This window comes from Amblyomma mixtum, chromosome 6, assembly GCF_055824585.1.
Source record: "Amblyomma mixtum isolate Tamu chromosome 6, ASM5582458v1, whole genome shotgun sequence".
NCBI classification, from domain to species: domain Eukaryota; kingdom Metazoa; phylum Arthropoda; class Arachnida; order Ixodida; family Ixodidae; genus Amblyomma; species Amblyomma mixtum.
Window position 1 is genome coordinate 12,950,424 of NC_143017.1, and position 72,089 is coordinate 13,022,512.

Consider the following 72,089-nt stretch of genomic DNA (forward strand, 5'->3'; position numbering starts at 1 on the left):
CCAACGGATAGCCAAAGGATTCAGCTCTGACTTCACAACGCTAAAACTACATAACCCGCTACCGACTGCCAGAGGCCCTCACTTGGCATTGGCGACGACGAAGAAGAACACCCTCTGAATATACAGCTTGTATTTTTGCAAATTGCACGACCTTAGCCTTTTATGATTGAAAGCCCTGCACGTGCCAAAACAAGCGACGTAAAGACGCTATCAAAAACCGGGAGGTGTATACCAACGCTTCCAACGGAAAGCCAAAGCATTCAGCTCTGACTTCACAATGCTGAAGCTACATAACCCGCCACCGACTGCCAGAGGCCCTCACTTGGCATTGGCGACGGCGATGAAGAACATCGTCTGAATATACAGCTTGTATTTTGCAAATTGCACGACCTTAGCCTTTTATGATTGAAAGCCCTGCACGTGCCAAAACAAGCGACGGAAAGACGCCATCCGAAACCGGGAGGTGTGTACCAACGTTTCCAATGGAAAGCCAAAGGAAGCAGCTGTGAGTTCACGACGCTGAAGCTACATAACGCGCCACCGACTGCCAGAGGCCCTCACTTGGCATTGGCGACGACGAAGAAAAACTTCGTCTGAATATACAGCTTGTAATTTGCAAATTGCCCGATGTTAGCCTTTTATGATTGAAAGCCCTGCACGTGCCAAAACAGGCGACGTAAAGACGCCATCAAAAACCGGGAGGTGTATACCAACGCTTCCAACGGAAAGCCAAAGGATTCAGCTCTGACTGCACAATGCTGAAGCTAAATAACCCGCCAGCGACTGCCAGAGGCCCTCACTTGGCATTGGCGACGACGAAGAAGAACATCTTCTGAATATACAGCTTGTAATTTGCAAATTGCACGACCTTAGCCTTTTATGATTGAAAGCCCTGCACGTGCCAAAACAAGCGACGTAAGGACGCCATCAAAAACCGGGAGGTGTATACCAACGCTTCAAACGGAAAGCCAAAGGATTCAGCTCTGACTTCACAACGCTGAAGCTACATAACCCGCTACCGACTGCCACAGGCCCTCACTTGGCATTGGCGACGGCGAAGAAGAACACCCTCTGAATATACAGTTTGTATTTTACCATTTGCACGACCTTAAGCTTTTACGAATAAAAACCCTGCACGTGCCAAAACAAGCGACGGAAAGACGCCATCCGAAACTAGGAGGTGTGTACCAACGCTTCCAATGGAAGGGCAAAGGATTCAGCTCTGACTTCACAAAGCTGAAGCTACATAACCCGCCACCGACTGCCAGAGGCTCTCACTTGGCATTGGCGACGACGAAGAAGAACACCCTCTGAATATACAGCTTGTATTTTGCAAATTGCACGACCTTAGCCTTTTATGATTGAAAGCCCTGCACGTGCCAAAACAAGCGACGTAAACACGCCATAAAACCGGGAGGTGTATACCAACGTTTCCAACGGAAAGCCAAAGGATTCAGCTCTGACTTCACAACGCTGTAGCTACCTAACCCGCTACCGACTGCCAGAGGCCCTCACTTGGCATTGGCGACGACGAAGAAGAACGACGTCTGAATATACAGCTTCTATTTTGCAAATTGCACGACCATAGCCTTTTATGATTGTAAGCCCGGCACATGCCAAAACAAGCGACGTGAAGACGCCATCAAAAACCGGGAGGTGTATACCAACGCTCCCTACGGAAAGCCAAAGGATTCAGCTCTGACTTCACAAAGCTGAAGCTGCATAACCCGCTACCGACTGCCAGAGGCCCTCACTTGGCATTGGCGACGACGAAGAAGAACACCCTCTGAATATACAGCTTGTATTTTGCAAATTGCCCGACCTTAGCCTTTTATGATTGAAAGCCCTGCACGTGCCAAAACAAGCGACGTAAAGACGCCATAAAAAACCGGGAGGTGTATACCAACGCTTCCAACGGAAAGCCAAAGGATTCAGGTCTGACTTCACAACGCTGAATCTACATAACCCGCCACAGACGGCCAGAGGCCCTCACTTGGCATTGGCGACGACGAAGAAGAACATCGTCTAAATATACAGTTTGTATTTTACCATTTGCACGACCTTAACCTTTTACGAATAAAAGCCCTGCACGTGCCAAAACATGCGACGGAAAGACGCCATCCGAAACTAGGAGGTGTGTACCAACGCTTCCAATGGAAGGGCAAAGGATTCAGCTCTGACTTTACAATGCTGAAGCTACATAACCCGCCACCGACTGCCAGAGGCCCTCACTTGGCATTGGCGATGACGAAGAAGAACACCCTCTGAATATACAGCTTGTATTTTGCAAATTGCACGACCTTAGCCTTTTATGATTGAAAGCCCTGCACGTGCCAAAACAAGCGACGTAAAGACGCCATAAAACCGGGAGGTGTATACCAACGCTTCCAACGGAAAGCCAGAGGATTCAGCTCTGACTTCACAAAGCTGAAGCTACAGAACCCGCCACCGACTGCCAGAGGCCCTCACTTGGCATTTGCGACGACGAAGAAGAACACCCTCTGAATATACAGCTTGTATTTTGCAAATTGCACGACCTTAGCCTTTTGTGATTGAAAGCCCTGCACGTGCCAAAACAAGCGACGTAAAGACGCCATCAAAAACCGGGAGGTGTATACCAACGCTTCCAACGGAAAGCCAAAGGATTCAGCTCTGACTTCACAACGCTGAAGCTACATAACTTGCTACCGACTGCCAGAGGCCCTCACTTGGCATTGGCGACGACGAAGAAGAACACCCTCTGAATATACAGCTTGTATTTTGCAAATTGCACGACCTTAGCCTTTTATGATTGAAAGCCCTGCACGTGCCAAAACAAGCGACGTAAAGACGCCATCAAAAACCGGGAGGTGTATACCAACGCTCCCAACGGAGAGCCAAAGGATTCAGCTCTGACTTCACAACGCTGAAGCTACATAACCCGCTACCGACTGCCAGAGGCCCTCACTTGGCATTGGCGACGACGAAGAAGAACACCCTCTGAATATACAGCTTGTATTTTGCAAATTGCACGACCTTAGCCTTTTATGATTGAAAGCCCTGCACGTGCCAAAACAAGCGACGTAAAGACGCCATCTGAAACTAGGAGGTGTGTACCAACGCTTCCAATGGAAGGGCAAAGGATTCAGCTCTGACTTCACAAAGCTGAAGCTACATAACCCGCCACCGACTGCCAGAGGCCCTCACTTGGCATTGGCGACGACGAAGAACATCGTCTGAATATACAGCTTGTATTTTGCAAATTGCACGACCTTAGCCTTTTATGATTGAAAGCCCTGCACGTGCCAAAACAAGCGACGCAAAGACGCCATCAAAAATCGGGAGGTGTATACCAACGCTTCCAACGGAAAGCCAAAGGATTCAGCTCTGACTTCACAACGCTGAAGCTACATAACCCGCTACCGACTGCCAGAGGACCTCAGTTGGCATTGGCGACGAGGAAGAAGAACACCCTCTGAATATACAGCTTGTATTTTGCAAATTGCACGACCTTAGCCTTTTATGATTGAAAGCCCTGCACGTGCCAAAACAAGCGACGCAAAGACGCCATCAAAATCGGGAGTTTTATACCAACGCTTCCAATGGAAAGCCAAAGGATTCAGCTCTGACTTCACAACGCTGAAGCTACATAACCCGCCACCGACTGCCAGAGGCCCTCACATCGCATTGGCGACGACGAAGAAGAACATCGTCTGAATATACAGCTTGTATTTTGCAAATTGCACGACCTTAGCCTTTTATGATTGAAAGCCCTGCACGTGCCAAAACAAGCGACGTAAAGACGCCATCAAAAACTGGGAGGTGTATACAAACGATTCCAACGGAAAGCCAAGGGATTCAGCTCTGACTTCACAACGCTGAAGCTACATAACCCGCTACCGACTGCCAGAGGACCTCAGTTGGCATTGGCGATGGCGAAGAACACCCTCTGAATATAAAGCTTGTATTTTGCAAATTGCAGAACCTTAGCCTTTTATGATTGAAAGCCCTGCACGTGCCAAAACAAGCGACGTAAAGACGTCATCAAAAACCGGGGTGGTGTATACCAGCGCTTCCAACGGAAAGCCAAAGGATTCAGCTCTGACTTCACAACGCTCAAGCTACATAACCAGCCACCGACTGCCAGAGGCCCTCACTTGGCATTGGCGACGACGGAGAAGAACATCGTCTGAATATACAGCTTGTATTTTGCAAATTGCACGACCTTAGCCTTTTATGATTGAAAACCCTGCACGCGCCAAAACAAGCGACCTAAAGACGCCATCCAAAACCGTGAGGTGTATACCAACGCTTCCAATGGAAAGCCAAAGGATTCAGCTCTGACTTCACAACGCTGAAGCTAAATAACCCGCCACCGACTGCCAGAGGCCCTCACTTGGCATTGGCGACGACGAAGAAGAACATCTTCTGAATATACAGCTTGTAATTTGCAAATTGCACGACCTTAGCCTTTTATGATTGAAAGCCCTGCACGTGCCAAAACAAGCGACGTAAGGACGCCATCAAAAACCGGGAGGTGTATACCAACGTTTCCAACGGAAAGCCAAAGGATTCAGCTCTGACTTCACAACGCTGAAGCTACCTAACCCGCTACCGACTGCCAGAGGCCCTCACTTGGCATTGGCGACGACGAAGAAGAACGACGTCTGAATATACAGCTTCTATTTTGCAAATTGCATGACCATAGCCTTTTATGATTGTAAGCCCGGCACATGCCAAAACAAGCGACGTAAAGACGCCATCAAAAACCGGGAGGTGTATACCAACGCTCCCTACGGAAAGCCAAAGGATTCAGCTCTGACTTCACAAAGCTGAAGCTACATAACCCGCTACCGACTGCCAGAGGCCCTCACTTGGCATTGGCGACGACGAAGAAGAACACCCTCTGAATATACAGCTTGTATTTTGCAAATTGCCCGACCTTAGCCTTTTATGATTGAAAGCCCTGCACGTGCCAAAACAAGCGACGTAAAGACGCCATAAAAAACCGGGAGGTGTATACCAACGCTTCCAACGGAAAGCCAAAGGATTCAGCTCTGACTTCACAACGCTGAATCTACATAACCCGCCACAGACGGCCAGAGGCCCTCACTTGGCATTCGCGACGACGAAGAAGAACATCGTCTAAATATACAGTTTGTATTTTACCATTTGCACGACCTTAACCTTTTACGAATAAAAGCCCTGCACGCGCCAAAACATGCGACGGAAAGACGCCATCCGAAACTAGGAGGTGTGTACCAACGCTTCCAATGGAAGGGCAAAGGATTCAGCTCTGACTTCACAATGCTGAAGCTACATAACCCGCCACCGACTGCCAGAGGCCCTCACTTGGCATTGGCGATGACGAAGAAGAACACCCTCTGAATATACAGCTTGTATTTTGCAAATTGCACGACCTTAGCCTTTTATGATTGAAAGCCCTGCACGTGCCAAAACAAGCGACGTAAAGACGCCATAAAACCGGGAGGTGTATACCAACGCTTCCAACGGAAAGCCAGAGGATTCAGCTCTGACTTCACAAAGCTGAAGCTACAGAACCCGCCACCGACTGCCAGAGGCCCTCACTTGGCATTTGCGACGACGAAGAAGAACACCCTCTGAATATACAGCTTGTATTTTGCAAATTGCACGACCTTAGCCTTTTGTGATTGAAAGCCCTGCACGTGCCAAAACAAGCGACGTAAAGACGCCATCAAAAACCGGGAGGTGTATACCAACGCTTCCAACGGAAAGCCAAAGGATTCAGCTCTGACTTCACAACGCTTAAGCTACATAGCCCGCTACCGACTGCCAGAGGCCCTTACTTGGCATTGGCGATGACGAAGAAGAACACCCTCTGAATATACAGCTTGTATTTTGCAAATTGCACGACCTTAGCCTTTTATGATTGAAAGCCCTGCACGTGCCAAAACAAGCGACGCAAAGACGCCATCAAAATCTGGAGGTGTATACCAACGCTTCCAATGGAAAGCCAAAGGATTCAGCTCTGACTTCACAACGCTGAAGCTTCATAACCCGCCACCGACTGCCAGAGGCCCTCACTTGGCATTGGCGACGACGAAGAAGAACATCGTCTGAATATACAGCTTGTATTTTGCAAATTGCACGACCTTAGCCTTTTATGATTGAAAGCCCTGCACGTGCCAAATCAAGCGACCTAACGACGCCATCCAAAACCGGGAGGTGTATACCAACGCTTCCAGCGGAAAGCCAGAGGATTCAGCTCTGACTTCACAACGCTGAATCTACATAACCCGCCACAGACGGCCAGAGGCCCTAACTTGGCATTGGCGACGACGAAGAACACCCTCTGAATATACAGCTTGTATTTTGCAAATTGCACGAACTTAGCCTTTTAGGATTGAAAGCCCTGCACGTGCCAAAACAAGCGACGTAAAGACGCCATCAAAAACTGGGAGGTGTATACCAACGCTTCCAACGGAAAGCTAAAGGATTCAGCTCTGACTTCACAACGCTGAAGCTACATAACCCGCTACCGACTGCCAGAGGACCTCAATTGGCATTGGCGACGACGAAGGACACCCTCTGAATATAAAGCTTGTATATTGCAAATTGCACAACCTTAACCTTTTACGAATAAAAGCCCTGCACGTGCCAAAACATGCGACGGAAAGACGCCATCCGAAACTAGGAGGTGTGTACCAACGCTTCCAATGGAAGGGCAAAGGATTCAGCTCTGACTTCACAAAGCTGAAGCTACATAACCCGCCACCGACTGCCAGAGGCCCTAACTTGGCATTGGCGACGACGAAGAACACCCTCTGAATATACAGCTTGTATTTTGCAAATTGCACGAACTTAGCCTTTTATGATTGAAAGCCCTGCACGTGCCAAAACAAGCGACGTAAGGACGCCATCAAAAACCGGGAGCTGTATACCAACGCTTCCAACGGAAAGCCAAAGGATTCAGCTCTGACTTCACAACGCTGAAGCTACCTAACCCGCTACCGACAGCCAGAGGCCCTCACTTGGCATTGGCGACGACGAAGAACGACGTCTGAATATACAGCTTGTATTTTGAAAATTGCACGACCATAGCCTTTTATGATTGTAAGCCCGGCACGTGCCAAAACAAGCGACGTAAAGACGCCATCAAAAACCGGGAGGTGTATACCAACGCTCCCTACGGAAAGCCAAAGGATTCAGCTCTGACTTCACAAAGCTGAAGCTACATAACCCGCTACCGACTGCCAGAGGCCCTCACTTGGCATTGGCGACGACGAAGAAGAACACCCTCTGAATATACAGCTTGTATTTTGCAAATTGCCCGACCTTAGCCTTTTATGATTGAAAGCCCTGCACGTGGGAAAACAAGCGACGTAAAGACGCCATAAAAAACCGGGAGGTGTATACCAACGTTTCCAACGGAAAGCCAAAGGATTCAGCTCTGACTTCACAACGCTGAAGCTACATAACCCGCCACCGACTGCCAGAGGCCCTCACTTGGCATTGGCGACGACGAAGAAGAACATCGTCTGAATATACAGTTTGTATTTTACCATTTGCACGACCTTAACCTTTTACGAATAAAAGCCCTGCATGTGCCAAAACATGCGACGGAAAGACGCCATCCGAAACTGGGAGGTGTGTACCAACGCTTCCAATGGAAGGCCAAAGGATTCAGCTCTGACTTCACAAAGCTGAAGCTACATAACCCGCCACCGACTGCCAGAGGCCCTCACTTGGCATTGGCGACGACGAAGAAGAACATCGTCTGAATATACAGCTTGTATTTTGCAAATTGCACGACCTTAGCCTTTTATGATTGAAAGCCCTGCACGTGCCAATCAAGCGACGTAAAGACGTCATCCAAAACCGGGAGGTGTATACCAACGCTCCCTACGGAATGCCAAAGGATTCAGCTCTGACTTCACAAAGCTGAAGCTACATAACCCGCTACCGACTGCCAGAGGCCCTCACTTGGCATTGGCGACGACGAAGAAGAACACCCTCTGAATATACAGCTTGTATTTTGCAAATTGCCCGCCCTTAGCCTTTTATGATTGAAAGCCCTGCACGTGGCAAAACAAGCTACGTAAAGACGCCATAAAAAACCGGGAGGTGTATACCAACGTTTCCAACGGAAAGCGAAAGGATTCAGCTCTGACTTCACAACGCTGAAGCTACATAGCCCGCTACCGACTGCCAGAGGCCCTTACTTGGCATTGGCGATGACGAAGAAGAACACCCTCTGAATATACAGCTTGTATTTTGCAAATTGCACGACCTTAGCCTTTTATGATTGAAAGCCCTGCACGTGCCAAAACAAGCGACGCAAAGACGCCATCAAAATCTGGAGGTGTATACCAACGCTTCCAATGGAAAGCCAAAGGATTCAGCTCTGACTTCACAACGCTGAAGCTTCATAACCCGCCACCGACTGCCAGAGGCCCTCACTTGGCATTGGCGACGACGAAGAAGAACATCGTCTGAATATACAGCTTGTATTTTGCAAATTGCACGACCTTAGCCTTTTATGATTGAAAGCCCTGCACGTGCCAAATCAAGCGACCTAACGACGCCATCCAAAACCGGGAGGTGTATACCAACGCTTCCAACGGAAAGCCAGAGGATTCAGCTCTGACTTCACAACGCTGAATCTACATAACCCGCCACAGACGGCCAGAGGCCCTAACTTGGCATTGGCGACGACGAAGAACACCCTCTGAATATACAGCTTGTATTTTGCAAATTGCACGAACTTAGCCTTTTAGGATTGAAAGCCCTGCACGTGCCAAAACAAGCGACGTAAAGACGCCATCAAAAACTGGGAGGTGTATACCAACGCTTCCAACGGAAAGCTAAAGGATTCAGCTCTGACTTCACAACGCTGAAGCTACATAACCCGCTACCGACTGCCAGAGGACCTCAATTGGCATTGGCGACGACGAAGGACACCCTCTGAATATAAAGCTTGTATTTTGCAAATTGCACAACCTTAACCTTTTACGAATAAAAGCCCTGCACGTGCCAAAACATGCGACGGAAAGACGCCATCCGAAACTAGGAGGTGTGTACCAACGCTTCCAATGGAAGGGCAAAGGATTCAGCTCTGACTTCACAAAGCTGAAGCTACGTAACTCGCCACCGACTGCCAGAGGCCCTCACTTGGCATTGGCGACGACGAAGAACATCGTCTGAATATGCAGCTTGTATTTTGCAAATTGCACGACCTTAGCCTTTTATGATTGAAAGCCCTGCACGTGCCAAATCAAGCGACCTAACGACGCCATCCAAAACCGGGAGGTGTATACCAACGCTTCCAACGGAAAGCCAGAGGATTCAGCTCTGACTTCACAACGCTGAATCTACATAACCCGCCACAGACGGCCAGAGGCCCTAACTTGGCATTGGCGACGACGAAGAACACCCTCTGAATATACAGCTTGTATTTTGCAAATTGCACGAACTTAGCCTTTTAGGATTGAAAGCCCTGCACGTGCCAAAACAAGCGACGTAAAGACGCCATCAAAAACTGGGAGGTGTATACCAACGCTTCCAACGAAAAGCTAAAGGATTCAGCTCTGACTTCACAACGCTGAAGCTACATAACCCGCTACCGACTGCCAGAGGACCTCAATTGGCATTGGCGACGACGAAGGACACCCTCTGAATATAAAGCTTGTATTTTGCAAATTGCACAACCTTAACCTTTTACGAATAAAAGCCCTGCACGTGCCAAAACATGCGACGGAAAGACGCCATCCGAAACTAGGAGGTGTGTACCAACGCTTCCAATGGAAGGGCAAAGGATTCAGCTCTGACTTCACAAAGCTGAAGCTACATAACCCGCCACCGACTGCCAGAGGCCCTAACTTGGCATTGGCGACGACGAAGAACACCCTCTGAATATACAGCTTGTATTTTGCAAATTGCACGAACTTAGCCTTTTATGATTGAAAGCCCTGCACGTGCCAAAACAAGCGACGTAAGGACGCCATCAAAAACCGGGAGGTGTATACCAACGCTTCCAACGGAAAGCCAAAGGATTCAGCTCTGACTTCACAACGCTGAAGCTACCTAACCCGCTACCGACTGCCAGAGGCCCTCACTTGGCATTGGCGACGACGAAGAACGACGTCTGAATATACAGCTTGTATTTTGAAAATTGCACGACCATAGCCTTTTATGATTGTAAGCCCGGCACGTGCCAAAACAAGCGACGTAAAGACGCCATCAAAAACCGGGAGGTGTATACCAACGCTCCCTACGGAAAGCCAAAGGATTCAGCTCTGACTTCACAAAGCTGAAGCTACATAACCCGCTACCGACTGCCAGAGGCCCTCACTTGGCATTGGCGACGACGAAGAAGAACACCCTCTGAATATACAGCTTGTATTTTGCAAATTGCCCGACCTTAGCCTTTTATGATTGAAAGCCCTGCACGTGGCAAAACAAGCGACGTAAAGACGCCATAAAAAACCGGGAGGTGTATACCAACGTTTCCAACGGAAAGCCAAAGGATTCAGCTCTGACTTCACAACGCTGAAGCTACATAACCCGCCACCGACTGCCAGAGGCCCTCACTTGGCATTGGCGACGACGAAGAAGAACATCGTCTGAATATACAGTTTGTATTTTACCATTTGCACGACCTTAACCTTTTACGAATAAAAGCCCTGCATGTGCCAAAACATGCGACGGAAAGACGCCATCCGAAACTGGGAGGTGTGTACCAACGCTTCCAATGGAAGGCCAAAGGATTCAGCTCTGACTTCACAAAGCTGAAGCTACATAACCCGCCACCGACTGCCAGAGGCCCTCACTTGGCATTGGCGACGACGAAGAACATCGTCTGAATATACAGCTTGTATTTTGCAAATTGCACGACCTTAGCCTTTTATGATTGAAAGCCCTGCACGTGCCAATCAAGCGACGTAAAGACGTCATCCAAAACCGGGAGGTGTATACCAACGCTCCCTACGGAATGCCAAAGGATTCAGCTCTGACTTCACAAAGCTGAAGCTACATAACCCGCTACCGACTGCCAGAGGCCCTCACTTGGCATTGGCGACGACGAAGAAGAACACCCTCTGAATATACAGCTTGTATTTTGCAAATTGCCCGCCCTTAGCCTTTTATGATTGAAAGCCCTGCACGTGGCAAAACAAGCTACGTAAAGACGCCATAAAAAACCGGGAGGTGTATACCAACGTTTCCAACGGAAAGCGAAAGGATTCAGCTCTGACTTCACAACGCTGAAGCTACATAACCCGCCACCGACTGCCAGAGGCCCTCACTTGGCATTGGCGACGACGAAGAAGAACATCGTCTGAATATACAGTTTGTATTTTTCCATTTGCAAGACCTTAACCTTTTGCGAATAAAAACCCTGCATGTGCCAAAACAAGCGACGTAAAGACGCCATCAAAAACCGGGAGGTGTATACCAACGCTTCCAACGGAAAGCCAAAGGATTCAGCTCTGACTTCACAACGCTGAAGCTACATAACCCGCCACCGACTGCCAGAGGCCCTCACTTGGCATTGGCGACGACGAAGAAGAACATCGTCTCAATATACAGTGTGTATTTTACCATTTGCACGACCTTAACCTTTTACGAATAAAAGCCCTGCACGTGCCAAAACATGCGACGGAAAGACGCCATCCAAAACCGGGAGGTGTATACCAACGCTCCCTACGGAATGCCAGAGGATTCAGCTCTGACTTCACAACGCTGAATCTACATAACCCGCCACAGACGGCCAGAGGCCCTAACTTGGCATTGGCGACGACGAAGAAGAACACCCTCTGAATATACAGCTTGTATTTTGCAAATTGCACGATCTTAGCCTTTTGTGATTGAAACCCTGCACGTGCCAAAACAAGCGACGTAAAGACGCCATCAAAAACTGGGAGGTGTATACCAACGCTTCCAACGGAAAGCTAAAGGATTCAGCTCTGACTTCACAACGCTGAAGCTACATAACCCGCTACCGACTGCCAGAGGACCTCAGTTGGCATTGGCGACGACGAAGGACACCCTCTGAATATAAAGCTTGTATTTTGCAAATTGCACAACCTTAACCTTTTACGAATAAAAGCCCTGCACGTGCCAAAACATGCGACGGAAAGACGCCATCCGAAACTAGGAGGTGTGTACCAACGCTTCCAATGGAAGGGCAAAGGATTCAGCTCTGACTTCACAAAGCTGAAGCTACATAACTCGCCACCGACTGCCAGAGGCCCTCACTTGGCATTGGCGACGACGAAGAACATCGTCTGAATATGCAGCTTGTATTTTGCAAATTGCACGACCTTAGCCTTTTATGATTGAAAGCCCTGCACGTGCCAAATCAAGCGACCTAACGACGCCATCCAAAACCGGGAGGTGTATACCAACGCTTCCAACGGAAAGCCAGAGGATTCAGCTCTGACTTCACAACGCTGAATCTACATAACCCGCCACAGACGGCCAGAGGCCCTAACTTGGCATTGGCGACGACGAAGAACACCCTCTGAATATACAGCTTGTATTTTGCAAATTGCACGAACTTAGCCTTTTAGGATTGAAAGCCCTGCACGTGCCAAAACAAGCGACGTAAAGACGCCACAAAAACTGGGAGGTGTATACCAACGCTTCCAATGGAAAGCTAAGGGATTCAGCTCTGACTTCACAACGCTGAAGCTACATAACCCGCTACCGACTGCCAGAGGACCTCAGTTGGCATTGGCGACGACGAAGGACACCCTCTGAATATAAAGCTTGTATTTTGCAAATTGCACAACCTTAACCTTTTACGAATAAAAGCCCTGCACGTGCCAAAACATGCGACGGAAAGACGCCATCCGAAACTAGGAGGTGTGTACCAACGCTTCCAATGGAAGGGCAAAGGATTCAGCTCTGACTTCACAAAGCTGAAGCTACATAACTCGCCACCGACTGCCAGAGGCCCTAACTTGGCATTGGCGACGACGAAGAACACCCTCTGAATATACAGCTTGTATTTTGCAAATTGCACGAACTTAGCCTTTTATGATTGAAAGCACTGCACGTGCCAAAACAAGCGACGTAAGGACGCCATCAAAAACCGGGAGGTGTATACCAACGCTTCCAACGGAAAGCCAAAGGATTCAGCTCTGACTTCACAACGCTGAAGCTACCTAACCCGCTACCGACTGCCAGAGGCCCTCACTTGGCATTGGCGACGACGAAGAACGACGTCTGAATATACAGCTTGTATTTTGAAAATTGCACGACCATAGCCTTTTATGATTGTAAGCCCGGCACGTGCCAAAACAAGCGACGTAAAGACGCCATCAAAAACCGGGAGGTGTATACCAACGCTCCCTACGGAAAGCCAAAGGATTCAGCTCTGACTTCACAAAGCTGAAGCTACATAACCCGCTACCGACTGCCAGAGGCCCTCACTTGGCATTGGCGACGACGAAGAAGAACACCCTCTGAATATACAGCTTGTATTTTGCAAATTGCCCGACCTTAGCCTTTTATGATTGAAAGCCCTGCACGTGGCAAAACAAGCGACGTAAAGACGCCATAAAAAACCGGGAGGTGTATACCAACGTTTCCAACGGAAAGCCAAAGGATTCAGCTCTGACTTCACAACGCTGAAGCTACATAACCCGCCTTTGACTGCCAGAGGCCCTCACTTGGCATTGGCGACGACGAAGAAGAACATCGTCTGAATATACAGTTTGTATTTTACCATTTGCACGACCTTAACCTTTTACGAATAAAAGCCCTGCATGTGCCAAAACATGCGACGGAAAGACGCCATCCGAAACTGGGAGGTGTGTACCAACGCTTCCAATGGAAGGCCAAAGGATTCAGCTCTGACTTCACAAAGCTGAAGCTACATAACCCGCCACCGACTGCCAGAGGCCCTCACTTGGCATTGGCGACGACGAAGAAGAACATCGTCTGAATATACAGCTTGTATTTTGCAAATTGCACGACCTTAGCCTTTTATGATTGAAAGCCCTGCACGTGCCAATCAAGCGACGTAAAGACGTCATCCAAAACCGGGAGGTGTATACCAACGCTCCCTACGGAATGCCAAAGGATTCAGCTCTGACTTCACAAAGCTGAAGCTACATAACCCGCTACCGACTGCCAGAGGCCCTCACTTGGCATTGGCGACGACGAAGAAGAACACCCTCTGAATATACAGCTTGTATTTTGCAAATTGCCCGCCCTTAGCCTTTTATGATTGAAAGCCCTGCACGTGGCAAAACAAGCTACGTAAAGACGCCATAAAAAACCGGGAGGTGTATACCAACGTTTCCAACGGAAAGCGAAAGGATTCAGCTCTGACTTCACAACGCTGCAGCTACATAACCCGCCACCGACTGCCAGAGGCCCTCACTTGGCATTGGCGACGACGAAGAAGAACATCGTCTGAATATACAGTTTGTATTTTACCATTTGCACGACCTTAACCTTTTGCGAATAAAAACCCTGCATGTGCCAAAACAAGCGACGTAAAGACGCCATCAAAAACCGGGAGGTGTATACCAACGCTTCCAACGGAAAGCCAAAGGATTCAGCTCTGACTTCACAACGCTGAAGCTACATAACCCGCCACCGACTGCCAGAGGCCCTCACTTGGCATTGGCGACGACGAAGAAGAACATCGTCTGAATATACAGTTTGTATTTTACCATTTGCACGACCTTAACCTTTTACGAATAAAAGCCCTGCACGTGCCAAAACATGCGACGGAAAGACGCCATCCAAAACCGGGAGGTGTATACCAACGCTCCCTACGGAATGCCAGAGGATTCAGCTCTGACTTCACAACGCTGAATCTACATAACCCGCCACAGACGGCCAGAGGCCCTAACTTGGCATTGGCGACGACGAAGAAGAACACCCTCTGAATATACAGCTTGTATTTTGCAAATTGCACGACCTTAGCCTTTTGTGATTGAAAGCCCTGCACGTGCCAAAACAAGCGACGTAAAGACGCCATCAAAAACTGGGAGGTGTATACCAACGCTTCCAACGGAAAGCTAAAGGATTCAGCTCTGACTTCACAACGCTGAAGCTACATAACCCGCTACCGACTGCCAGAGGACCTCAGTTGGCATTGGCGACGACGAAGGACACCCTCTGAATATAAAGCTTGTATTTTGCAAATTGCACAACCTTAACCTTTTACGAATAAAAGCCCTGCACGTGCCAAAACATGCGACGGAAAGACGCCATCCGAAACTAAGAGGTGTGTACCAACGCTTCCAATGGAAGGGCAAAGGATTCAGCCCTGACTTCACAAAGCTGAAGCTACATAACTCGCCACCGACTGCCAGAGGCCCTCACTTGGCATTGGCGACGACGAAGAAGAACATCGTCTGAATATGCAGCTTGTATTTTGCAAATTGCACGACCTTAGCCTTTTATGTTTGAAAGCCCTGCACGTGCCAAAACAAGCGACGCAAAGACGCAATCAAAAATCGGGAGCTGTATACCAACGCTTCCAACGGAAAGCCAAAGCATTCAGCTCTGACTTCACAACGCTGAAGCTACATAACCCGCTACCGACTGCCAGAGGACCTCAGTTGGCATTGGCGACGACGAAGAAGAACACCCTCTGAATATACAGCTTGTATTTTGCAAATTGCACGACCTTAGCCTTTTATGATTGAAAGCCCTGCACGTGCCAAAACAAGCGACGCAAAGACGCCATCAAAATCGGGAGGTGTATACCAACGCTTCCAATGGAAAGCCAAAGGATTCAGCTCTGACTTCACAACGCTGAAGCTACATAACCCGCCACCGACTGCCAGAGGCCCTCACTTGGCATTGGCGACGACGAAGAAGAACATCGTCTGATTATACAGCTTGTATTTTGCAAATTGCACGACCTTAGCCTTTTATGATTGAAAGCCCTGCACGTGCCAAATCAAGCGACCTAACGACGCCATCCAAAACCGGGAGGTGTATACTAACGTTTCCAACGGAAAGCCAGAGGATTCAGCTCTGACTTCACAACGATGAATCTACATAACCCGCCACAGACGGCCAGAGGCCCTAACTTGGCATTGGCGACGACGAAGAAGAACATCGTCTGAATATACAGTTTGTATTTTACCATTTGCACGACCTTAACCTTTTACGAATAAAAGCCCTGCACGTGCCAAAACATGCGACGGAAAGACGCCATCCAAAACCGGGAGGTGTATACCAACGCTCCCTACGGAATGCCAAAGGATTCAGCTCTGACTTCACAAAGCTGAAGCTACATAACCCGCTACCGACTGCCAGAGGCCCTCACTTGGCATTGGCGACGACGAAGAACACCCTCTGAATATACAGCTTGTATTTTGCAAATTGCACGACCTTAGCCTTTTGTGATTGAAAGCCCTGCACGTGCCAAAACAAGCGACGTAAAGACGCCATCAAAAACCGGGAGGTGAATACCAACGCTTCCAATGGAAAGCCAAAGGATTCAGCTCTGACTTCACAACGCTGAAGCTACATAACCCGCCACCGACTGCCAGAGGCCCTCACTTGGCATTGGCGACGACGAAGAAGAACATCGTCTGAATATACAGCTTGTATTTTGCAAATTGCACGACCTTAGCCTTTTATGATTGAAAGCCCTGCACGTGCCAAATCAAGCGACCTAACGACGCCATCCAAAACCGGGAGGTGTATACCAACGCTTCCAACGGAAAGCCAGAGGATTCAGCTCTGACTTCACTACGCTGAATCTACATAACCCGCCACAGACGGCCAGAGGCCCTAACTTGGCATTGGCGACGACGAAGAACACCCTCTGAATATACAGCTTGTATTTTGCAAATTGCACGAACTTAGCCTTTTAGGATTGAAAGCCCTGCACGTGCCAAAACAAGCGACGTAAAGACGCCACAAAAACTGGGAGGTGTATACCAACGCTTCCAATGGAAAGCTAAGGGATTCAGCTCTGACTTCACAACGCTGAAGCTACATAACCCGCTACCGACTGCCAGAGGACCTCAGTTGGCATTGGCGACGACGAAGGACACCCTCTGAATATAAAGCTTGTATTTTGCAAATTGCACAACCTTAACCTTTTACGAATAAAAGCCCTGCACGTGCCAAAACATGCGACGGAAAGACGCCATCCGAAACTAGGAGGTGTGTACCAACGCTTCCAATGGAAGGGCAAAGGATTCAGCTCTGACTTCACAAAGCTGAAGCTACATAACTCGCCACCGACTGCCAGAGGCCCTCACTTGGCATTGGCGACGACGAAGAAGAACATCGTCTGAATATGCAGCTTGTATTTTGCAAATTGCACGACCTTAGCCTTTTATGTTTGAAAGCCCTGCACGTGCCAAAACAAGCGACGCAAAGACGCCATCAAAAATCGGGAGGTGTATACCAACGCTTCCAACGGAAAGCCAAAGGATTCAGCTCTGACTTCACAACGCTGAAGCTACATAACCCGCTACCGACTGCCAGAGGACCTCAGTTGGCATTGGCGACGACGAAGAAGAACACCCTCTGAATATACAGCTTGTATTTTGCAAATTGCACGACCTTAGCCTTTTATGATTGAAAGCCCTGCACGTGCCAAAACAAGCGACGCAAAGACGCCATCAAAATCGGGAGGTGTATACCAACGCTTCCAATGGAAAGCCAAAGGATTCAGCTCTGACTTCAACACGCTGAAGCTACATAACCCGCCACCGACTGCCAGAGGCCCTCACTTGGCATTGAGGACGACGAAGAAGAACATCGTCTGAATATACAGCTTGTATTTTGCAAATTGCACGACCTTAGCCTTTTATGATTGAAAGCCCTGCACGTGCCAAATCAAGCGACCTAACGACGCCATCCAAAACCGGGAGGTGTATACCAACGCTTCCAACGGAAAGCCAGAGGATTCAGCTCTGACTTCACAACGCTGAATCTACATAACCCGCCACAGACGGCCAGAGGCCCTAACTTGGCATTGGCGACGACGAAGAACACCCTCTGAATATACAGCTTGTATTTTGCAAATTGCACGAACTTAGCCTTTTATGATTGAAAGCCCTTCACGTGCCAAAACAAGCGACGTAAAGACGCCATCAAAAACTGGGAGGTGTATACCAACGCTTCCAACGGAAAGCCAAAGGATTCAGCTCTGACTTCACAACGCTGAAGCTACATAACCCGCTACCGACTGCCAGAGGACCTCAGTTGGCATTGGCGACGACGAAGAACACCCTCTGAATATAAAGCTTGTATTTTGCAAATTGCACAACCTTAGCCTTTTATGATTGAAAGCCCTGCACGTGCCAAAACAAGCGACGTAAAGACGCCATCAAAAACCGCGAGGTGTATACCAGCGCTTCCAACGGAAAGCCAAAGGATTCAGCTCTGACTTCACAACGCTCAAGCTACATAACCAGCCACCGACTGCCAGAGGCCCTCACTTGGAATTGGCGACGACGGAGAAGAACATCGTCTGAATATACAGCTTGAATTTTGCAAATTGCTCGACCTTAGGCTTTTATGATTGAAAGCCCTGCACGTGCCAAAACAAGCGACGCAAAGACGCCATCAAAATCGGGAGGTGTATACCAACGCTTCCAACGGAAAGCCAAAGGATTCAGCTCTGACTTCACAACGCTGAAGCTACATAACCCGCCACCGACTGCCAGAGGCCCTCACTTGGCATTGGCGACGACGAAGAAGAACACCCTCTGAATATACAGCTTGTATTTTGCAAATTGCACGACCTTAGCCTTTTACGATTGAAAGCCCTGCACGTGCCAAAACAAGCGACGGAAAGACGCCATCCGAAACTAGGAGGTGTGTACCAACGCTTCCAATGGAAGGGCAAAGGATTCAGCTCTGACTTCACAAAGCTGAAGCTACATAACCCGCCACCGACTGCCAGAGGCCCCAACTTGGCATTGGCGACGACGAACACCCTCTGAATATACAGCTTGTATTTTGCAAATTGCACGAACTTAGCCTTTTATGATTGAAAGCCCTGCACGTGCCAAAACAAGCGACGTAAGGACGCCATCAAAAACCGGGAGGTGTATACCAACGCTTCCAACGGAAAGCCAAAGGATTCAGCTCTGACTTCACAACGCTGAAGCTACCTAACCCGCTACCGACTGCCAGAGGCCCTCACTTGGCATTGGCGACGACGAAGAAGAACACCCTCTGAATATACAGCTTGTATTTTGCAAATTGCCCGACCTTAGCCTTTTATGATTGAAAGCCCTGCACGTGGCAAAACAAGCGACGTAAAGACGCCATAAAAAACCGGGAGGTGTATACCAACGTTTCCAACGGAAAGCCAAAGGATTCAGCTATGACTTCACAACGCTGAAGCTACATAACCCGCCACCGACTGCCAGAGGCCCTCACTTGGCATTGGCGACGACGAAGAAGAACATCGTCTGAATATACAGTTTGTATTTTACTATTTGCACGACCTTAACCTTTTACGAATAAAAGCCCTGCATGTGCCAAAACATGCGACGGAAAGACGCCATCCGAAACTGGGAGGTGTGTACCAACGCTTCCAATGGAAGGCCAAAGGATTCAGCTCTGACTTCACAAAGCTGAAGCTACATAACCCGCCACCGACTGCCAGAGGCCCTCACTTGGCATTGGCGACGACGAAGAAGAACATCGTCTGAATATACAGTTTGTATTTTACCATTTGCACGACCTTAGCCTTTTATGATTGAAAGCCCTGCACGTGCCAATCAAGGGACGTAAAGACGCCATCCAAAACCGGGAGGTGTATACCAACGCTCCCTACGGAATGCCAAAGGATTCAGCTCTGACTTCACAAAGCTGAAGCTACATAACCCGCTACCGACTGCCAGAGGCCCTCAGTTGGCATTGGCGACGACGAAGAACACCCTCTGAATATAAAGCTTGTATTTTGCAAATTGCACAACCTTAGCCTTTTATGATTGAAAGCCCTGCACGTGCCAAAACAAGCGACGTAAAGACGCCATCAAAAACCGCGAGGTGTATACCAGCGCTTCCAACGGAAAGCCAAAGGATTCAGCTCTGACTTCACAACGCTCAAGCTACATATCCAGCCACCGACTGCCAGAGGCCCTCACTTGGAATTGGCGACGACGGAGAAGAACATCGTCTGAATATACAGCTTGAATTTTGCAAATTGCTCGACCTTAGCCTTTTATGATTGAAAGCCCTGCACGTGCCAAAACAAGCGACGCAAAGACGCCATCAAAATCGGGAGGTGTATACCAACGCTTCCAACGGAAAGCCAAAGGATTCAGCTCTGACTTCACAACGCTGAAGCTACATAACCCGCTACCGACTGCCAGAGGCCCTCACTTGGCATTGGCGACGACGAAGAAGAACACCCTCTGAATATACAGCTTGTATTTTGCAAATTGCACGACCTTAGCCTTTTATGATTGAAAGCCCTGCACGTGCCAGAACAAGCGACGTAAAGACGCCATCAAAAACCGGGAGGTGTATACCAACGCTTCCATGGAAAGCCAAAGGATTCAGCTCTGACTTCACAACGCTGAAGCTACATAACCCGCCACCGACTGCCAGAGGCCCTCACTTGGCATTGGCGACGACGAAGAAGAACACCCTCTGAATATACAGCTTGTATTTTGCAAATTGCCCGACCTTAGCCTTTTATGATTGAAAGCCCTGCACGTGGCAAAACAAGCGACGTAAAGACGCCATAAAAAACCGGGAGGTGTATACCAACGTTTCCAACGGAAAGCCAAAGGATTCAGCTCTGACTTCACAACGCTGAAGCTACATAACCCGCCACCGACTGCCAGAGGCCCTCACTTGGCATTGGCGACGACGAAGAAGAACATCGTCTGAATATACAGTTTGTATTTTACTATTTGCACGACCTTAACCTTTTACGAATAAAAGCCCTGCATGTGCCAAAACATGCGACGGAAAGACGCCATCCGAAACTGGGAGGTGTGTACCAACGCTTCCAATGGAAGGCCAAAGGATTCAGCTCTGACTTCACAAAGCTGAAGCTACATAACCCGCCACCGACTGCCAGAGGCCCTCACTTGGCATTGGCGACGACGAAGAAGAACATCGTCTGAATATACAGCTTGTATTTTGCAAATTGCACGACCTTAGCCTTTTATGATTGAAAGCCCTGCACGTGCCAATCAAGGGACGTAAAGACGCCATCCAAAACCGGGAGGTGTATACCAACGCTCCCTACGGAATGCCAAAGGATTCAGCTCTGACTTCACAAAGCTGAAGCTACATAACCCGCTACCGACTGCCAGAGGCCCTCAGTTGGCATTGGCGACGACGAAGAACACCCTCTGAATATAAAGCTTGTATTTTGCAAATTGCACAACCTTAGCCTTTTATGATTGAAAGCCCTGCACGTGCCAAAACAAGCGACGTAAAGACGCCATCAAAAACCGCGAGGTGTATACCAGCGCTTCCAACGGAAAGCCAAAGGATTCAGCTCTGACTTCACAACGCTCAAGCTACATATCCAGCCACCGACTGCCAGAGGCCCTCACTTGGAATTGGCGACGACGGAGAAGAACATCGTCTGAATATACAGCTTGAATTTTGCAAATTGCTCGACCTTAGCCTTTTATGATTGAAAGCCCTGCACGTGCCAAAACAAGCGACGCAAAGACGCCATCAAAATCGGGAGGTGTATACCAACGCTTCCAACGGAAAGCCAAAGGATTCAGCTCTGACTTCACAACGCTGAAGCTACATAACCCGCTACCGACTGCCAGAGGCCCTCACTTGGCATTGGCGACGACGAAGAAGAACACCCTCTGAATATACAGCTTGTATTTTGCAAATTGCACGACCTTAGCCTTTTATGATTGAAAGCCCTGCACGTGCCAGAACAAGCGACGTAAAGACGCCATCAAAAACCGGGAGGTGTATACCAACGCTTCCATGGAAAGCCAAAGGATTCAGCTCTGACTTCACAACGCTGAAGCTACATAACCCGCCACCGACTGCCAGAGGCCCTCACTTGGCATTGGCGACGACGAAGAAGAACATCGTCTGAATATACAGTTTGTATTTTACCATTTGCACGACCTTAACCTTTTACGAATAAAAGCCCTGCACGTGCCAAAACATGCGACGGAAAGACGCCATCCGAAACTAGGAGGTGTGTACCAACGCTTCCAATGGAAGGGCAAAGGATTCAGCTCTGACTTCACAAAGCTGAAGCTACATAACCCGCCACCGACTGCCAGAGGCCCCAACTTGGCATTGGCGACGACGAACACCCTCTGAATATACAGCTTGTATTTTGCAAATTGCACGAACTTAGCCTTTTATGATTGAAAGCCCTGCACGTGCCAAAACAAGCGACGTAAGGACGCCATCAAAAACCGGGAGGTGTATACCAACGCTTCCAACGGAAAGCCAAAGGATTCAGCTCTGACTTCACAACGCTGAAGCTACCTAACCCGCTACCGACTGCCAGAGGCCCTCACTTGGCATTGGCGACGACGAAGAAGAACACCCTCTGAATATACAGCTTGTATTTTGCAAATTGCCCGACCTTAGCCTTTTATGATTGAAAGCCCTGCACGTGGCAAAACAAGCGACGTAAAGACGCCATAAAAAACCGGGAGGTGTATACCAACGTTTCCAACGGAAAGCCAAAGGATTCAGCTATGACTTCACAACGCTGAAGCTACATAACCCGCCACCGACTGCCAGAGGCCCTCACTTGGCATTGGCGACGACGAAGAAGAACATCGTCTGAATATACAGTTTGTATTTTACTATTTGCACGACCTTAACCTTTTACGAATAAAAGCCCTGCATGTGCCAAAACATGCGACGGAAAGACGCCATCCGAAACTGGGAGGTGTGTACCAACGCTTCCAATGGAAGGCCAAAGGATTCAGCTCTGACTTCACAAAGCTGAAGCTACATAACCCGCCACCGACTGCCAGAGGCCCTCACTTGGCATTGGCGACGACGAAGAAGAACATCGTCTGAATATACAGTTTGTATTTTACCATTTGCACGACCTTAACCTTTTACGAATAAAAGCCCTGCACGTGCCAAAACATGCGACGGAAAGACGCCATCCGAAACTAGGAGGTGTGTACCAACGCTTCCAATGGAAGGGCAAAGGATTCAGCTCTGACTTCACAAAGCTGAAGCTACATAACCCGCCACCGACTGCCAGAGGCCCCAACTTGGCATTGGCGACGACGAACACCCTCTGAATATACAGCTTGTATTTTGCAAATTGCACGAACTTAGCCTTTTATGATTGAAAGCCCTGCACGTGCCAAAACAAGCGACGTAAGGACGCCATCAAAAACCGGGAGGTGTATACCAACGCTTCCAACGGAAAGCCAAAGGATTCAGCTCTGACTTCACAACGCTGAAGCTACATAACCCGCCACCGACTGCCAGAGGCCCTCACTTGGCATTGGCGACGACGAAGAAGAACATCGTCTGAATATACAGTTTGTATTTTACTATTTGCACGACCTTAACCTTTTACGAATAAAAGCCCTGCATGTGCCAAAACATGCGACGGAAAGACGCCATCCGAAACTGGGAGGTGTGTACCAACGCTTCCAATGGAAGGCCAAAGGATTCAGCTCTGACTTCACAAAGCTGAAGCTACATAACCCGCCACCGACTGCCAGAGGCCCTCACTTGGCATTGGCGACGACGAAGAAGAACATCGTCTGAATATACAGCTTGTATTTTGCAAATTGCACGACCTTAGCCTTTTATGATTGAAAGCCCTGCACGTGCCAATCAAGGGACGTAAAGACGCCATCCAAAACCGGGAGGTGTATACCAACGCTCCCTACGGAATGCCAAAGGATTCAGCTCTGACTTCACAAAGCTGAAGCTACATAACCCGCTACCGACTGCCAGAGGCCCTCACTTGGTATTGGCGACGACGAAGAAGAACACCCTCTGAATATACAGCTTGTATTTTGCAAATTGCCCGACCTTAGCCTTTTATGATTGAAAGCCCTGCACGTGGCAAAACAAGCGACGTAAAGACGCCATAAAAAACCGGGAGGTGTATACCAACGTTTCCAACGGAAAGCCAAAGGATTCAGCTCTGACTTCACAACGCTGAAGCTACATAACCCGCCACCGACTGCCAGAGGCCCTCACTTGGCATTGGCGACGACGAAGAAGAACATCGTCTGAATATACAGTTTGTATTTTACCATTTGCACGACCTTAACCTTTTACGAATAAAAGCCCTGCATGTGCCAAAACAAGCGACGTAAAGACGCCATCAAAAACCGGGAGGTGTATACCAACGCTTCCAACGGAAAGCCAAAGGATTCAGCTCTGACTTCAGAACGCTGAAGCTACATAACCCGCCACCGACTGCCAGAGGCCCTCACTTGGCATTGGCGACGACGAAGAAGAACATCGTCTGAATATACAGTTTGTATTTTACCATTTGCACGACCTTAACCTTTTACGAATAAAAGCCCTGCACGTGCCAAAACATGCGACGGAAAGACGCCATCCGAAACTAGGAGGTGTGTACCAACGCTTCCAATGGAAAGCCAAAGGATTCAGCTCTGACTTCACAAAGCTGAAGCTACATAACCCGCCACCGACTGCCAGAGGCCCTAACTTGGCATTGGCGACGACGAAGAACACCCTCTGAATATACAGCTTGTATTTTGCAAATTGCACGAACTTAGCCTTTTATGATTGAAAGCCCTGCACGTGCCAAAACAAGCGACATAAGGACGCCATCAAAAACCGGGAGATGTATACCAACGCTTCCAACGGAAAGCCAAAGGATTCAGCTCTGACTTCACAACGCTGAAGCTACCTAACCCGCTACCGACTGCCAGAGGCCCTCACTTGGCATTGGCGACGACGAAGAACGACGTCTGAATATACAGCTTGTATTTTGCAAATTGCACGACCATAGCCTTTTATGATTGTAAGCCCGGCACGTGCCAAAACAAGCGACGTAAAGACGCCATCAAAAACCGGGAGGTGTATACCAACGCTCCCTACGGAAAGCCAAAGGATTCAGCTCTGACTTCACAAAGCTGAAGCTACATAACCCGCTACCGACTGCCAGAGGCCCTCACTTGGCATTGGCGACGACGAAGAAGGACACCCTCTGAATATACAGCTTGTATTTTGCAAATTGCCCGACCTTAGCCTTTTATGATTGAAAGCCCTGCACGTGGCAAAACAAGCGACGTAAAGACGCCATAAAAAACCGGGAGGTGTATACCAACGTTTCCAACGGAAAGCCAAAGGATTCAGCTCTGACTTCACAACGCTGAAGCTACATAACCCGCCACCGACTGCCAGAGGCCCTCACTTGGCATTGGCGACGACGAAGAAGAACATCGTCTGAATATACAGTTTGTATTTTACCATTTGCACGACCTTAACCTTTTACGAATAAAAGCCCTGCATGTGCCAAAACATGCGACGGAAAGACGCCATCCGAAACTGGGAGGTGTGTACCAACGCTTCCAATGGAAGGCCAAAGGATTCAGCTCTGACTTCACAAAGCGTAAGCTACATAACCCGCCACCGACTGCCAGAGGCCCTCACTTGGCATTGGCGACGACGAAGAAGAACATCGTCTGAATATACAGCTTGTATTTTGCAAATTGCACGACCTTAGCCTTTTTTGATTGAAAGCCCTGCACGTGCCAATCAAGCGACGTAAAGACGCCATCCGAAACCGGGAGGTGTATACCAACGCTTCCAACTAAAAGCCAGAGGACTCAGCTCTGACTTCACAACGCTGAAGCTACATAACCCGCCACCGACTGCCGGAGGCCCTCACTGGGCATTGGCGACGACGAAGAACATCGTCTGAATATACAGTTTGTATTTTACCATTTGCACGACCTTAACCTTTTACGAATAAAAGCCCTGCACGTGCCAAAACATGCGACGGAAAGACGCCATCCGAAACTAGGAGGTGTGTACCAACGCTTCCAATGGAAGGGCAAAGGATTCAGCTCTGACTTCACAAAGCTGAAGCTACATAACCCGCCACCGACTGCCAGAGGCCCTCACTTGGCATTGGCGACGACGAAGAAAAACATCGTCTGAATATACAGCTTGTATTTTGCAAATTGCACGACCTTAGCCTTTTATGATTGAAAACCCTGCACGTGCCAAAACAAGCGACGTAAAGACGCCATCAAAAACCGCGAGGTGTATACCAACGCTTCCAACGGAAAGCCAAAGGATTCAGCTCTGACTTCACAACGCTGAAGCTAAATAACCCGCCACCGACTGCCAGAGGCCCTCACTTGGCATTGGCGACGACGAAGAAGAACATCTTCTGAATATACAGCTTGTAATTTGCAAATTGCACGACCTTAGCCTTTTATGATTGAAAGCACTGCACGTGCCAAAACAAGCGACGTAAGGACGCCATCAAAAACCGGGAGGTGTATACCAACGCTTCCAACGGAAAGCCAAAGGATTCAGCTCTGACTTCACAACGCTGAAGCTACCTAACCCGCTACCGACTGCCAGAGGCCCTCACTTCGCATTGGCGACGACGAAGAAGAACGACGTCTGAATATACAGCTTGTATTTTGCAAATTGCACGACCATAGCCTTTTATGATTGTAAGCCCGGCACGTGCAAAACAAGCGACGTAAAGACGCCATCAAAAACCGGGAGGTGTATACCAACGCTCCCTACGGAAAGCCAAAGGATTCAGCTCTGACTTCACAAAGCTGAAGCTACATAACCCGCCACCGACTGCCAGAGGCCCTCACTTGGCATTGGCGACGACGACGGAGAAGAACATCGTCTAAATATACAGCTTGTATTTTGCAAATTGCACGACCTTAGCCTTTTATGATTGAAAGCCCTGCACGTGCCAAATCAAGCGACCTAACGACGCCATCCAAAACCGGGAGGTGTATACCAACGCTTCCAACGGAAAGCCAGAGGATTCAGCTCTGACTTCACAACGCTGAATCTACATAACCCGCCACAGACGGCCAGAGGCCCTAACTTTTCATTGGCGACGACGAAGAACACCCTCTGAATATACAGCTTGTATTTTGCAAATTGCACGAACTTAGCCTTTTATGATTGAAAGCCCTGCACGTGCCAAAACAAGCGACGTAAATACGCCATCAAAAACCGGGAGGTGCATACCAGCGCTTCCGACGGAAAGCCAAAGGATTCAGCTCTGACTTCACTACGCTCAAGCTACATAAACAGCCACCGACTGCCAGAGGCCCTCACTTGGCATTGGCGACGACGGAGAAGAACATCGTCTGAATATACAGCTTGTATTTTGTAAATTGCACGACCTTAGCCTTTTATGATTGAAAACCCTGCACGTGCCAAAACAAGCGACGTAAAGACGCCATCAAAAACCGCGAGGTGTATACCAACGCTTCCAATGCAAAGCCAAAGGATTCAGCTCTGACTTCACAACGCTGAAGCTAAATAACCCGCCACCGACTGCCAGAGGCCCTCACTTGGCATTGGCGACGACGAAGAAGAACATCTTCTGAATATACAGCTTGTAATTTGCAAATTGCACGACCTTAGCCTTTTATGATTGAAAGCCCTGCACGTGCCAAAACAAGCGACGTAAGGACGCCATCAAAAACCGGGAGGTATATACCAACGCTTCCAACGGAAAGCCAAAGGATTCAGCTCTGACTTCACAACGCTGCAGCTACCTAACCCGCTGCCGACTGCCAGAGGCCCTCACTTGGCATTGGCGACGACGAAGAAGAACGACGCCTGAATAAACAGCTTGTATTTTGCAAATTGCACGACCATAGCCTTTTATGATTGTAAGCCAGGCACGTGCCAAAACAAGCGACGTAAAGACGCCATCAAAAACCGGGAGGTGTATACCAACGCTCCCTACGGAAAGCCAAAGGATTCAGCTCTGACTTCACAAAGCTGAAGCTACATAACCCGCTACCGACTGCCAGAGGCCCTCACTTGGCATTGGCGACGACGAAGAACACCCTCTGAATATACAGCTTATATTTTGCAAATTGCCCGACCTTAGCCTTTTATGATTGAAAGCCCTGCACGTGCCAAAACAAGCGACGTAAAGACGCCATAAAAAACCGGGAGGTGTATACCAACGCTTCCAACGGAAAGCCAAAGGATTCAGCTCTGACTTCACAACGCTGAAGCTACATAACCCGCCACCGACTGCCAGAGGCCCTCACTTGGCATTGGCAACGACGAAGAAGAACATCGTCTGAATATACAGTTTGTATTTTACCATTTGCACGACCTTAACCTTTTACGAATAAAAGCCCTGCACGTGCCAAAACATTCGACAGAAAGACGCCATCCGAAACTGGGAGGTTTGTACCAACGCTTCCAATGGAAGGCCAAAGGATTCAGCTCTGACTTCACAAAGCTGAAGCTACATAACCCGCCACCGACTGCCAGAGGCCCTCACTTGGCATTGGCGACGACGAAGAAGAACATCGTCTGAATATACAGCTTGTATTTTGCAAATTGCACGACCTTAGCCTTTTATGATTGAAAGCCCCGCACGTGCCAAAACAAGCGACGTAAAGACGCCATCAAAAACCGGGAGGTGTATACCAACGCTTCCAACGGAAAGCCAAAGGATTCAGCTCTGACTTCACAACGCTGAAGCTACATAGCCCGCTACCGACTGCCAGAGGCCCTCACTTGGCATTGGCGACGACGAAGAAGAACACCCTCTAAATATACAGCTTGTATTTTCCAAATTGGACGACCTTAGCCTTTTATGATTGAAAGCCCTGCACGTGCCAAAAGAAGCGGCGTCAAGACGCCATCAAAAACCGGGAGGTGTATACGAACGCTACTAACGGAAAGCCAAAGGATTAAGCTCTGACTTCACAAAGCTGAAGCTACAGAACCCTCTACCGACTGCCAGAGGCCCTCACTTGGCATTGGCGACGACGAAGAAGAACATCGTCTGAATATACAGCTTGTATTTTGCAAATTGCACGACCTTAGCCTTTTATGATTGAAAGCCCTGCACGTGCCAAAACAAGCGACGCAAAGACGCCATCAAAAATCGGGAGGTGTATACCAACGCTTTCAACGGAAAGCCAAAGGATTCAGCTCTGATTTCACAACGCTGAAGCTACATAACCCGCTACCGACTGCCAGAGGACCTCAGTTGGCATTGGCGACGACGAAGAAGAACACCCTCTGAATATACAGCTTGTATTTTGCAAATTGCACGACCTTAGCCTTTTATGATTGAAAGCCCTGCACGTGCCAAAACAAGCGACGCAAAGACGCCATCAAAATCGGGAGGTGTATACCAACGCTTCCAACGGAAAGCCAAAGGATTCAGCTCTGACTTCACAACGCTGAAGCTACATAACCCGCCACCGACTGCCAGAGGCCCTCACTTGGCATTGGCGACGACGAAGAAGAACATCGTCTGAATATACAGCTTGTATTTTGCAAATTGCATGACCTTAGCCTTTTATGATTGAAAGCCCTGCACGTGCCAAATCAAGCGACCTAAAGACGCCATCAAAAATCGGGAGGTGTGTACCAACGCTTCCAATGGAAGGGCAAAGGATTCAGCTCTGACTTCACAAAGCTGAAGCTACATAACCCGCCACCGACTGCCAGAGGCCCTCACTTGGCATTGGCGACGACGAAGAAGAACATCGTCTGAATATACAGCTTGTATTTTGCAAATTGCACGACCTTAGCCTTTTATGATTGAAAACCCTGCACGTGCCAAAACAAGCGACGTAAAGACGCCATCAAAAACCGCGAGGTGTATACCAACGCTTCCAACGGAAAGCCAAAGGATTCAGCTCTGACTTCACAACGCTGAAGCTAAATAACCCGCCACCGACTGCCAGAGGCCCTCACTTGGCATTGGCGACGACGAAGAAGAACATCTTCTGAATATACAGCTTGTAATTTGCAAATTGCACGACCTTAGCCTTTTATGATTGAAAGCACTGCACGTGCCAAAACAAGCGACGTAAGGACGCCATCAAAAACCGGGAGGTGTATACCAACGCTTCCAACGGAAAGCCAAAGGATTCAGCTCTGACTTCACAACGCTGAAGCTACCTAACCCGCTACCGACTGCCAGAGGCCCTCACTTCGCATTGGCGACGACGAAGAAGAACGACGTCTGAATATACAGCTTGTATTTTGCAAATTGCACGACCATAGCCTTTTATGATTGTAAGCCCGGCACGTGCAAAACAAGCGACGTAAAGACGCCATCAAAAACCGGGAGGTGTATACCAACGCTCCCTACGGAAAGCCAAAGGATTCAGCTCTGACTTCACAAAGCTGAAGCTACATAACCCGCTACCGACTGCCAGAGGCCCTCACTTGGCATTGGCGACGACGAAGAAGAACACCCTCTGAATATACAGCTTGTATTTTGCAAATTGCCCGACCTTAGCCTTTTATGATTGAAAGCCCTGCACGTGCCAAAACAAGCGACGCAAAGACGCCATCAAAATCGGGAGGTGTATACCAACGCTTCCAATGGAAAGCCAAAGGATTCAGCTCTGACTTCACAACGCTGAAGCTACATAACCCGCCACCGACTGCCAGAGGCCCTCACTTGGCATTGGCGACGACGACGGAGAAGAACATCGTCTAAATATACAGCTTGTATTTTGCAAATTGCACGACCTTAGCCTTTTATGATTGAAAGCCCTGCACGTGCCAAATCAAGCGACCTAACGACGCCATCCAAAACCGGGAGGTGTATACCAACGCTTCCAACGGAAAGCCAGAGGATTCAGCTCTGACTTCACAACGCTGAATCTACATAACCCGCCACAGACGGCCAGAGGCCCTAACTTTTCATTGGCGACGACGAAGAACACCCTCTGAATATACAGCTTGTATTTTGCAAATTGCACGAACTTAGCCTTTTATGATTGAAAGCCCTGCACGTGCCAAAACAAGCGACGTAAAGACGCCATCAAAAACTGGGAGGTGTATACCAACGCTTCCAACGGAGAGCCAAAGAATTCAGCTCTGACTTCACAACGCTGAAGCTACATAACCCTCTACCGACTGCCAGAGGACCTCAGTTGGCATTGGCGACGACGAAGAACACCCTCTGAATATAAAGCTTGTATTTTGCAAATTGCACAACCTTAGCCTTTTATGATTGAAAGCCCTGCACGTGCCAAAACAAGCGACGTAAAGACGCCATCAAAAACCGGGAGGTGCATACCAGCGCTTCCGACGGAAAGCCAAAGGATTCAGCTCTGACTTCACTACGCTCAAGCTACATAAACAGCCACCGACGGCCAGAGGCCCTCACTTGGCATTGGCGACGACGGAGAAGAACATCGTCTGAATATACAGCTTGTATTTTGTAAATTGCACGACCTTAGCCTTTTATGATTGAAAACCCTGCACGTGCCAAAACAAGCGACGTAAAGACGCCATCAAAAACCGCGAGGTGTATACCAACGCTTCCAATGCAAAGCCAAAGGATTCAGCTCTGACTTCACAACGCTGAAGCTAAATAACCCGCCACCGACTGCCAGAGGCCCTCACTTGGCATTGGCGACGACGAAGAAGAACATCTTCTGAATATACAGCTTGTAATTTGCAAATTGCACGACCTTAGCCTTTTATGATTGAAAGCCCTGCACGTGCCAAAACAAGCGACGTAAGGACGCCATCAAAAACCGGGAGGTATATACCAACGCTTCCAACGGAAAGCCAAAGGATTCAGCTCTGACTTCACAACGCTGCAGCTACCTAACCCGCTGCCGACTGCCAGAGGCCCTCACTTGGCATTGGCGACGACGAAGAAGAACGACGTCTGAATAAACAGCTTGTATTTTGCAAATTGCACGACCATAGCCTTTTATGATTGTAAGCCAGGCACGTGCCAAAACAAGCGACGTAAAGACGCCATCAAAAACCGGGAGGTGTATACCAACGCTCCCTACGGAAAGCCAAAGGATTCAGCTCTGACTTCACAAAGCTGAAGCTACATAACCCGCTACCGACTGCCAGAGGCCCTCACTTGGCATTGGCGACGACGAAGAACACCCTCTGAATATACAGCTTATATTTTGCAAATTGCCCGACCTTAGCCTTTTATGATTGAAAGCCCTGCACGTGCCAAAACAAGCGACGTAAAGACGCCATAAAAAACCGGGAGGTGTATACCAACGCTTCCAACGGAAAGCCAAAGGATTCAGCTCTGACTTCACAACGCTGAAGCTACATAACCCGCCACCGACTGCCAGAGGCCCTCACTTGGCATTGGCAACGACGAAGAAGAACATCGTCTGAATATACAGTTTGTATTTTACCATTTGCACGACCTTAACCTTTTACGAATAAAAGCCCTGCACGTGCCAAAACATTCGACAGAAAGACGCCATCCGAAACTGGGAGGTTTGTACCAACGCTTCCAATGGAAGGCCAAAAGATTCAGCTCTGACTTCACAAAGCTGAAGCTACATAACCCGCCACCGACTGCCAGAGGCCCTCACTTGGCATTGGCGACGACGAAGAAGAACATCGTCTGAATATACAGCTTGTATTTTGCAAATTGCACGACCTTAGCCTTTTATGATTGAAAGCCCCGCACGTGCCAAAACAAGCGACGTAAAGACGCCATCAAAAACCGGGAGGTGTATACCAACGCTTCCAACGGAAAGCCAAAGGATTCAGCTCTGACTTCACAACGCTGAAGCTACATAGCCCGCTACCGACTGCCAGAGGCCCTCACTTGGCATTGGCGACGACGAAGAAGAACACCCTCTAAATATACAGCTTGTATTTTCCAAATTGGACGACCTTAGCCTTTTATGATTGAAAGCCCTGCACGTGCCAAAAGAAGCGGCGTAAAGACGCCATCAAAAACCGGGAGGTGTATACGAACGCTACTAACGGAAAGCCAAAGGATTAAGCTCTGACTTCACAAAGCTGAAGCTACAGAACCCTCTACCGACTGCCAGAGGCCCTCACTTGGCATTGGCGACGACGAAGAAGAACATCGTCTGAATATACAGCTTGTATTTTGCAAATTGCACGACCTTAGCCTTTTATGATTGAAAGCCCTGCACGTGCCAAAACAAGCGACGCAAAGACGCCATCAAAAATCGGGAGGTGTATACCAACGCTTTCAACGGAAAGCCAAAGGATTCAGCTCTGATTTCACAACGCTGAAGCTACATAACCCGCTACCGACTGCCAGAGGACCTCAGTTGGCATTGGCGACGACGAAGAAGAACACCCTCTGAATATACAGCTTGTATTTTGCAAATTGCACGACCTTAGCCTTTTATGATTGAAAGCCCTGCACGTGCCAAAACAAGCGACGCAAAGACGCCATCAAAATCGGGAGGTGTATACCAACGCTTCCAACGGAAAGCCAAAGGATTCAGCTCTGACTTCACAACGCTGAAGCTACATAACCCGCCACCGACTGCCAGAGGCCCTCACTTGGCATTGGCGACGACGAAGAACATCGTCTGAATATACAGCTTGTATTTTGCAAATTGCATGACCTTAGCCTTTTATGATTGAAAGCCCTGCACGTGCCAAATCAAGCGACCTAAAGACGCCATCAAAAATCGGGAGGTGTATACCAACGCTTCCAACGGAAAGCCAAAGGATTCAGCTCTGACTTCACAACGCTGAAGCTACATAACCCGCTACCGACTGCCAGAGGACCTCAGTTGGCATTGGCGACGACGAAGAAGAACACCCTCTGAATATACAGCTTGTATTTTGCAAATTGCACGACCTTAGCCTTTTATGATTGAAAGCCCTGCACGTGCCAAAACAAGCGACGCAAAGACGCCATCAAAATCGGGAGGTGTATACCAACGCTTCCAATGGAAAGCCAAAGGATTCAGCTCTGACTTCACAACACTGAAGCAACATAACCCGCCACCGACTGCCAGAGGCCCTCACTTGGCATTGGCGACGACGAAGAAGAACATCGTCTGAATATACAGCTTGTATTTTGCAAATTGCACGACCTTAGCCTTTTATGATTGAAAACCCTGCACGTGCCAAAACAAGCGACGTAAAGACGCCATCAAAAACCGCGAGGTGTATACCAACGCTTCCAACGGAAAGCCAAAGGATTCAGCTCTGACTTCACAACGCTGAAGCTAAATAACCCGCCACCGACTGCCAGAGGCCCTCACTTGGCATTGGCGACGACGAAGAAGAACATCTTCTGAATATACAGCTTGTAATTTGCAAATTGCACGACCTTAGCCTTTTATGATTGAAAGCACTGCACGTGCCAAAACAAGCGACGTAAGGACGCCATCAAAAACCGGGAGGTGTATACCAACGCTTCCAACGGAAAGCCAAAGGATTCAGCTCTGACTTCACAACGCTGAAGCTACCTAACCCGCTACCGACTGCCAGAGGCCCTCACTTCGCATTGGAGACGACGAAGAAGAACGACGTCTGAATATACAGCTTGTATTTTGCAAATTGCACGACCATAGCCTTTTATGATTGTAAGCCCGGCACGTGCAAAACAAGCGACGTAAAGACGCCATCAAAAACCAGGAGGTGTATACCAACGCTCCCTACGGAAAGCCAAAGGATTCAGCTCTGACTTCACAAAGCTGAAGCTACATAACCCGCTACCGACTGCCAGAGGCCCTCACCTGGCATTGGCGACGACGAAGAAGAACACCCTCTGAATATACAGCTTGTATTTTGCAAATTGCCCGACCTTAGCCTTTTATGATTGAAAGCCCTGCACGTGCCAAAACAAGCGACGCACAGACGCCATCAAAATCGGGAGGTGTATACCAACGCTTCCAATGGAAAGCCAAAGGATTCAGCTCTGACTTCACAACGCTGAAGCTACATAACCCGCCACCGACTGCCAGAGGCCCTCACTTGGCAGTGGCGACGACGACGGAGAAGAACATCGTCTAAATATACAGCTTGTATTTTGCAAATTGCACGACCTTAGCCTTTTATGATTGAAAGCCCTGCACGTGCCAAATCAAGCGACCTAACGACGCCATCCAAAACCGGGAGGTGTATACCAACGCTTCCAACGGAAAGCCAGAGGATTCAGCTCTGACTTCACAACGCTGAATCTACATAACCCGCCACAGACGGCCAGAGGCCCTAACTTTTCATTGGCGACGACGAAGAACACCCTCTGAATATACAGCTTGTATTTTGCAAATTGCACGAACTTAGCCTTTTATGATTGAAAGCCCTGCACGTGCCAAAACAAGCGACGTAAAGACGCCATCAAAAACTGGGAGGTGTATACCAACGCTTCCAACGGAGAGCCAAAGAATTCAGCTCTGACTTCACAACGCTGAAGCTACATAACCCGCTACCGACTGCCAGAGGACCTCAGTTGGCATTGGCGACGACGAAGAACACCCTCTGAATATAAAGCTTGTATTTTGCAAATTGCACAACCTTAGCCTTTTATGATTGAAAGCCCTGCACGTGCCAAAACAAGCGACGTAAAGACGCCATCAAAAACCGGGAGGTGCATACCAGCGCTTCCGACGGAAAGCCAAAGGATTCAGCTCTGACTTCAAAACGCTCAAGCTACATAAACAGCCACCGACTGCCAGAGGCCCTTACTTGGCATTGGCGACGACGGAGAAGAACATCGTCTGAATATACAGCTTGTATTTTGCAAATTGCACGACCTTAGCCTTTTATGATTGAAAACCCTGCACGTGCCAAAACAAGCGACGTAAAGACGCCATCAAAAACCGCGAGGTGTATACCAACGCTTCCAATGCAAAGCCAAAGGATTCAGCTCTGACTTCACAACGCTGAAGCTAAATAACACGCCACCGACTGCCAGAGGCCCTCACTTGGCATTGGCGACGACGAAGAAGAACATCTTCTGAATATACAGCTTGTAATTTGCAAATTGCACGACCTTAGCCTTTTATGATTGAAAGCCCTGCACGTGCCAAAACAAGCGACGTAAGGACGCCATCAAAAACCGGGAGGTATATACCAACGCTTCCAACGGAAAGCCAAAGGATTCAGCTCTGACTTCACAACGCTGCAGCTACCTAACCCGCTGCCGACTGCCAGAGGCCCTCACTTGGCATTGGCGACGACGAAGAAGAACGACGTCTGAATAAACAGCTTGTATTTTGCAAATTGCACGACCATAGCCTTTTATGATTGTAAGCCAGGCACGTGCCAAAACAAGCGACGTAAAGACGCCATCAAAAACCGGGAGGTGTATACCAACGCTCCCTACGGAAAGCCAAAGGACTCAGCTCTGACTTCACAAAGCTGAAGCTACATAACCCGCTACCGACTGCCAGAGGCCCTCACTTGGCATTGGCGACGACGAAGAACACCCTCTGAATATACAGCTTGTATTTTGCAAATTGCCCAACCTTAGCCTTTTATGATTGAAAGCCCTGCACGTGCCAAAACAAGCGACGTAAAGACGCCATAAAAAACCGGGAGGTGTATACCAACGCTTCCAACGGAAAGCCAAAGGATTCAGCTCTGACTTCACAACGCTGAAGCTACATAACCCGCCACCGACTGCCAGAGGCCCTCACTTGGCATTGGCCACGACGAAGAAGAACATCGTCTGAATATACAGTTTGTATTTTACCATTTGCACGACCTTAACCTTTTACGAATAAAAGCCCTGCACGTGCCAAAACATTCGACAGAAAGACGCCATCCGAAACTGGGAGGTGTGTACCAACGCTTCCAATGGAAGGCCAAAGGATTCAGCTCTGACTTCACAAAGCTGAAGCTACATAACCCGCCACCGACTGCCAGAGGCCCTCACTTGGCATTGGCGACGACGAAGAAGAACATCGTCTGAATATACAGCTTGTATTTTGCAAATTGCACGACCTTAGCCTTTTATGATTGAAAGCCCCGCACGTGCCAAAACAAGCGACGTAAAGACGCCATCAAAAACCGGGAGGTGTATACCAACGCTTCCAACGGAAAGCCAAAGGATTCAGCTCTGACTTCACAACGCTGAAGCTACATAGCCCACTACCGACTGCCAGAGGCCCTCACTTGGCATTGGCGACGACGAAGAAGAACACCCTCTAAATATACAGCTTGTATTTTCCAAATTGGACGACCTTAGCCTTTTATGATTGAAAGCCCTGCACGTGCCAAAAGAAGCGGCGTAAAGACGCCATCAAAAACCGGGAGGTGTATACGAACGCTACTAACGGAAAGCCAAAGGATTAAGCTCTGACTTCACAAAGCTGAAGCTACAGAACCCTCTACCGACTGCCAGAGGCCCTCACTTGGCATTGGCGACGACGAAGAAGAACATCGTCTGAATATACAGCTTGTATTTTGCAAATTGCACGACCTTAGCCTTTTATGATTGAAAGCCCTGCACGTGCCAAAACAAGCGACGCAAAGACGCCATCAAAAATCGGGAGGTGTATACCAACGCTTCCAACGGAAAGCCAAAGGATTCAGCTCTGATTTCACAACGCTGAAGCTACATAACCCGCTACCGACTGCCAGAGGACCTCAGTTGGCATTGGCGACGACGAAGAAGAACACCCTCTGAATATACAGCTTGTATTTTGCAAATTGCACGACCTTAGCCTTTTATGATTGAAAGCCCTGCACGTGCCAAAACAAGCGACGCAAAGACGCCATCAAAATCGGGAGGTGTATACCAACGCTTCCAACGGAAAGCCAAAGGATTCAGCTCTGACCTCACAACGCTGAAGCTACATAACCCGCCACCGACTGCCAGAGGCCCTCACTTGGCATTGGCGACGACGAAGAAGAACATCGTCTGAATATACAGCTTGTATTTTGCAAATTGCATGACCTTAGCCTTTTATGATTGAAAGCCCTGCACCTGCCAAATCAAGCGACCTAAAGACGCCATCAAAAACCGGGAGGTGTATACCAACGCTCCCAACGGAGAGCCAAAGGATTCAGCTCTGACTTCACAACGCTGAAGCTACATAACCCGCTACCGACTGCCAGAGGCCCTCACTTGGCATTGGCGACGACGAAGAAGAACACCCTTTGAATATACAGCTTGTATTTTGCAAATTGCACGACCTTAGCCTTTTATGATTGAAAGCCCTGCACGTGCCAAAACAAGCGACGCAAAGACGCCATCAAAATCGGGAGGTGTATACCAACGCTTCCAACGGAAAGCCAAAGGATTCAGCTCTGACTTCACAACGCTGAAGCTACATAACCCGCCACCGACTGCCAGAGGCCCTCACTTGGCATTGGCGACGACGAAGAAGAACATCGTCTGAATATACAGCTTGTATTTTGCAAATTACACGACCTTAGTCTTTTATGATTGAAAGCCCTGCACGTCCCAAATCAAGCGACCTTAAGACGCCATCAAAAACCGGGAGGTGTATACCAGCGCTCCCAACGGAGAGCCAAAGGATTCAGCTCTGACTTCACAACGCTGAAGCTACATAACCCGCTACCGACTGCCAGAGGCCCTCACTTGGCATTGGCGACGACGAAGAAGAACACCCTCTGAATATACAGCTTGTATTTTGCAAATTGCACGACCTTAGCCTTTTATGATTGAAAGTCCTGCACGTGCCAAAACAAGCGACGTAAAGACGCCATCAAAAACCGGGAGGTGTATACCAACGCTTCCAACGGAAAGCCAAAGGATTCAGCTCTGACTTCACAACGCTGAAGCTACATAATCCGCCACCGACTGCCAGAGGCCCTCACTTGGCATTGGCGACGACGAAGAACATCGTCTCAATACACAGTTTGTATTTTACCATTTGCACGACCTTAACCTTTTACGAATAAAAGCCCTGCACGTGCCAAAACATGCGACGGAAAGACGCCATCCGAAACTGGGAGGTGTGTACCAACGCTTCCAACGGAAGGGCAAAGGATTCAGCTCTGACTTCACAAAGCTGAAGCTACATAACCCGCCACCGACTGCCAGAGGCCCTCACTTGGCATTGGCGACGACGAAGAAGAACATCGTCTGAATATACAGCTTGTATTTTGCAAATTGCACGACCGTAGCCTTTTATGATTGAAAGCCCTGCACGTGCCAATCAAGCGACGTAAAGACGCCATCCAAAACCGGGAGGTGTATACCAACGCTTCCAACGGAAAGCCAGAGGATTCAGCTCTGAGTTCACAACACTGAATCTACATAACCCGCCACAGACGGCCAGAGGCCCTAACTTGGCATTGGCGACGACGAAGAAGAACACCCTCTGAATATACAGCTTGTATTTTGCAAATTGCACGAACTTAGCCTTTTATGATTGAAAGCCCTGCACGTGCCAAAACAAGCGACGTAAAGACGCCATCAAAAACTGGGAGGTGTATACCAACGCTTTCAACGGAAAGCCAAAGGATTCAGCTCTGACTTCACAACGCTGAAGCTACATAACCCGCTACCGACTGCCAGAGGACCTCAGTTGGCATTGGCGACGACGGAGAAGAACGTCGTCTGAATATACAGCTTGTATTTTGCAAATTGCACGACCTTAGCCTTTTATGATTGAAAACCCTGCACGTGCCAAAACAAGCGACGTAAAGACGCCATCAAAAACCGCGAGGTGTATACCAACGCTTCCAACGGAAAGCCAAAGGATTCAGCTCTGACTTCACAACGCTGAAGCTAAATAACCCGCCACCGACTGCCAGAGGCCCTCACTTGGCATTGGCGACGACGAAGAAGAACATCTTCTGAATATACAGCTTGTAATTTGCAAATTGCACGACCTTAGCCTTTTATGATTGAAAGCCCTGCACGTGCCAAAACAAGCGACGTAAGGACGCCATCAAAAACTGGGAGGTGTATACCAACGCTTCCAACGGAAAGCCAAAGGATTCAGCTCTGACTTCACAACGCTGAAGCTACCTAACCCGCTACCGACTGCCAGAGGCCCTCACTTTGCATTGGCGACGACGAAGAAGAACGACGTCTGAATATACAGCTTGTATTTTGCAAATTGCACGACCTTAGCCTTTTATGATTGTAAGCCCGGCACGTGCCAAAACAATCGACGTAAAGACGCCATCAAAAACCGGGAGGTGTATACCAACGCTCCCAACGGAAAGCCAAAGGATTCAGCTCTGACTTCACAACGCTGAAGCTACATAACCCGCTACCGACTGCCAGAGGCCTTCACTTGGCATTGGCGACGACGAAGAAGAACACCCTCTGAATATACAGCGTGTATTTTGCAAATTGCCCGACCTTAGCCTTTTATGATTGAAAGCGCTGCACGTGCCAAAACAAGCGACGTAAAGACGCCATCAAAAACCGGGAGGTGTATACCAACGCTTCCAACGGAAAGCCAAAGGATTCAGCTCTGACTTCACAACGCTGAAGCTACATAACCCGCCACCGACTGCCAGAGGCCCTCACTTGGCATTGGCGACGACGAAGAAGAACATCGTATGAATATACAGCTTTTATTTTGCAAATTGCACGACCTTAACCTTTTATGATTGAAAGCCCTGCACGTGCCAAATCAAGCGACCTAAAGACGCCATCAAAAACCGGGAGGTGTATACCAACGCTCCCAACGGAAAGCCAAAGGATTCAGCTCTGACTTCACAACGCTGAAGCTACATAACCCGCCACCGACTGCCAGAGGCCCTCACTTGGCTTTGGCGACGACGAAGAAGAACATCGTCTGAATATACAGTTTGTATTTTACCATTTGCACGACCTTAACCTTTTACGAATAAAAGCCCTGCACGTGCCAAAACATGCGACGGAAAGACGCCATCCGAAACTAGGAGGCGTGTACCAACGCTTCCAATGGAAGGGCAAAGGATTCAGCTCTGACTTCACAAAGCTGAAGCTACATAACCCGCCACCGACTGCCAGAGGCCCTCACTTGGCATTGGCGACGACGAAGAAGAACATCGTCTGAATATACAGCTTGTATTTTGCAAATTGCATGACCTTAGCCTTTTATGATTGAAAGCCCTGCACGTGCCAAAACAAGCGACGCAAAGACGCCATTAAAAATCGGGAGGTGTATACCAACGCTTCCAACGGAAAGCCAAAGGATTCAGCGCTGACTTCACAACGCTGAAGCTACATAACCCGCTACCGACTGTCAGAGGACCTCAGTTGGCATTGGCGACGACGAAGAAGAACACCCTCTGAATATACAGCTTGTATTTTGCAAATTGCACGACCTTAGCCTTTTATGATTGAAAGCCCTGCACGTGCCAAAACAAGCGACGCAAAGACGCCATCAAAATCGGGTGGTGTATACCAACGCTTCCAATGGAAAGCCAAAGGATTCAGCTCTGACCTACAACGCTGAAGCTACATAACCCGCCACCGACTGCCAGAGGCCCTCACTTGGCATTGGCGACGACGAAGAAGAACATCGTCTGAATATACAGCTTGTATTTTGCAAATTGCACGACCTTAGCCTTTTATGATTGAAAGCCCTACACGGGCCAAATCAAGCGACTTAACGACGCCATCCAAAACCGGGAGGTGTATACCAACGCTTCCAACAGAAAGCCAGAGGATTCAGCTCTGACTTCACAACGCTGAATCTACATAACCCGCCACAGACGGCCAGAGGCCCTAACTTGGCATTGGCGACGACGAAGAACACCCTCTGAATATACAGCTTGTATTTTGCAAATTGCACGAACTTAGCCTTTTATGATTGAAAGCCCTGCACGTGCCAAAACAAGCGACGTAAAGACGCCATCAAAAACTGGGAGGTGTATACCAACGCTTCCAAGGGAAAGCCAAAGGATTCAGCTCTGCCTTCACAACGCTGAAGCTACATAACCCGCTACCGACTGCCAGAGGACCTCAGTTGGCATTGGCGACGACGAAGAACACCCTCTGAATATAAAGCTTGTATTTTGCAATTTGCACAACCTTAGCCTTTTATGATTGAAAGCCCTGCACGTGCCAAAACAAGCGACGTAAAGACGCCATCAAAAACCGGGAGGTGTATACCAACGCTTCCAACGGAAAGCCAAAGGATTCAGCTCTGACTTCACAACGCTGAAGCTACATAACCCGCTACCGACTGCCAGAGGCCCTCACTTGGCATTGGCGACGACGAAGAAGAACACCCTTTGAATATACAGCTTGTATTTTGCAAATTGCACGACCTTAGCCTTTTATGATTGAAAGCCCTGCACGTGCCAAAACAAGCGACGCAAAGACGCCATCAAAATCGGGAGGTGTATACCAACGCTTCCAACGGAAAGCCAAAGGATTCAGCTCTGACTTCACAACGCTGAAGCTACATAACCCGCCACCGACTGCCAGAGGCCCTCACTTGGCATTGGCGACGACGAAGAAGAACATCGTCTGAATATACAGCTTGTATTTTGCAAATTACACGACCTTAGTCTTTTATGATTGAAAGCCCTGCACGTCCCAAATCAAGCGACCTTAAGACGCCATCAAAAACCGGGAGGTGTATACCAGCGCTCCCAACGGAGAGCCAAAGGATTCAGCTCTGACTTCACAACGCTGAAGCTACATAACCCGCTACCGACTGCCAGAGGCCCTCACTTGGCATTGGCGACGACGAAGAAGAACACCCTCTGAATATACAGCTTGTATTTTGCAAATTGCACGACCTTAGCCTTTTATGATTGAAAGTCCTGCACGTGCCAAAACAAGCGACGTAAAGACGCCATCAAAAACCGGGAGGTGTATACCAACGCTTCCAACGGAAAGCCAAAGGATTCAGCTATGACTTCACAACGCTGAAGCTACATAATCCGCCACCGACTGCCAGAGGCCCTCACTTGGCATTGGCGACGACGAAGAACATCGTCTCAATACACAGTTTGTATTTTACCATTTGCACGACCTTAACCTTTTACGAATAAAAGCCCTGCACGTGCCAAAACATGCGACGGAAAGACGCCATCCGAAACTGGGAGGTGTGTACCAACGCTTCCAACGGAAGGGCAAAGGATTCAGCTCTGACTTCACAAAGCTGAAGCTACATAACCCGCCACCGACTGCCAGAGGCCCTCACTTGGCATTGGCGACGACGAAGAAGAACATCGTCTGAATATACAGCTTGTATTTTGCAAATTGCACGACCTTAGCCTTTTATGATTGAAAGCCCTGCACGTGCCAATCAAGCGACGTAAAGACGCCATCCAAAACCGGGAGGTGTATACCAACGCTTCCAACGGAAAGCCAGAGGATTCAGCTCTGAGTTCACAACGCTGAATCTACATAACCCGCCACAGACGGCCAGAGGCCCTAACTTGGCATTGGCGACGACGAAGAAGAACACCCTCTGAATATACAGCTTGTATTTTGCAAATTGCACGAACTTAGCCTTTTATGATTGAAAGCCCTGCACGTGCCAAAACAAGCGACGTAAAGACGCCATCAAAAACTGGGAGGTGTATACCAACGCTTCCAACGGAAAGCCAAAGGATTCAGCTCTGACTTCACAACGCTGAAGCTACATAACCCGCTACCGACTGCCAGAGGACCTCAGTTGGCATTGGCGACGACGGAGAAGAACGTCGTCTGAATATACAGCTTGTATTTTGCAAATTGCACGACCTTAGCCTTTTATGATTGAAAACCCTGCACGTGCCAAAACAAGCGACGTAAAGACGCCATCAAAAACCGCGAGGTGTATACCAACGCTTCCAACGGAAAGCCAAAGGATTCAGCTCTGACTTCACAACGCTGAAGCTAAATAACCCGCCACCGACTGCCAGAGGCCCTCACTTGGCATTGGCGACGACGAAGAAGAACATCTTCTGAATATACAGCTTGTAATTTGCAAATTGCACGACCTTAGCCTTTTATGATTGAAAGCCCTGCACGTGCCAAAACAAGCGACGTAAGGACGCCATCAAAAACTGGGAGGTGTATACCAACGCTTCCAACGGAAAGCCAAAGGATTCAGCTCTGACTTCACAACGCTGAAGCTACCTAACCCGCTACCGACTGCCAGAGGCCCTCACTTTGCATTGGCGACGACGAAGAAGAACGACGTCTGAATATACAGCTTGTATTTTGCAAATTGCACGACCTTAGCCTTTTATGATTGTAAGCCCGGCACGTGCCAAAACAATCGACGTAAAGACGCCATCAAAAACCGGGAGGTGTATACCAACGCTCCCAACGGAAAGCCAAAGGATTCAGCTCTGACTTCACAACGCTGAAGCTACATAACCCGCCACCGACTGCCAGAGGCCCTCACTTGGCTTTGGCGACGACGAAGAAGAACATCGTCTGAATATACAGTTTGTATTTTACCATTTGCACGACCTTAACCTTTTACGAATAAAAGCCCTGCACGTGCCAAAACATGCGACGGAAAGACGCCATCCGAAACTAGGAGGTGTGTACCAACGCTTCCAATGGAAGGGCAAAGGATTCAGCTCTGACTTCACAAAGCTGAAGCTACATAACCCGCCACCGACTGCCAGAGGCCCTCACTTGGCATTGGCGACGACGAAGAAGAACATCGTCTGAATATACAGCTTGTATTTTGCAAATTGCATGACCTTAGCCTTTTATGATTGAAAGCCCTGCACGTGCCAAAACAAGCGACGCAAAGACGCCATTAAAAATCGGGAGGTGTATACCAACGCTTCCAACGGAAAGCCAAAGGATTCAGCGCTGACTTCACAACGCTGAAGCTACATAACCCGCTACCGACTGTCAGAGGACCTCAGTTGGCATTGGCGACGACGAAGAAGAGCACCCTCTGAATATACAGCTTGTATTTTGCAAATTGCACGACCTTAGCCTTTTATGATTGAAAGCCCTGCACGTGCCAAAACAAGCGACGCAAAGACGCCATCAAAATCGGGAGGTGTATACCAACGCTTCCAATGGAAAGCCAAAGGATTCAGCTCTGACCTACAACGCTGAAGCTACATAACCCGCCACCGACTGCCAGAGGCCCTCACTTGGCATTGGCGACGACGAAGAAGAACATCGTCTGAATATACAGCTTGTATTTTGCAAATTGCACGACCTTAGCCTTTTATGATTGAAAGCCCTACACGGGCCAAATCAAGCGACTTAACGACGCCATCCAAAACCGGGAGGTGTATACCAACGCTTCCAACAGAAAGCCAGAGGATTCAGCTCTGACTTCACAACGCTGAATCTACATAACCCGCCACAGACGGCCAGAGGCCCTAACTTGGCATTGGCGACGACGAAGAACACCCTCTGAATATACAGCTTGTATTTTGCAAATTGCACGAACTTAGCCTTTTATGATTGAAAGCCCTGCACGTGCCAAAACAAGCGACGTAAAGACGCCATCAAAAACTGGGAGGTGTATACCAACGCTTCCAACGGAAAGCCAAATGATTCAGCTCTGCCTTCACAACGCTGAAGCTACATAACCCGCTACCGACTGCCAGAGGACCTCAGTTGGCATTGGCGACGACGAAGAACACCCTCTGAATATAAAGCTTGTATTTTGCAATTTGCACAACCTTAGCCTTTTATGATTGAAAGCCCTGCACGTGCCAAAACAAGCGACGTAAAGACGCCATCAAAAACCGGGAGGTGTATACCAACGCTTCCAACGGAAAGCCAAAGGATTCAGCTCTGACTTCACAACGCTGAAGCTACATAACCCGCTACCGACTGCCAGAGGACCTCAGTTGGCATTGGCGACGACGGAGAAGAACGTCGTCTGAATATACAGCTTGTATTTTGCAACTTGCACGACCTTAGCCTTTTATGATTGAAAACCCTGCACGTGCCAAAACAAGCGACGTAAAGACGCCATCAAAAACCGCGAGGTGTATACCAACGCTTCCAACGGAAAGCCAAGGGATTCAGCTCTGACTTCACAACGCTGAAGCTAAATAACCCGCCACCGACTGCCAGAGGCCCTCACTTGGCATTGGCGACGACGAAGAAGAACATCTTCTGAATATACAGCTTGTAATTTGCAAATTGCACGACCTTAGCCTTTTATGATTGAAAGCCCTGCACGTGCCGAAACAAGCGACGTAAGGACGCCATCAAAAACCGGGAGGTGTATACCAACGCTTCCAACGGAAAGCCAAAGGATTCAGCTCTGACTTCACAACGCTGAAGCTACATAACCCGCCACCGACTGCCAGAGGCCCTAACTTGGCATTGGCGACGACGAAGAAGAACACCCTCTGAATATACAGCTTGTATTTTGCAAATTGCACGACCTTAGCCTTTTGTGATTGAAAGCCCTGCACGTGCCAAAACAAGCCACGTAAAGACGCCATCAAAAACCGGGAGGTGTATACCAACGCTTCCAACGGAAAGCCAAAAGATTCAGCTCTGACTTCACAACGCTGAAGCTACATAACCCGCTACCGACTGCCAGAGGACCTCAGTTGGCATTGGCGACGACGGAGAAGAACGTCGTCTGAATATACAGCTTGTATTTTGCAAATTGCACGACCTTAGCCTTTTATGATTGAAAACCCTGCACGTGCCAAAACAAGCGACGTAAAGACGCCATCAAAAACCGCGAGGTGTATACCAACGCTTCCAACGGAAAGCCAAAGGATTCAGTTCTGACTTCACAACGCTGAAGCTAAATAACCCGCCACCGACTGCCAGAGGCCCTCACTTGGCATTGGCGACGACGAAGAAGAACGACGTCTGAATATACAGCTTGTATTTTGCAAATTGCACGACCTTAGCCTTTTATGATTGTAAGCCCGGCACGTGCCAAAACAAGCGACGTAAAGACGCCATCAAAAACCGGGAGGTGTATACCAACGCTCCCAACGGAAAGCCAAAGGATTCAGCTCTGACTTCACAACGCTGAAGCTACATAACCCGCTACCGACTGCCAGAGGCCCTCACTTGGCATTGGCGACGAAGAAGAACACCCTCTGAATATACAGCTTGTATTTTGCAAATTGCCCGACCTTAGCCTTTTATGATTGAAAGCGCTGCACGTGCCAAAACAAGCGACGTAAAGACGCCATCAAAAACCGGGAGGTGTATACCAACGCTTCCAACGGAAAGCCAAAGGATTCAGCTCTGACTTCACAACGCTGAAGCTACATAACCCGCCACCGACTGCCAGAGGCCCTCACTTGGCTTTGGCGACGACGAAGAAGAACATCGTCTGAATATACAGTTTGTATTTTACCATTTGCACGACCTTAACCTTTTACGAATAAAAGCCCTGCACGTGCCAAAACATGCGACGGAAAGACGCCATCCGAAACTAGGAGGTGTGTACCAACGCTTCCAATGGAAGGGCAAAGGATTCAGCTCTGACTTCACAAAGCTGAAGCTACATAACCCGCCACCGACTGCCAGAGGCCCTCACTTGGCATTGGCGACGACGAAGAAGAACATCGTCTGAATATACAGCTTGTATTTTGCAAATTGCACGACCTTAGCCTTTTATGATTGAAAGCCCTGCACGTGCCAAAACAAGCGACGCAAAGACGCCATCAAAAATCGGGAGGTGTATACCAACGCTTCCAACGGAAAGCCAAAGGATTCAGCGCTGACTTCACAACGCTGAAGCTACATAACCCGCTACCGACTGTCAGAGGACCTCAGTTGGCATTGGCGACGACGAAGAAGAACACCCTCTGAATATACAGCTTGTATTTTGCAAATTGCACGACCTTAGCCTTTTATGATTGAAAGCCCTGCACGTGCCAAAACAAGCGACGCAAAGACGCCATCAAAATCGGGAGGTGTATACCAACGCTTCCAATGGAAAGCCAAAGGATTCAGCTCTGACCTACAACGCTGAAGCTACATAACCCGCCACCGACTGCCAGAGGCCCTCACTTGGCATTGGCGACGACGAAGAAGAACATCGTCTGAATATACAGCTTGTATTTTGCAAATTGCACGACCTTAGCCTTTTATGATTGAAAGCCCTACACGGGCCAAATCAAGCGACCTAACGACGCCATCCAAAACCGGGAGGTGTATACCAACGCTTCCAACAGAAAGCCAGAGGATTCAGCTCTGACTTCACAACGCTGAATCTACATAACCCGCCACAGACGGCCAGAGGCCCTAACTTGGCATTGGCGACGACGAAGAACACCCTCTGAATATACAGCTTGTATTTTGCAAATTGCACGAACTTAGCCTTTTATGATTGAAAGCCCTGCACGTGCCAAAACAAGCGACGTAAAGACGCCATCAAAAACTGGGAGGTGTATACCAACGCTTCCAACGGAAAGCCAAAGGATTCAGCTCTGCCTTCACAACGCTGAAGCTACATAACCCGCTACCGACTGCCAGAGGACCTCAGTTGGCATTGGCGACGACGAAGAACACCCTCTGAATATAAAGCTTGTATTTTGCAAATTGCACAACCTTAGCCTTTTATGATTGAAAGCCCTGCACGTGCCAAAACAAGCGACGTAAAGACGCCATCAAAAACCGGGAGGTGTATACCAACGCTTCCAACGGAAAGCCAAAGGATTCAGCTCTGACTTCACAACGCCCAAGCTACATAACCCGCCACCGACTGCCAGAGGCCCTCACTTGGCATTGGCGACGACGGAGAAGAACATCGTCTCAATATGCAGCTTGTATTTTGCAAATTGCACGACCTTAGCCTTTTATGACTGAAAACCCTGCACGTGCCAAAACAAGCGACGTAAAGACGCCATCAAAAACCGCGAGATGTATACCAACGCTTCCAATGGAAAGCCAAAGGATTCAGCTCTAACTTCACAACGCTGAAGCTAAATAACCCGCCACCGACTGCCAGAGGACCTCACTTGGCATTGGCGACGACGAAGAAGAACATCGTCTGAATATACAGCTTGTATTTTGCAAATTGCACGACCTTAGCCTTTTATGATTGAAAGCCCTGCACGTGCCAATCAAGCGACGTAAAGACGCTATCCAAAACCGGGAGGTGTATACCAACGCTTCCAACGGAAAGCCAAAGGATTCAGCTCTGACTTCACAACGCTGAAGCTACATAACCCGCTACCGACTACCAGAGGACCTCAGTTGGCATTGGCGACGACGAAGAAGAACACCCTCTGAATATACAGCTTGTTTTTTGCAAATTGCAGGACCTTAGCCTTTTATGATTGAAAGCCCTGCACGTGCCAAAACAAGCGACGCAAAGAGGCCATCAAAATCGGGAGGTGTATACCAACGCTTCCAACGGAAAGCCAAAGGATTCAGCTCTGACTTCACAACGCTGAAGCTACATAACCCGCTACCGACTGCCAGAGGACCTCAGTTGGCATTGGCGACGACGAAGAACACCCTCTGAATATACAGCTTGTATTTTGCAAATTGCAGGAATTTAGCCTTTTATGATTGAAAGCCCTGCACGTGCCAAAACAAGCGACGCAAAGACGCCATCAAAATCGGGAGGTGTATACCAACGCTTCCAACGGAAAGCCAAAGGTTTAAGCTCTGACTTCACAACGCTGAAGCTACATAACCCGCCACTGACTGCCAGAGGCCCTCACTTGGCATTGGCGACGACGAAGAAGAACATTGTCTGAATATACAGCTTGTATTTTGCAAATTGCACGACCTTAGCCTTTTATGATTGAAAGCCCTGCACGTGCCAAATCAAGCGACCTAAAGACGCCATCAAAAACCGGGAGGTGTATACCAACGCTCCCAACGGAGAGCCAAAGGATTCAGCTCTGACTTCACAACGCTGAAGCTACATAACCCGCTACCGACTGCCAGAGGCCCTCACTTGGCATTGGCGACGACGAAGAAGAACACCCTCTGAATATACAGCTTGTATTTTGCAAATTGCACGACCTTAGCCTTTTATGATTGAAAACCCTGCACGTGCCAAAACAAGCGACGTAAAGACGCCATCAAAAACCGCGAGGTGTATACCAACGCTTCCAACGGAAAGCCAAAGGATTCAGCTCTGACTTCACAACGCTGAAGCTAAATAACCCGCCAACGACTGCCAGAGGCCCTCACTTGGCATTGGCGACGACGAAGAAGAACATCTTCTGAATATACAGCTTGTAATTTTCAAATTGCACGACCTTAGCCTTTTACGATTGAAAGCCCTGCACGTGCCAAAACAAGCGACGTAAGGACGCCATCAAAAACCGGGAGGTGTATACCAACGCTTCCAACGGAAAGCCAAAGGATTCAGCTCTGACTTCACAACGCTGAAGCTACCTAACCCGCTACCGACTGCCAGAGGCCCTCACTTGGCATTGGCGACGACGAAGAAGAACGACGTCTGAATATACAGCTTGTATTTTGCAAATTGCACGACCTTAGCCTTTTATGATTGTAAGCCCGGCACGTGCCAAAACAGGCGACGTAAAGACGCCATCAAAAACCGGGAGGTGTATACCAACGCTCCCAACGGAAAGCCAAAGGATTCAGCTCTGACTTCACAACGCTGAAGCTACATAACCCGCTACCGACTGCCAGAGGCCCTCACTTGGCATTGGCGACGACGAAGAAGAACACCCTCTGAATATACAGCTTGTATTTTGCAAATTGCCCGACCTTAGCCTTTTATGATTGAAAGCCCTGCACGTGCCAAAACAAGCGACGTAAAGACGCCATCAAAGACCGGGAGGTGTATACCAACGCTTCCAACGGAAAGCCAAAGGATTCAGCTCTGACTTCACAACGCTGAAGCTACATAACCCGCCACCGACTGCCAGAGGCCCTCACTTGGCATTGGCGACGACGAAGAAGAACATCGTCTGAATATACAGCTTGTATTTTGCAAATTGCACGACCTTAACCTTTTATGATTGAAAGCCCTGCACGTGCCAAATCAAGCGACCTAAAGACGCCATCAAAAACCGGGAGGTGTATACCAACGCTCCCAACGGAGAGCCAAAGGATTCAGCTCTGACTTCACAACGCTGAAGCTACATAACCCGCTACCGACTGCCAGAGGCCCTCACTTGGCATTGGCGACGACGGAGAAGAACATCGTCTGAATATACAGCTTGTATTTTGCAAATTGCCCGACCTTAGCCTTTTATGATTGAAAACCCTGCACGTGCCAAAACAAGCGACGTAAAGACGCCATCAAAAACCGCGAGGTGTATACCAACGCTTCCAATGGAAAGCCAAAGGATTCAGCTCTGACTTCACAACGCTGAAGCTAAATAACCCGCCACCGACTGCCAGAGGCCCTCACTTGGCATTGGCGACGACGAAGAACATCTTCTGAATATACAGCTTGTAATTTGCAAATTGCACGACCTTAGCCTTTTATGATTGAAAGCCCTGCACGTGCCAAAACAAGCGACGGAAGGACGCCATCAAAAACCGGGAGGTGTATACCAACGCTTCCAACGGAAAGCCAAAGGATTCAGCTCTGACTTCACAACGCTGAAGCTACATAACCCGCCACCGACTGCCCGAGGCCCTCACTTGGCATTGGCGACGACGAAGAAGAACATCGTCTGAATATACAGCTTGTATTTTGCAAATTGCACGACCTTAACCTTTTATGATTGAAAGCCCTGCACGTGCCAAATGAAGCGACCTAAAGACGCCATCAAAAACCGGGAGGTGTATACCAACGCTCCCAATGGAGAGCCAAAGGATTCAGCTCTGACTTCACAACGCTGAAGCTACATAACCCGCTACCGACTGCCAGAGGCCCTCACTTGGCATTGGCGACGACGAAGAAGAACACCCTCTGAATATACAGCTTGTATTTTGCAAATTGCACGACCTTAGCCTTTTATGATTGAAAGCCCTGCACGTGCCAAAACAAGCGACGTAAAGACGCCATCAAAAACCGGGAGGTGTATACCAACGCTTCCAACGGAAAGCCAAAGGATTCAGCTCTGACTTCACAACGCTGAAGCTACATAACCCGCTACCGACTGCCAGAGGACCTCAGTTGGCATTGGCGACGACGGAGAAGAACGTCGTCTGAATATACAGCTTGTATTTTGCAAATTGCACGACCTTAGCCTTTTATGATTGAAAACCCTGCACGTGCCAAAACAAGCGACGTAAAGACGCCATCAAAAACCGCGAGGTGTATACCAACGCTTCCAACGGAAAGCCAAAGGATTCAGTTCTGACTTCACAACGCTGAAGCTAAATAACCCGCCACCGACTGCGAGAGGCCCTCACTTGGCATTGGCGACGACGAAGAAGAACGACGTCTGAATATACAGCTTGTATTTTGCAAATTGCACGACCTTAGCCTTTTATGATTGTAAGCCCGGCACGTGCCAAAACAAGCGACGTAAAGACGCCATCAAAAACCGGGAGGTGTATACCAACGCTCCCAACGGAAAGCCAAAGGATTCAGCTCTGACTTCACAACGCTGAAGCTACATAACCCGCTACCGACTGCCAGAGGCCCTCACTTGGCATTGGCGACGAAGAAGAACACCCTCTGAATATACAGCTTGTATTTTGCAAATTGCCCGACCTTAGCCTTTTATGATTGAAAGCGCTGCACGTGCCAAAACAAGCGACGTAAAGACGCCATCAAAAACCGGGAGGTGTATACCAACGCTTCCAACGGAAAGCCAAAGGATTCAGCTCTGACTTCACAACGCTGAAGCTACATAACCCGCCACCGACTGCCAGAGGCCCTCACTTGGCTTTGGCGACGACGAAGAAGAACATCGTCTGAATATACAGTTTGTATTTTACCATTTGCACGACCTTAACCTTTTACGAATAAAAGCCCTGCACGTGCCAAAACATGCGACGGAAAGACGCCATCCGAAACTAGGAGGTGTGTACCAACGCTTCCAATGGAAGGGCAAAGGATTCAGCTCTGACTTCACAAAGCTGAAGCTACATAACCCGCCACCGACTGCCAGAGGCCCTCACTTGGCATTGGCGACGACGAAGAAGAACATCGTCTGAATATACAGCTTGTATTTTGCAAATTGCACGACCTTAGCCTTTTATGATTGAAAGCCCTGCACGTGCCAAAACAAGCGACGCAAAGACGCCATCAAAAATCGGGAGGTGTATACCAACGCTTCCAACGGAAAGCCAAAGGATTCAGCGCTGACTTCACAACGCTGAAGCTACATAACCCGCTACCGACTGTCAGAGGACCTCAGTTGGCATTGGCGACGACGAAGAAGAACACCCTCTGAATATACAGCTTGTATTTTGCAAATTGCACGACCTTAGCCTTTTATGATTGAAAGCCCTGCACGTGCCAAAACAAGCGACGCAAAGACGCCATCAAAATCGGGAGGTGTATACCAACGCTTCCAATGGAAAGCCAAAGGATTCAGCTCTGACCTACAACGCTGAAGCTACATAACCCGCCACCGACTGCCAGAGGCCCTCACTTGGCATTGGCGACGACGAAGAAGAACATCGTCTGAATATACAGCTTGTATTTTGCAAATTGCACGACCTTAGCCTTTTATGATTGAAAGCCCTACACGGGCCAAATCAAGCGACCTAACGACGCCATCCAAAACCGGGAGGTGTATACCAACGCTTCCAACAGAAAGCCAGAGGATTCAGCTCTGACTTCACAACGCTCAATCTACATAACCCGCCACAGACGGCCAGAGGCCCTAACTTGGCATTGGCGACGACGAAGAACACCCTCTGAATATACAGCTTGTATTTTGCAAATTGCACGAACTTAGCCTTTTATGATTGAAAGCCCTGCACGTGCCAAAACAAGCGACGTAAAGACGCCATCAAAAACTGGGAGGTGTATACCAACGCTTCCAATGGAAAGCCAAAGGATTCAGCTCTAACTTCACAACGCTGAAGCTAAATAACCCGCCACCGACTGCCAGAGGACCTCACTTGGCATTGGCGACGACGAAGAAGAACATCGTCTGAATATACAGCTTGTATTTTGCAAATTGCACGACCTTAGCCTTTTATGATTGAAAGCCCTGCACGTGCCAATCAAGCGACGTAAAGACGCTATCCAAAACCGGGAGGTGTATACCAACGCTTCCAACGGAAAGCCAAAGGATTCAGCTCTGACTTCACAACGCTGAAGCTACATAACCCGCTACCGACTACCAGAGGACCTCAGTTGGCATTGGCGACGACGAAGAAGAACACCCTCTGAATATACAGCTTGTTTTTTGCAAATTGCAGGACCTTAGCCTTTTATGATTGAAAGCCCTGCACGTGCCAAATCAAGCGACCTAAAGACGCCATCAAAAACCGGGAGGTGTATACCAACGCTCCCAACGGAGAGCCAAAGGATTCAGCTCTGACTTCACAACGCTGAAGCTACATAACCCGCTACCGACTGCCAGAGGCCCTCACTTGGCATTGGCGACGACGAAGAAGAACACCCTCTGAATATACAGCTTGTATTTTGCAAATTGCACGACCTTAGCCTTTTATGATTGAAAACCCTGCACGTGCCAAAACAAGCGACGTAAAGACGCCATCAAAAACCGCGAGGTGTATACCAACGCTTCCAACGGAAAGCCAAAGGATTCAGCTCTGACTTCACAACGCTGAAGCTAAATAACCCGCCAACGACTGCCAGAGGCCCTCACTTGGCATTGGCGACGACGAAGAAGAACATCTTCTGAATATACAGCTTGTAATTTTCAAATTGCACGACCTTAGCCTTTTACGATTGAAAGCCCTGCACGTGCCAAAACAAGCGACGTAAGGACGCCATCAAAAACCGGGAGGTGTATACCAACGCTTCCAACGGAAAGCCAAAGGATTCAGCTCTGACTTCACAACGCTGAAGCTACCTAACCCGCTACCGACTGCCAGAGGCCCTCACTTGGCATTGGCGACGACGAAGAAGAACGACGTCTGAATATACAGCTTGTATTTTGCAAATTGCACGACCTTAGCCTTTTATGATTGTAAGCCCGGCACGTGCCAAAACAAGCGACGTAAAGACGCCATCAAAAACCGGGAGGTGTATACCAACGCTCCCAACGGAAAGCCAAAGGATTCAGCTCTGACTTCACAACGCTGAAGCTACATAACCCGCTACCGACTGCCAGAGGCCCTCACTTGGCATTGGCGACGACGAAGAAGAACACCCTCTGAATATACAGCTTGTATTTTGCAAATTGCCCGACCTTAGCCTTTTATGATTGAAAGCCCTGCACGTGCCAAAACAAGCGACGTAAAGACGCCATCAAAGACCGGGAGGTGTATACCAACGCTTCCAACGGAAAGCCAAAGGATTCAGCTCTGACTTCACAACGCTGAAGCTACATAACCCGCCACCGACTGCCAGAGGCCCTCACTTGGCATTGGCGACGACGAAGAAGAACATCGTCTGAATATACAGCTTGTATTTTGCAAATTGCACGACCTTAACCTTTTATGATTGAAAGCCCTGCACGTGCCAAATCAAGCGACCTAAAGACGCCATCAAAAACCGGGAGGTGTATACCAACGCTCCCAACGGAGAGCCAAAGGATTCAGCTCTGACTTCACAACGCTGAAGCTACATAACCCGCTACCGACTGCCAGAGGCCCTCACTTGGCATTGGCGACGACGGAGAAGAACATCGTCTGAATATACAGCTTGTATTTTGCAAATTGCCCGACCTTAGCCTTTTATGATTGAAAACCCTGCACGTGCCAAAACAAGCGACGTAAAGACGCCATCAAAAACCGCGAGGTGTATACCAACGCTTCCAATGGAAAGCCAAAGGATTCAGCTCTGACTTCACAACGCTGAAGCTAAATAACCCGCCACCGACTGCCAGAGGCCCTCACTTGGCATTGGCGACGACGAAGAACATCTTCTGAATATACAGCTTGTAATTTGCAAATTGCACGACCTTAGCCTTTTATGATTGAAAGCCCTGCACGTGCCAAAACAAGCGACGGAAGGACGCCATCAAAAACCGGGAGGTGTATACCAACGCTTCCAACGGAAAGCCAAAGGATTCAGCTCTGACTTCACAACGCTGAAGCTACATAACCCGCCACCGACTGCCAGAGGCCCTCACTTGGCATTGGCGACGACGAAGAAGAACATCGTCTGAATATACAGCTTGTATTTTGCAAATTGCACGACCTTAACCTTTTATGATTGAAAGCCCTGCACGTGCCAAATGAAGCGACCTAAAGACGCCATCAAAAACCGGGAGGTGTATACCAACGCTCCCAATGGAGAGCCAAAGGATTCAGCTCTGACTTCACAACGCTGAAGCTACATAACCCGCTACCGACTGCCAGAGGCCCTCACTTGGCATTGGCGACGACGAAGAAGAACACCCTCTGAATATACAGCTTGTATTTTGCAAATTGCACGACCTTAGCCTTTTATGATTGAAAGCCCTGCACGTGCCAAAACAAGCGACGTAAAGACGCCATCAAAAACCGGGAGGTGTATACCAACGCTTCCAACGGAAAGCCAAAGGATTCAGCTCTGACTTCACAACGCTGAAGCTACATAACCCGCCACCGACTGCCAGAGGCCCTCACTTGGCTTTGGCGACGACGAAGAACATCGTCTGAATATACAGTTTGTATTTTACCATTTGCACGACCTTAACCTTTTACGAATAAAAGCCCTGCACGTGCCAAAACATGCGTGTGAGGATCTGTGAGAGATTGCAGGTCTTATTTTAAAGAAACACAAAAGTACAAACCATAAACGAGGCGGATTTTATCAAAACGGAAACCAATTTCAATATGAGCGAGAAAAAAGGAAAGGAACATGAGAACAACGCAACAACACACGGGAAAAACACACGGGGAAACAGAACAAGGTGCTTACGAAAAATGCAGAAAAAAGAGTCAAAGAGGAAAGTCACACTACTTGTCTTATTCGAGCAACGAGCGGGGAGGACTGGCTGGGTGTCGGGCAGTCAAGGAGTCTCTTGGCGTTCCAACGTCGATGAAACGCTACCGCAGCGTCAGCGTTCGTGGGCTCCCGGCACGGTTCCCAGGTCTGGTATCCCGGAAAAAGGTCACGTAGGCGCCAGAGGCGGCCTGTGTGGAGCAGCTGACGGATGGACGGAGAAGAGTAGCGCCTGGGCCTGGTGGTTGAGGCTCTCGACGATGGAAGTCCAGGTCTGGTGGCCCGGACGTCTGCGGCTAAGGCCCAAGCCCGGAACTCGGGGAGCCAGCAGAACTCGTCCACGTCCGTCGCCCACCGCGCTCTTCTCTTCTCTCCCACGTAATCCTCTTCGACCTGCCCCGCGTTCCCCTCCGCACGCGCTCCTCGTGCTTTGTCTTCTACTCACGAACGCCGCTGGGTGGCGCTATCTCCTTACAGAAGGCCCCCTCTTCGGAAGTTTTTTCCAAGGGAAAGAACTCGACTTCAGGAGAGCGACACCAGACGCGTTCGACGATCGCAACACAGAACACCGCACCACAGCGCGCACACTACACATCACACACAATACGACGGTCGTCAATGTTCGAAGCGTTCACAGACCTTCGCACACACAGCACAGAGAGCACATGGAAAGTCAACGTAAAGCGTCCATAGAGGGCGAAGAAACACGGAAAGCATAAAAAGTAGATAGCCGACACTCAAAAACAAACATGAACAAACCAAAACAATTCCAACACGAACAGGTGTGGGCTACATTCTTCAGTATTCCATTGTTCACATCAAACCACTTCACCGTCGCGAGAACTTTTCCGGCTAGTACTTCCGTTTTCCTTTGTGAAACCGTTTTCTCCAAACCGACCTCGGTTTCCACCATGATTTTACATGTTCCCGTCCTATGATGTTATTCACTCTGTTCTCCCTTGCCTTCAACACAGTTTGCTGACACATATCACACGACCTGACATAACTCTTAATGTCAGCCTGTACACCGGGCCAGTAAAACTCACTGAGCACCCTAGCTATTGTTTGCCGTATTCCATGATGGCCGGATAATGCACTCTTATGTGCCAACTTAAGAACTTGCGTGCGTAAGCCCTTCGGTACCACCGCTTGCTCAACGACCTGGCCGGGACACACTTGGTATGTCCGGAAGAGAACACCGTCATCAGTATCCAAGGAGTGGGCGGTCTGTCCCTTGCCATGAAATATTTGCCCCAACTTCCTGCGACACACCTCTAAGGTCGGGTCTTCTTCCTGTTTGAGGCGAAACTCCGGCCGTGACAAGTGGAGTGTGTTCAGAGTGGGGCTTTTACTACTCTCTGAAACCTTTGCTGTCACCGTAAGGGAAGGAACATCGACCGAACTCGTCATGGCAAGAGAAACTGCCTGATCAGTGAGAACTCGCGGGTCAACCGAGAATGGAGGTTTCGCGCCAGGGACATTGCCTATTATGATGTCGTACAAGGGTGTAGACAAGCACCGCGCGATGGCCTTACCCGAAAAGTATGGTGAGGAAATCACCACCTCCGCTTCCGGAACTTCTACACGGGTCCCATTGGCCAAGAATAATGTAGCCTTTTTCCCTGTTAGTGCCGCAGGCGGTACAAGAGACTCACGCACAACAATACCGGTGCTGCCCGTATCCCGTAATACCGAACCAGGCTGGCCGAACACCTCACCGTGCCCCACGGGCATAGCAGTTTCCACCGGGTTGGAAGGACAGACCATCTCCCCCAACTGGCCCTCTACGCGCGTTACCATTGCAGTGCTATCGGGATGTGAATATCGAGGTGTCATGCAACAGGCGGACTCCTCACGGTCTCCTGGCCTCCTAGCCTTGCACGACTGGGCATCATGTCCTACCTCGCGGCACCAGGTGCAATACAATTGCTTCGGCTTTGTCCGACAATCCGACGCCTTGTGCCCAGTCTTCTCGCAAAGAAAACATCGAAGGCGGGATTGTGAACGTGAAACCTCGTCCTTGGCTTTAACTATCGTGTGCTCACCCTCCTCTTTAAAGAACAACAAGTTATTTTGCCGCTGTGCCTCGAGAAAATGATCGGCAGCCTCCGCCAGCTTAGAAACTGTCTTGCCCTCCCGCTCACGTAAGAAAAGGGCTAAACGAGAATGACAGTTGTTCAGAAATTGTTCGCTCACGACCATCTCGCGAACCACCTCAAAAGTGCGGCCTGCTCCCCGCATCTCGACCCAACGGTCAAAGAAGCTAAACAACCTGGCAGCATATTGCGAGGCCGTTTCTCCATCCTGCGGCTTACTCTGGCGAAACTTCTCTCGGTATCCTTCCGCGGTGAACCTAAACCTTTGAAGCAAGGCAAGCTTCGCTTTGTCATAATCCACGGAATCCTCAGGCGAGAGCCGACCGAAGACCCTAAGTGCCTCGCCGCCAAGGCACAAGCTCAACGCCGTTGCCCACTTTTCTTTTGGCCAGCCCTGCCCTGTGGCCACATGCTCAAACCTCTTTAAGTAGGCATCGAGGTCATCCCGCGCCTCATTGAACTGTGGTATGAGGCTGTGCGGGTTAATGGAGCTGGTCGATGAGACGCTACGCTCTCCACGGTCACTCGGAGGATTTGCGCCACCCTCCTTGAGCTTTATTTGTAGCTGCAAGTTCTGCGCCTCTAACTCCAAACGTTCCTTCGCAGCTTCACGCCCCGTCTCCAAATTCCGTGCCTCTAACTCCAAATTCCGTGCCTCTAATTCCAATTTCTGCTTAGCAGCTTCACGCTCCGCCTCTAAATTCCGTGCCTCTAATTCCAATTTCTGCTTAGCAGCTTCACGCTCCGCGGCTCTCTCTTCCCGTGCCTTACGAAGCTCGTCCTCCACCCATGCTCGTAACTCCGCGCCGCACAAGCCCATGCGCTCGCCTAACGCAACCAAATCTTAAGCGCTCATATTGTTCCTAAATTAACACAACAGGCAAATAAATAAAAACCGACCTCGTCCTGTCGTAGTGGACGCCAAATTTGTGAGGATCTGTGAGATATTGCAGGTCTTATTTTAAAGAAACACAAAAGTACAAACCATAAACGAGGCGGATTTTATCAAAACGGAAACCAATTTCAATATGAGCGAGAAAAAAGGAAAGGAACATGAGAACAACGCAACAACACACGGGAAAAACACACGGGGAAACAGAACAAGGTGCTTACGAAAAATGCAGAAAAAAGAGTCAAAGAGGAAAGTCACACTACTTGTCTTATTCGAGCAACGAGCGGGGAGGACTGGCTGGGTGTCGGGCAGTCAAGGAGTCTCTTGGCGTTCCAACGTCGATGAAACGCTACCGCAGCGTCAGCGTTCGTGGGCTCCCGGCACGGTTCCCAGGTCTGGTATCCCGGAAAAAGGTCACGTAGGCGCCAGAGGCGGCCTGTGTGGAGCAGCTGACGGATGGACGGAGAAGAGTAGCGCCTGGGCCTGGTGGTTGAGGCTCTCGACGATGGAAGTCCAGGTCTGGTGGCCCGGACGTCTGCGGCTAAGGCCCAAGCCCGGAACTCGGGGAGCCAGCAGAACTCGTCCACGTCCGTCGCCCACCGCGCTCTTCTCTTCTCTCCCTCGTAATCCTCTTCGACCTGCCCCGCGTTCCCCTCCGCACGCGCTCCTCGTGCTTTGTCTTCTACTCACGAACGCCGCTGGGTGGCGCTATCTCCTTACAATGCGACGGAAAGACGCCATCCGAAACTAGGAGGTGTGTACCAACGCTTCCAATGGAAGGGCAAAGGATTCAGCTCTGACTTCACAAAGCTGAAGCTACATAACCCGCCACCGACTGCCAGAGGCCCTCACTTGGCATTGGCGACGACGAAGAAGAACATCGTCTGAATATACAGCTTGTATTTTGCAAATTGCACGACCTTAGCCTTTTATGATTGAAAGCCCTGCACGTGCCAAAACAAGCGACGCAAAGACGCCATCAAAAATCGGGAGGTGTATACCAACGCTTCCAACGGAAAGCCAAAGGATTCAGCGCTGACTTCACAACGCTGAAGCTACATAACCCGCTGCCGACAGCCAGAGGACCTCAGTTGGCATTGGCGACGACGAAGAAGAACACCCTCTGAATATACAGCTTGTATTTTGCAAATTGCACGACCTTAGCCTTTTATGATTGAAAGCCCTGCACGTGCCAAAACAAGCGACGCAAAGACGCCATCAAAATCGGGAGGTGTATACCAACGCTTCCAATGGAAAGCCAAAGGATTCAGCTCTGACCTACAACGCTGAAGCTACATAACCCGCCACCGACTGCCAGAGGCCCTCACTTGGCATTGGTGACGACGAAGAAGAACATCGTCTGAATATACAGCTTGTATTTTGCAAATTGCACGACCTTAGCCTTTTATGATTGAAAGCCCTACACGGGCCAAATCAAGCGACCTAACGACGCCATCCAAAACCGGGAGGTGTATACCAACGCTTCCAACAGAAAGCCAGAGGATTCAGCTCTGACTTCACAACGCTGAATCTACATAACCCGCCACAGACGGTCAGAGGCCCTAACTTGGCATTGGCGAAAACGAAGAACACCCTCTGAATATACAGCTTGTATTTTGCAAATTGCACGAACTTAGCCTTTTATGATTGAAAGCCCTGCACGTGCCAAAACAAGCGACGTAAAGACGCCATCAAAAACTGGGAGATGTATACCAACGCTTCCAACGGAAAGCCAAAGGATTCAGCTCTGACTTCACAACGCTGAAGCTACATAACCCGCTACCGACTGCCAGAGGACCTCAGTTGGCATTGGCGACGACGAAGAACACCCTCTGAATATAAAGCTTGTATTTTGCAAATTGCACAACCTTAGCCTTTTATGATTGAAAGCCCTGCACGTGCCAAACCAAGCGACGTAAAGACGCCATCAAAAACCGGGAGGTGTACACCAATGCTTCCAACGGAAAGCCAAAGGATTCAGCTCTGACTTCACAACGCTCAAGCTACATAACCCGCCACCGACTGCCAGAGGCGCTCACTTGGCATTGGCGACGACGGAGAAGAACATCGTCTGAATATGCAGCTTGTATTTTGCAAATTGCACGACCTTAGCCTTTTATGATTGAAAACCCTGCACGTGCCAAAACAAACGCCGTAAAGACGCCATCAAAACCGCGAGGTGTATACCAACGCTTCCAATGGAAAGCCAAAGGATTCAGCTCTGACTTCACAACGCTGAAGCTAAATAACCCGCCACCGACTGCCAGAGGCCCTCACTTGGCATTGGCGACGACGAATAAGAACATCTTCTGAATATACAACTTGTAATTTGCAAATTGCACGACCTTAGCCTTTTATGATTGAAAGCCCTGCACGTGCCAAAACAAGCGACGTAAGGACGCCATCAAAAACCGGGAGGTGTATACCAACGCTTCCAACGGAAAGCCAAAGGATTCTGCTCTGACTTCACAACGCTGAAGCTACCTAACCCGCTACCGACTGCCAGAGGCCCTCACTTGGCATTGGCGACGACGAAGAAGAACGACGTCTGAATATACAGCTTGTATTTTGCAAATTGCACGACCTTAGCCTTTTATGATTGTAAGCCCGGCACGTGCCAAAAGAAGCGACGTAAAGACGCCATCAAAAACCGGGAGGTGTATACCAACGCTCCCAACGGAAAGCCAAAGGATTCAGCTCTGAGTTCACAAAGCTGAAGCTACATAACCCGCTACCGACTGCCAGAGGCCCTCACTTGGCATTGGCGACGACGAAGAAGAACACCCTCTGAATATACAGCTTGTATTTTGCAAATTGCCCGACCTTAGCCTTTTATGATTGAAAGCCCTGCACGTGCCAAAACAAGCGACGTAAAGACGCCATCAAAAACCGGGAGGTGTATACCAACGCTTCCAACGGAAAGCCAAATGATTCAGCTCTGACTTCACAACGCTGAAGCTACATAACCCGCCACCGACTGCCAGAGGCCCTCACTTGGCATTGGCGACGACGAAGAAGAACATCGTCTGAATATACAGTTTGTATTTTACCATTTGCACGACCTTAACCTTTTACGAATAAAAGCCCTGCACGTGCCAAAACATGCGACGGAAAGACGCCATCCGAAACTGGGAGGTGTGTACCAACGCTTCCAACGGAGAGCCAAAGGATTCTGCTCTAACTTCACAACGCTGAAGCTACATAACCCGCTACCGACTGCCAGAGGCCCTCACTTGGCATTGGCGACGACGAAGAAGAACACCCTCTGAATATACAGCTTGTATTTAGCAAATTGCACGACCTTAGCCTTTTATGATTGAAAGCCCTGCACGTGCCAAAACAAGCGACGTAAAGACGCCATCAAAAACCGGGAGGTGTATACCAACGCTTCCAACGGAAAGCCAAAGGATTCAGCTCTGACTTCACAACGCTGAAGCTACATAACCCGCCACCGACTGCCAGAGGCCCTCACTTGGCTTTGGCGACGACGAAGAAGAACATCGTCTGAATATACAGTTTGTATTTTACCATTTGCACGACCTTAACCTTTTACGAATAAAAGCCCTGCACGTGCCAAAACATGCGACGGAAAGACGCCATCCGAAACTAGGAGGTGTGTATCAACGCTTCCAATGGAAGGGCAAAGGATTCAGCTCTGACTTCACAAAGCTGAAGCTACATAACCCGCCACCGACTGCAAGAGGCCCTCACTTGGCATTGGCGACGACGAAGAAGAACATCGTCTGAATATACAGCTTGTATTTTGCAAATTGCACGACCTTAGCCTTTTATGATTGAAAGCCCTGCACGTGCCAAAACAAGCGACGTAAAGACGCCATCAAAAACCGGGAGGTGTATACCAACGCTTCCAACGGAAAGCCAAAGGATTCAGCTCTGACTTCACAACGCTGAAGCTACATAACCCGCCACCGACTGCCAGAGGCCCTCACTTGGCTTTGGCGACGACGAAGAACATCGTCTGAATATACAGTTTGTATTTTACCATTTGCACGACCTTAACCTTTTACGAATAAAAGCCCTGCACGTGCCAAAACATGCGACGGAAAGACGCCATCCGAAACTAGGAGGTGTGTACCAACGCTTCCAATGGAAGGGCAAAGGATTCAGCTCTGACTTCACAAAGCTGAAGCTACATAACCCGCCACCGACTGCCAGAGGCCCTCACTTGGCATTGGCGACGACGAAGAAGAACATCGTCTGAATATACAGCTTGTATTTTGCAAATTGCACGACCTTAGCCTTTTATGATTGAAAGCCCTGCACGTGCCAAAACAAGCGACGCAAAGACGCCATCAAAAATCGGGAGGTGTATACCAACGCTTCCAACGGAAAGCCAAAGGATTCAGCGCTGACTTCACAACGCTGAAGCTACATAACCCGCTGCCGACAGCCAGAGGACCTCAGTTGGCATTGGCGACGACGAAGAAGAACACCCTCTGAATATACAGCTTGTATTTTGCAAATTGCACGACCTTAGCCTTTTATGATTGAAAGCCCTGCACGTGCCAAAACAAGCGACGCAAAGACGCCATCAAAATCGGGAGGTGTATACCAACGCTTCCAATGGAAAGCCAAAGGATTCAGCTCTGACCTACAACGCTGAAGCTACATAACCCGCCACCGACTGCCAGAGGCCCTCACTTGGCATTGGTGACGACGAAGAAGAACATCGTCTGAATATACAGCTTGTATTTTGCAAATTGCACGACCTTAGCCTTTTATGATTGAAAGCCCTACACGGGCCAAATCAAGCGACCTAACGACGCCATCCAAAACCGGGAGGTGTATACCAACGCTTCCAGCAGAAAGCCAGAGGATTCAGCTCTGACTTCACAACGCTGAATCTACATAACCCGCCACAGACGGCCAGAGGCCCTAACTTGGCATTGGCGAAAACGAAGAACACCCTCTGAATATACAGCTTGTATTTTGCAAATTGCACGAACTTAGCCTTTTATGATTGAAAGCCCTGCACGTGCCAAAACAAGCGACGTAAAGACGCCATCAAAAACTCGGAGATGTATACCAACGCTTCCAACGGAAAGCCAAAGGATTCAGCTCTGACTTCACAACGCTGAAGCTACATAACCCGCTACCGACTGCCAGAGGACCTCAGTTGGCATTGGCGACGACGAAGAACACCCTCTGAATATAAAGCTTGTATTTTGCAAATTGCACGACCTTAGCCTTTTATGATTGAAAACCCTGCACGTGCCAAAACAAGCGACGTAAAGACGCCATCAAAAACCGCGAGGTGTATACCAACGCTTCCAATGGAAAGCCAAAGGATTCAGCTCTGACTTCACAACGCTGAAGCTAAATAACCCGCCACCGACTGCCAGAGGCCCTCACTTGGCATTGGCGACGACGAATAAGAACATCTTCTGAATATACAACTTGTAATTTGCAAATTGCACGACCTTAGCCTTTTATGATTGAAAGCCCTGCACGTGCCAAAACAAGCGACGTAAGGACGCCATCAAAAACCGGGAGGTGTATACCAACGCTTCCAACGGAAAGCCAAAGAATTCTGCTCTGACTTCACAACGCTGAAGCTACCTAACCCGCTACCGACTGCCAGAGGCCCTCACTTGGCATTGGCGACGACGAAGAAGAACGACGTCTGAATATACAGCTTGTATTTTGCAAATTGCACGACCTTAGCCTTTTATGATTGTAAGCCCGGCACGTGCCAAAAGAAGCGACGTAAAGACGCCATCAAAAACCGGGAGGTGTATACCAACGCTCCCAACGGAAAGCCAAAGGATTCAGCTCTGACTTCACAAAGCTGAAGCTACATAACCCGCTACCGACTGCCAGAGGCCCTCACTTGGCATTGGCGACGACGAAGAAGAACACCCTCTGAATATACAGCTTGTATTTTGCAAATTGCCCGACCTTAGCCTTTTATGATTGAAAGCCCTGCACGTGCCAAAACAAGCGACGTAAAGACGCCATCAAAAACCGGGAGGTGTATACCAACGCTTCCAACGGAAAGCCAAAGGATTCAGCTCTGACTTCACAACGCTGAAGCTACATAACCCGCCACCGACTGCCAGAGGCCCTCACTTGGCATTGGCGACGACGAAGAAGAACATCGTCTGAATATACAGTTTGTATTTTACCATTTGCACGACCTTAACCTTTTACGAATAAAAGCCCTGCACGTGCCAAAACATGCGACGGAAAGACGCCATCCGAAACTGGGAGGTGTGTACCAACGCTTCCAACGGAGAGCCAAAGGATTCTGCTCTAACTTCACAACGCTGAAGCTACATAACCCGCTACCGACTGCCAGAGGCCCTCACTTGGCATTGGCGACGACGAAGAAGAACACCCTCTGAATATACAGCTTGTATTTAGCAAATTGCACGACCTTAGCCTTTTATGATTGAAAGCCCTGCACGTGCCAAAACAAGCGACGTAAAGACGCCATCAAAAACCGGGAGGTGTATACCAATGCTTCCAACGGAAAGCCAAAGGATTCAGCTCTGACTTCACAACGCTGAAGCTACATAACCCGCCACCGACTGCCAGAGGCCCTCACTTGGCTTTGGCGACGACGAAGAAGAACATCGTCTGAATATACAGTTTGTATTTTACCATTTGCACGACCTTAACCTTTTACGAATAAAAGCCCTGCACGTGCCAAAACATGCGACGGAAAGACGCCATCCGAAACTAGGAGGTGTGCATCAACGCTTCCAATGGAAGGGCAAAGGATTCAGCTCTGACTTCACAAAGCTGAAGCTACATAACCCGCCACCGACTGCCAGAGGCCCTCACTTGGCATTGGCGACGACGAAGAAGAACATCGTCTGAATATACAGCTTGTATTTTGCAAATTGCACGACCTTAGCCTTTTATGATTGAAAGCCCTGCACGTGCCAAAACAAGCGACGCAAAGACGCCATCAAAAATCGGGAGGTGTATACCAATGCTTCCAACGGAAAGCCAAAGGATTCAGCGCGGACTTCACAACGCTGAAGCTACATAACCCGCTGCCGACAGCCAGAGGACCTCAGTTGGCATTGGCGACGACGAAGAAGAACACCCTCTGAATATACAGCTTGTATTTTGCAAATTGCACGACCTTAGCCTTTTATGATTGAAAGCCCTGCACGTGCCAAAACAAGCGACGCAAAGACGCCATCAAAATCGGGAGGTGTATACCAACGCTTCCAATGGAAAGCCAAAGGATTCAGCTCTGACCTACAACGCTGAAGCTACATAACCCGCCACCGACTGCCAGAGGCCCTCACTTGGCATTGGTGACGACGAAGAAGAACATCGTCTGAATATACAGCTTGTATTTTGCAAATTGCACGACCTTAGCCTTTTATGATTGAAAGCCCTACACGGGCCAAATCAAGCGACCTAACGACGCCATCCAAAACCGGGAGGTGTATACCAACGCTTCCAACAGAAAGCCAGAGGATTCAGCTCTGACTTCACAACGCTGAATCTACATAACCCGCCACAGACGGCCAGAGGCCCTAACTTGGCATTGGCGACAACGAAGAACACCCTCTGAATATACAGCTTGTATTTTGCAAATTGCACGAACTTAGCCTTTTATGATTGAAAGCCCTGCACGTGCCAAAACAAGCGACGTAAAGACGCCATCAAAAACTGGGAGATGTATACCAACGCTTCCAACGGAAAGCCAAAGGATTCAGCTCTGACTTCACAACGCTGAAGCTACATAACCCGCTACCGACTGCCAGAGGACCTCAGTTGGCATTGGCGACGACGAAGAACACCCTCTGAATATAAAGCTTGTATTTTGCAAATTGCACAACCTTAGCCTTTTATGATTGAAAGCCCTGCACGTGCCAAACCAAGCGACGTAAAGACGCCATCAAAAACCGGGAGGTGTATACCAATGCTTCCAACGGAAAGCCAAAGGATTCAGCTCTGACTTCACAACGCTCAAGCTACATAACCCGCCACCGACTGCCAGAGGCCCTCACTTGGCATTGGCGACGACGGAGAAGAACATCGTCTGAATATGCAGCTTGTATTTTGCAAATTGCACGACCTTAGCCTTTTATGATTGAAAACCCTGCACGTGCCAAAACAAGCGACGTAAAGACGCCATCAAAAACCGGGAGGTGTATACCAACGCTTCCAATGGAAAGCCAAAGGATTCAGCTCTGACTTCACAACGCTGAAGCTAAATAACCCGCCACCGACTGCCAGAGGCCCTCACTTGGCATTGGCGACGACGAATAAGAACATCTTCTGAATATACAACTTGTAATTTGCAAATTGCACGACCTGAGCCTTTTATGATTGAAAGCCCTGCACGTGCCAAAACAAGCGACGTAAGGACGCCATCAAATACCGGGAGGTGTATACCAACGCTTCCAACGGAAAGCCAAAGGATTCTGCTCTGACTTCACAACGCTGTAGCTACCTAACCCGCTACCGACTGCCAGAGGCCCTCACTTGGCATTGGCGACGACGAAGAAGAACGACGTCTGAATATACAGCTTGTATTTTGCAAATTGCACGACCTTAGCCTTTTATGATTGTAAGCCCGGCACGTGCCAAAAGAAGCGACGTAAAGACGCCATCAAAAACCGGGAGGTGTATACCAACGCTCCCAACGGAAAGCCAAAGGATTCAGCTCTGACTTCACAAAGCTGAAGCTACATAACCCGCTACCGACTGCCAGAGGCCCTCACTTGGCATTGGCGACGACGAAGAAGAACACCCTCTGAATATACAGCTTGTATTTTGCAAATTGCCCGACCTTAGCCTTTTATGATTGAAAGCCCTGCACGTGCCAAAACAAGCGACGTAAAGACGCCATCAAAAACCGGGAGGTGTATACCAACGCTTCCAACGGAAAGCCAAAGGATTCAGCTCTGACTTCACAACGCTGAAGCTACATAACCCGCCACCGACTGCCAGAGGCCCTCACTTGGCATTGGCGACGACGAAGAAGAACATCGTCTGAATATACAGTTTGTATTTTACCATTTGCACGACCTTAACCTTTTACGAATAAAAGCCCTGCACGTGCCAAAACATGCGACGGAAAGACGCCATCCGAAACTGGGAGGTGTGTACCAACGCTTCCAACGGAGAGCCAAAGGATTCTGCTCTAACTTCACAACGCTGAAGCTACATAACCCGCTACCGACTGCCAGAGGCCCTCACTTGGCATTGGCGACGACGAAGAAGAACACCCTCTGAATATACAGCTTGTATTTAGCAAATTGCACGACCTTAGCCTTTTATGATTGAAAGCCCTGCACGTGCCAAAACAAGCGACGTAAAGACGCCATCAAAAACCGGGAGGTGTATACCAATGCTTCCAACGGAAAGCCAAAGGATTCAGCTCTGACTTCACAACGCTGAAGCTACATAACCCGCCACCGACTGCCAGAGGCCCTCACTTGGCTTTGGCGACGACGAAGAAGAACATCGTCTGAATATACAGTTTGTATTTTACCATTTGCACGACCTTAACCTTTTACGAATAAAAGCCCTGCACGTGCCAAAACATGCGACGGAAAGACGCCATCCGAAACTAGGAGGTGTGCATCAACGCTTCCAATGGAAGGGCAAAGGATTCAGCTCTGACTTCACAAAGCTGAAGCTACATAACCCGCCACCGACTGCCAGAGGCCCTCACTTGGCATTGGCGACGACGAAGAAGAACATCGTCTGAATATACAGCTTGTATTTTGCAAATTGCACGACCTTAGCCTTTTATGATTGAAAGCCCTGCACGTGCCAAAACAAGCGACGCAAAGACGCCATCAAAAATCGGGAGGTGTATACCAATGCTTCCAACGGAAAGCCAAAGGATTCAGCGCGGACTTCACAACGCTGAAGCTACATAACCCGCTGCCGACAGCCAGAGGACCTCAGTTGGCATTGGCGACGACGAAGAAGAACACCCTCTGAATATACAGCTTGTATTTTGCAAATTGCACGACCTTAGCCTTTTATGATTGAAAGCCCTGCACGTGCCAAAACAAGCGACGCAAAGACGCCATCAAAATCGGGAGGTGTATACCAACGCTTCCAATGGAAAGCCAAAGGATTCAGCTCTGACCTACAACGCTGAAGCTACATAACCCGCCACCGACTGCCAGAGGCCCTCACTTGGCATTGGTGACGACGAAGAAGAACATCGTCTGAATATACAGCTTGTATTTTGCAAATTGCACGACCTTAGCCTTTTATGATTGAAAGCCCTACACGGGCCAAATCAAGCGACCTAACGACGCCATCCAAAACCGGGAGGTGTATACCAACGCTTCCAACAGAAAGCCAGAGGATTCAGCTCTGACTTCACAACGCTGAATCTACATAACCCGCCACAGACGGCCAGAGGCCCTAACTTGGCATTGGCGACAACGAAGAACACCCTCTGAATATACAGCTTGTATTTTGCAAATTGCACGAACTTAGCCTTTTATGATTGAAAGCCCTGCACGTGCCAAAACAAGCGACGTAAAGACGCCATCAAAAACTGGGAGATGTATACCAACGCTTCCAACGGAAAGCCAAAGGATTCAGCTCTGACTTCACAACGCTGAAGCTACATAACCCGCTACCGACTGCCAGAGGACCTCAGTTGGCATTGGCGACGACGAAGAACACCCTCTGAATATAAAGCTTGTATTTTGGAAATTGCACAACCTTAGCCTTTTATGATTGAAAGCCCTGCACGTGCCAAACCAAGCGACGTAAAGACGCCATCAAAAACCGGGAGGTGTATACCAATGCTTCCAACGGAAAGCCAAAGGATTCAGCTCTGACTTCACAACGCTCAAGCTACATAACCCGCCACCGACTGCCAGAGGCCCTCACTTGGCATTGGCGACGACGGAGAAGAACATCGTCTGAATATGCAGCTTGTATTTTGCAAATTGCACGACCTTAGCCTTTTATGATTGAAAACCCTGCACGTGCCAAAACAAGCGACGTAAAGACGCCATCAAAAACCGGGAGGTGTATACCAACGCTTCCAATGGAAAGCCAAAGGATTCAGCTCTGACTTCACAACGCTGAAGCTAAATAACCCGCCACCGACTGCCAGAGGCCCTCACTTGGCATTGGCGACGACGAATAAGAACATCTTCTGAATATACAACTTGTAATTTGCAAATTGCACGACCTGAGCCTTTTATGATTGAAAGCCCTGCACGTGCCAAAACAAGCGACGTAAGGACGCCATCAAATACCGGGAGGTGTATACCAACGCTTCCAACGGAAAGCCAAAGGATTCTGCTCTGACTTCACAACGCTGTAGCTACCTAACCCGCTACCGACTGCCAGAGGCCCTCACTTGGCATTGGCGACGACGAAGAAGAACGACGTCTGAATATACAGCTTGTATTTTGCAAATTGCACGACCTTAGCCTTTTATGATTGTAAGCCCGGCACGTGCCAAAAGAAGCGACGTAAAGACGCCATCAAAAACCGGGAGGTGTATACCAACGCTCCCAACGGAAAGCCAAAGGATTCAGCTCTGACTTCACAAAGCTGAAGCTACATAACCCGCTACCGACTGCCAGAGGCCCTCACTTGGCATTGGCGACGACGAAGAAGAACACCCTCTGAATATACAGCTTGTATTTTGCAAATTGCCCGACCTTAGCCTTTTATGATTGAAAGCCCTGCACGTGCCAAAACAAGCGACGTAAAGACGCCATCAAAAACCGGGAGGTGTATACCAACGCTTCCAACGGAAAGCCAAAGGATTCAGCTCTGACTTCACAACGCTGAAGCTACATAACCCGCCACCGACTGCCAGAGGCCCTCACTTGGCATTGGCGACGACGAAGAAGAACATCGTCTGAATATACAGTTTGTATTTTACCATTTGCACGACCTTAACCTTTTACGAATAAAAGCCCTGCACGTGCCAAAACATGCGACGTAAAGACGCCATCCGAAACTGGGAGGTGTGTACCAACGCTTCCAACGGAGAGCCAAAGGATTCAGCTCTGACTTCACAACGCTGAAGCTACATAACCCGCTACCGACTGCCAGAGGACCTCAGTTGGCATTGGCGACGACGAAGAAGAACACCCTCTGAATATACAGCTTGTATTTTGCAAATTGCAGGACCTTAGCCTTTTATGATTGAAAGCCCTGCACGTGCCAAAACAAGCGACGCAAAGACGCCATCAAAATCGGGAGGTGTATACCAACGCTTCCAACGGAAAGCCAAAGGATTCAGCTCTGACTTCACAACGCTGAAGCTACATAACCCGCCACTGACTGCCAGAGGCCCTCACTTGGCATTGGCGACTACGAAGAAGAACACCCTCTGAATATACAGCTTGTATTTTGCAAATTGCACGACCTTAGCCTTTTATGATTGAAAGCCCTGCACGTGCCAAAACAAGCGACGCAAAGACGCCATCAAAATCGGGAGGTGTATACCAACGCTTCCAATGGAAAGCCAAAGGATTCAGCTCTGACCTACAACGCTGAAGCTACATAACCCGCCACCGACTGCCAGAG